Consider the following 72089-nt stretch of genomic DNA (forward strand, 5'->3'; position numbering starts at 1 on the left):
GGAAGGTGATAATCCGGACCCTCTAGCAAATTGCTCCCAGAGAGCAGCTCCCAGAGGCCCGCGCCCCCGTGAAAAGCCCTTTTATGGGAGCACATATGAGCTGGGTGTTGTTTAGAAATGATTATCCTACCAAAAGCATAGCTGCAATCCCCATGTAACAATGCCCTCGGTTTTCTTCATTCCAGTGCTTTTTCCAATGGGCTGTTGCCTTTTCAGAGTTGAAACAAAGGGGGCTGTCCAGTGATAAGCCAGGGCCCAGCAGCTGGTGCAGGCGGGCCTGCCTGCAGGATGAGGGCTGTGATCAAAAGTGTGATTCATAGCCCGGACGAGGCTGCCAACTCCAGCTGCAGGCATACAGTCAGCACTGGCTGAGAAGGCGCTCCCTGCTCTGTGCCCTTGTGTGCCTTACGTGCTGGGAGCACAGCTCCAACCCCTGCTTCCCTCCCCCGACTCTTGTCTCCACATGGAACTGTTCCACTGGACAAAACACCCAGCGAGCTCCTTCATTCTATCCATATTCAATCAGGTACTTGAAACAGCGCATGACTCACGTTGGACTCAGCCAAGACCAACAGCATCAGGCCTCTTTTGTTTAAGAGTTAACTCTAAGTTGCATAAACCATTTCAGTGAGTGGAGTCCTTGTTGCTTACATTGCAGCTCTCTCAAGTCAGGGAAAGAAATGACCACACTGGAGCCACAGAGAAGTCAAGCCACAGAGTAGCACAATCTCTTCCTTAAACACTCTTTCTGGAAGATCATCCTGGAAGTATTTTCCTCTGAGACTTGCCCATAGTTACCAGGTTGGGTTTGCTGTAAGGGATCAATGCAGAGTTGATCAAAGAAGCATGGGGTTTCAGAGGCAAGGCCTAGCAGTGACACTCCAGAGAGGAGGAAGGACCTGAGGACGAATTTCTTCATGTAACTCAGGGGTCTGCTGCCAATGCTGACTGCGGTTTGGGGCAAACCTCAGGATTTCCATCTGGGAGGAAAAACAGTCTGTATCTCCCAGTGGAAATAAAATGGGTTGTGCTGAGAAGCAAGGGGCAATACCAGTAACGAAGCATTAAATGTTTGGTGAATTAATGCTCTCCAAACAATGCAAATGATGCTTTTAACACCTGGGTAGAGGGTGATGAAACTGTCTATTTTCTGAATCACGTGAGAGATCAAGTCGCCTCCTCGCTTTAAGAAAGGTTCTGTTGACACGCTGGTAAGAGAGAAAAGCAAAGTGCTCTTGCATCTTTGGTATACTAACTTTTGTGTGAGAAAGAAGAAATCTTCTTGTATCTGCTCATTTGTGCAAATTAAATACAGGAAGCATAAAGAAGAAATTAGTGAGTTTGGTTGTGACAGAGGATGGGTGAGAGCAGAGTGGAAAGGACAGAGGAATGGGGGCAGGGTGTGGGGGACTGTTACTTCTCTGTGTATATCTTTTTGAATAGTTTTGGCTTTTTGTGCCATGTTATGTTTTACACACTCAAAATAAATAAAACCAATAAGACTGAGAAGTAAGGGAGAAAACATCTCTGCTACTCCTTCAAAAGGAAAATTGAAAATTGTCTCCTTGCTGCTGATGATAATGATGATGGGAATGGTCAGTAAGGAAAGGGCACAAATAAAGGGCACAATGTTTAATGTCTTTCTGACTTTTTTAAGGAATCTGCTATAAACTCTGAAATTGAAATCTACACAATCTAGAGTTCTATAGCTTCCTCATCTCTGGAAATCTTTGAGAATAGAATAGACATACAGGGCTGGCCCTGTGGCTTAGCGGTTAAGTGCGTGCGCTCTGCTGCTGGTGGCCCGGGTTCGGATCCCGGGCATGCACCGCTTCTCCGGCCATGCTGAGGCCGCGTCCCACATACAGCAACTGGAAGGTGTGCAGCTATGACATACAACTATCTACTGGGGCTTTGGGGGGAAAAAAATAAATAAATAAAATCTTAAAAAAAAAAAAAAAAGAATAGACATACAAGTATCTGTATGATCCCAGTAAAGGGCTGACAAGCCTGACACTAGAGACTGAATGTTTGTGTCCCCCCCAAATTCATATGTTGAAGCCTAACCCCCAACGTGATGGTATTAAGTGGTGGGGCCTTTGGGAGGTGGTGAAGTCATGAGGGTGGATGCCTCATGAATGGGATTAGTGTCCTTATAAATGAGACCCCAGAGAGCTCCCTTGCCCTTTCTGCCATGTGAAGACACAGTGAGAATTCGGCCATCTGTGAACCAGGAAGTGGGCTCTCACCAGAACTGAATCTGCTGGCACCCTGATCTTGGACTTCCCAGCTTTCAGAACTGTGAGAAATAAATTTCTGTTGTTTATAAGCCACCCAGTCCTTGGTATTTTGTTATAATAGCCCGACTGGACTAAGACACGTGAATTCCCTACTGGGGGTTGTGGGAAGCTATCAAAGTTGGATCCAGGCAAATGGTAGAGCAGGTAGTTTGTCTCTGAATCTTGTTTTCTCATTTCCTGCCCTCTCCTCCCTCCTTAGACCTCCCTGCTCAGTTCCCCCAACCTGTCTCCATGCCTGATGATCCCCAATAAGGCATTAAGTCAGAAGTCTGAAGAACAACCTTTAAGTCCTAACACCATACATTAGCATTTTGATCGCCTAAGCACATCCAGTGTTGAGGACAGTGTCTTTGTAGAAAATAGCTGTAATCATGTCTAGTAAAGGATCGGAAAGATTTGAATCCAACATTCAGAATATGTGATATATGTATATGTTCAAGTCCCCACTGGGATAGTCCAATACGAAGTTGGCTTTTTAGAATGTAGAAAAATCCAGTGTAAACTTGACTTTGCTTCTCCCACTCCAGAAAGTTGGAATGGATGTAATCAAGTCCTGGGAGGAAAGATGCAGATGAGAGACGACTGAGTATCCAGGATCCAGTAAGGATCCTAGTTCTGGCTCAATCCCAGTTCCCCCTAAATCAATGATAATGTTTTGGGGTTAATTAAGACGCCTTTCCTGGGGCCCTGGAACCCATCAGGCTACCTCACAACCTCCTTTTCAGGGCACAAGTCCTCCTAGGACATCTCTTGCCTGGAGTAGGTCTCCTTGGCTGTCCCTTTACCCCCGTTAATTAGCATTGGAAAAGAGAAGGAGAGTAATTGTCAAGACAATGACCCCTTGGAACTTGCCCCAAACATTTTATTCTTGTCTTTTATTTTTGGCAATGACATCAGCTGGTTTAAATTTTGGTTTCTAATGAATCAATTCCATTCACATCACCCTCTATTAAATATGCCAAGCAGATTTTACATTACAAATCTACTACTTCTAATGAGATTTAATAAGCTTATGCTTAGATCTTAAAAGATTTATAGATATTCAGCAGAGTGGGAAAGGGCTACCTCATTTATTGGCTATATATTTAAAGAACGAATTTCAGAGAAGTCATTAAAGTAACATATGTCTTCCATCTTCAAATTCTTCATAACTGTTTTGCGTACATGTATACATCATAAAAGAGCTTTCTCCAGCCCCCAGCTCTTGAAAACCAGGAAGTGTTACACAGAGTGGTAACTACAGCTCCCCAGAGCCCTGTCTTTTTAGCTCTGAGCCATGTGTTATGATAAATAAATAATCCTTGAAGTGCTTATCTTGCTTTTGGCAAGGATATAACAATTTACATGTACAGCTTCATCACGCCTCCAGGAAAGAATTTAGGAGAAGGAAAAAGATTCCATATCTTGGCATGAAAAAGGGAAAGGCTCGTTAACAACAAAAATTAAAAAGGTGGAAAGGATATGGGGGCGACTTGACTCAGAGCTGGAGAGAAAAAAACCCTGGAGATTTAAATACCAGTAGTTGGGTCTAAAGCCAAACAAAAGGAGAGGAACTCAGTGATACCAGGTATATTAAATAGCCAGACGTTAAGAGACTGTCATCATACAAAGGTCCCTGCTTATATCCGAAGCTTAGTGCTGTGGAAGAAGCTATTGTTTCTGGAGCTAATCTATTTAGTGCTAAGCTTTCTGTGAGACAAAGCCGTGCATCCCAGGTGTATTTTGAGGTAACAAAAAACCAGTTATAGTGAGCCCCTGAATTCAGTGTGACTGAAGCCGTTTGCCAAACCTAATAGTTGTAGCCCCCGTGACTTACTGTTGCCGGAAGAGGTCAATCCATGGAAATGAATGGGTGGCAATTACCCTATAGAATTTCCTTGATGGAACTAGGCTTGAATGCTGCATACGTGGATTTCACCCATGGTGGAAATAAGAAATTGCCTTATCTAGAAAAACGTCTTCTTGTTTTTTTAACCTGCTATTGGAAACATTATTCAATGTCTTTAAACAAGGAAATCCTTGACAAATTCCCTTTGGAACCAAGCAGTGGGAAAAGGTTTGTTCCTCCTGATGAACTGAACTGTTTCCTAAAATTACACAAAGAAGTCTGCAACCAGCTGCTTTCTACTTTTTCTAGGTTGGTGGATGGCTCAGAAGCAAGTTTTATGTTTGATTGCTCTCATTCTTCTCAATCAGAATTTATTGCTTTTGTTTCCTCTCTTTCCATCTTTACTTTTGAGATCATTTTGGTTCTTAAAACGTTTTCTACAATCTCAATTTTTTTTTTTTTTCTGAAGTGGGTGGCATATAAACAAGGTGCAATTAATTCAGAGATTTAAAATGTGCCTCTTGAGACATGTTTCCAAATGGCACTGCATTCCCCTGGCAGAATATTTGTTTCCTCCCTCTCCATTGTTTATTTATTTAAAGTGAGAAAGGACAAGAAAGCAAAAGACAGAAAATCGAGGGTGGAGGGTTTGCCTGGAAAATTCCCAGGAACAAACAACTAACAAAATGATCCCCTCTGAAACAGATAGTTCCTACGAAGAATTATGATTTCCATGTTCAAAGACTTTCTTGCTCTTGTACAAACATAGTTGGAAGCTGGTTTCAGCCAGTTCTTTCCTCAATGCTGGAGCAGCAATTGAAATGCCGTCTTCACAGCTGATGCATGGAAATGTGGGTGTGTTTACCTGTAGTCCGAGGCAGAAGGCAGAGCTTGCAAAATGAGTGGAAATCATACACAGAAGGGGACGTGGGAGATTTCCCCATCCTGGTTGCTAGCCACATCCCCAGATTTCTAGGCCATCCACTAAGATCTTCGCATTTGTTTTAAATTGTCCATAGTGGTTATTAAGCTTTTAGAAATTAATTAATTCACAAGTTGGAAGATGACCTTTTAGGGAGAAATATAAGTGTCTTGGGGCTGTTGCCCTTCAAATGAGTAATTAATGACTTTGTGTGTGTCCAATTTCGAGGAGGAAAGGTGTGCTGCTTCCTAATTCTCTCTGTGCACTTTTAAAGGCATGGTAACAGATACTGACTACAGGAAACAGGAGGCACCAGTAAGTTTGTTAAATGAATGTTTGTTTGTCTGTTTTTTGTTTTTTGGTGATGAAGAGTGGCTCTCAGCTAACATCTGTTGCCAATCTTCCTCTTCTTGCTTGAGGAAGATGGTCCCTGAGCTAACATCTGTGCCAATCTTCCTCTACTTTGCATGTGGGATGCCGCCACCGCATGGCTTGATGAGCAGTGTATAGGTCCACTCCCGGGATCTGAATCCGCAAACCCCGGGCCACCGAAGTGGAGCACGTGTACTTAACCACTATGCCACTGGGATGGCCTCAAATGAATGAGTTTTTAAAAATAGAAACCTGAAGGAGCTTAGAACAGCAGACAGACTACTGGTCTGGGGATGGGAACACATGAGTTTTATTCTTGCACTGCTGTTATCTAGTATAGTAGGAACAGTGGGCTGGTTTGCCACCAGGCACCCCATCATTCCTCCCCTCTCCCTGCCCTGGGAGGCTGATCCTGCTGACCGCGTCGCCCAAGCCCCCTTGCAATCTGGCCCCATTGGTCTTTGCCTGGAGATGACAGGCGGGAAATAAGAATAGTGAACAGGTAACTGTCCCCATTTCAGCCCTTGTCTTTGCCTCATCATCCTCTGTTTTTTCTCTGAACCCTGCCCATACTACTCTAAGTGGTCCCCTGCTAAGGTCTTTCCATCTGAACCATCTGGGGTGGATTCTGTTTCCAGCCAGGCCTCTGGCTGTGCAAATGGTAATGAGGTTTAGCAAACTAGGAATGGATGTGGAGCAGTGGGGTTGAATTCTGAAACTCTGGGATCACACCAGCTGTGTCTAGATTCTTTCTAAAAGACTGCTACGTGGGGAGAGAAGAGGGAAGATTAATCGGTACCAGCAAGCCTAGGCCCTTGTGGTCTGCTGCTCTGTCTCACAAGAAGTGTAGACCAAGGACACTTCAGGGGGCCTGGACACTGCTTCAGAGGTTTACATTCAATTTTACCCACCAAAGATACTGACACACTCCGGCACTTGGGGATAAAAGAGCTTTGCTCATGACTCAACCAAAACTTTTTAAAAATGGAGTTTTTTTGTTTTTTAATAACCATTTGACAAGAAGGTGAACAGATCCCATATTGGGGTAGTGAGACCAGAGTCCAGGCTTCACTCTGTTGGCAGACCTGTCTTCAGGACCTTGCACTGCACTAGAAATGCACATAATTGTAGGAGAAAACTGGGAGGACTTGCGGAGGAGAGGAGGCCTGAAACGGCAATGACATCGTCAGTCTTTCATATTTATATATTTTATATATATATTACATCCAAGTATGACAGTCATTTGTACCATTTCCCAGGGAGACGTGGATGTTTCCAAGGCAAGGCAGGGCATGGGGGTCAGGATGGGGGGCAGGCACGGAGGCGGGAGATCAAGGGCGGGGCTGGGGGCGGGGCTCACAGGAGCTGCAAGAGCCTCAGCGACTGTAAGAGGGCTCCGGGCTCCGCGGACGCCAGGTACTGGCAGCAAAGCCAGTCCTCCAGCTCCACCCCGCGCCTGCGGTCCACCGCCTTCTCGGCGAACTTCATCATCATCAGAGCCCGCTTCATGTCGATCCAGTTATGCAGCGTGCTGCAGAGCGCCTCCTCGGAGGTGCCCGGCTGCTCCACCAGCTCCCGCCGGGGTCCCCACAGCAAGCACTGCAGCACCCGCTTGGCCTCGCCGATGCGGATGCGCTTGATGGGGTCGGCCTCCAGGAGCAGGTGGGCGAGCTGCTGCAGGCCGGGCGAGTAGAGGGACAGGGTGGGCAGCGGGGGCAGGTCTTCCTGCCGGTAGTCCTGTTCCCGGAGCTGGGCCCGCACCTCGAAGGGGTTGGGCTGGTGCAGCAGCTCATAGATGAGGATGCCTGTTTGGAACTCGTCAAACTTGCGGTACTGGGAGGCGGACACGATCTCCGGGGCCAGCCGGGCCTGGCTCTTCTTCTGCTGCAGGTTGGTGGTGCTGCCTGGCTTCTGCTTTGCCTTCAGGAAGTTGCTGATGATGAGCCGGGGCAGCTGCTTCTCACTGGGCACTCCCTGACAGGCGGGGGCAGCTGGGGCACTGGCAGGCACACTGGCTGGGAGGGCAGCAGGGGTGTGAGGGGAGGGAGTAGCTGCAGGAGAAGGGGATGTGGAGGTGGGAGGGGCGCTGGAGGTGGCAGAGGAGGCAGGGGGAGCAGGTGTGGCAGGGGAGGGGCCAGGGGTGGCCTGGGGAGTGCAGTGCACCAGCAGCAGGTTCTCCAGGCACAGGTCTCGATGGATGACCCCATGCTCCTTCAGATGCTCCAGGCCATTGCAGAGCTGCAGAAGCAGGAAGCACACGCGCCGCTCGTAAACCTCGGGCTCAGACTGATGGCTGGTGGCTGAGTCCCGCACAAAGTCAGAGGCGGTCTGGTGGGGCACCTCTCGGGTGATGACCACCACGCAGTCCTGCTCCTGGGCAGGAGGGTGTGAGGGCGGGGCAGGCAGAGGGTCCTTGGGTGTGTCGGGAGGGGTGAGCATGCTGGAGGGCACCGAGGCGACAAAGTGGCCACAGTCCTGCTGGATGTTGAAGTGCACGGGCACAGAAGGGCTGCAGTAGGAGGCCGTTTTGGGCTCAGGGGTTTTGCAGATCTGTGGGGAAAAGGAGAAATGAGGTCAAGAGTGGGATCCATCATTCTGTTCAACAAATGGTATTGGGACTTTGGATATCCACATGCAAAAAGGTGAACTCAAACCCTTACCTCACACCATACACACAAATCAACTCCAATGAATCACACAGACATAGGTGTGAGAGCCAAAACACACAAATTTTAGAAGAAAACACAGGAGATAATCTTTGAGACCTTAGGTTGGGCAAAGATTTCTCAGTACCACACCAAAGGCATGGTCCATAAGAGAAAAAATGGATAATCATCAAAATTCAAAACTTTGGTGTTTCAAAAGATATCATTAAGAAAATGGAAAGACAAGTAATAGATTGGGAGAAAATATTTACAAAACAAATATCTGATAAATGATTTGTATCCAGGACTTAGAAAAAATTCTTACAACTCAGTAACAAGAAGATAAACTACCGGGCCAGCCCCGTGGCTTAGCGGTTAAGTGCATGTGCTCTGCTGCTGGCGGCCCAGGTTCGGATCCCGGGCGCGCACCGACGCACCGCTTCTCCAGCCATGCTGAGGCCACATCCCACATACAGCAACTAGAAGCATGTGCAGCTATGACATACAACTATCTACTGGGGCTTTGGGGGGAAAATAAATAAATAAATAAAATTATAAAAAAAAAAAAAAAGAAGATAAACTACCCAATCAAAAAGTGGGCAAAAGATATTATTAGGCATTTCACCAAAGAAATATGTAAATGGCCATAATAAGCACATGAAAAGATGCCCAACATCATATGAGAGTCATTAGGGGAATGCAAATCAAAACCACAATGAGACACCAGTTGACACTGACTAGAATTTGTCTCATAGACAATAATAAATGTCTATAGGAATGCGGAGAAATCCATACATTTGCTGGTGGAATGTAAAATGGTACAGTCACTTTGGAACACAGTTTGGCAGTTTCTATAGAAGTTAAACATAAAATTACCATACAACCCAGCAAGAGTGGGGTCCCTGCAGAACACTTCGCAGTGTGGCGCCCTGATATCAGTAGGAAGACGTCCCTCCGCCCAAGGTGCGGGCTGGACAAATTCTCAGGAAGCCAGACAAGAGTTTACACAGGCAGTCAGCCTTACTCCCCATCCCTCACACCCGAATCTGCAGCTACCTGACAGCAAATGTGTTTGACTTCTGGGGTGCTCCCTTCTTGGGAATCTCAGGGGCAGATGCAGGCCCTAAACCTCTAGGACTTGGCCAAGTTCTCTGAGCTGCCCAAGTTTCTAGATCTAGGTAAATACACATGCCTGCTAGCTGGCACAACCTGCAAGCTGATTTTAGTGGAGCTGCTATGTGGAAGGCGCACACTTTCCTCCGAGGGTGAGTCATCGAGCTGAAAGAAAACAGAAAGCTCTCCAGCGACAGCGATCCCCAAGTGCCAAAGGCACCCTCTGAACTGAAGGTAGGAATAAACAAGCAGATAATCTCAAGCTCCTCTGGGGAATCCCCACACCACCTCTTCAACATCTTGTAATAATGACAGTGCCAGCCACCCGAGGATCTCTAGCAACACTAATCCTCAGCTGGCTGCCACACAGCTGGAGAGTCTTGAGCCAGATATAATGGCCCTCTGTCAGGCCTCGATTTCCCTGTAATTATGCTGAAAGGGACTGAAGATGGACTGTGGTCTCCTCTCTCAAAAGGATCTTGTGCAATCTCAGCCATGCTTTATGGAAGGTAAGGATCAGCGTGTAATCCTGGGAAGAAAGGCATCCAGCATTTACCTAAAAAATACCATCCTGCAAACAATGCCCAAATAACCCTTAGGGAAGCCGGGTGCTACACTCGAATGATTACAGCAGTGTTTACGGAGCACCACAATGCTTACAGGTGATGTTTCTAGAAGTTCTGTTGCAAGCACCTTTTCACAGAGATTTATTTGCATTGCAGCTATACAAACCTTCTCAGCATGAAACCTAGGATAAAAGAGTTCAGCCCATGAGGAAACTTTTAAAAAGATAATTGAGGGGTGGGGGGAGGTAACACATTAATTTAGTAATCTATTTTAGAGGTAGAACAGAAATAAAAGGGAAGTAGATTTTATCCCAGACATTGTTTCCTATTACACTAATAAAAATGATTTTGGAATGCTTATCTAAAAGGCATTGTTGCAGCCTCTTTCTTATTCCAGCCCACCCAACTGTATTCAGCTTTTAAGTGGCAGTCTTCTGGGACATTAGTAAACTAAAGGAAATTTGGGGGGTCCTCAAAGAATAGTCTTGCATATAAATACCAACCACTGTGTATGGATGTGTCTGCTGTGCCATCTATGCATACGTGGGGAAAGTATTACTGGATGTCGGGTCGCCCCCTCCAGTGAGGGCTTCTCGACCACAACAGACACCTACCTGACTCTGACATGTGTGAGGCACTGCGCCTACTAAGCACTTTCCATGCAGTGTCTCATTAAATCTCAAACAACCCGGTGAGGTAGATGCTATTACAGAGGAGGAAACTGAGGCTTCAAGAGGTTAAGTTATTTGCCCAAGATTACACAACTGAGAAGTTGTTCTAGAGGTCAAAAGTATTTGCTTTGGAGTGACAAAGACCTTGGTTTAAATATGAACTCTGCAAACATTGGCAGGTTACCGTCGATTCTAGTCATTTGCAGTAGTTCCGTTCTACTAAGTAGCCACAAACACCGGATTAGCGAATACTGAACCTTTGCTCCCAGGGAAAACGCAATGCGAAGTTCTTGAAAGCCTCTGGTTGCAGCATTTTCACCAACTGGCCATATGTAACCCAGTTTTATGTGTGTTTCTGTTTAAAGAAGCCTTATTAGGGCGGGCCCCATGGCTTAGCGGTTAAGTGCGCGCACTCCGCTGCTGGCGGCCCGGGTTCAGATCCCGGGCGCGCACCGAGGCACCGCTTCTCCTGTCATGCTGAGGCCGCGTCCCACGTACAGCAACTAGAAGGATGTGCAGCTATGACATACAACTATCTACTTTGTAGATAGGGGGCTTTGGGGGGAAAAAATAAATAAAATCTTTAAAAAAAAAAAAAAAGAAGCCTTATTAGTAGATATTGTCAATTCATTATCACTGAACTCATGGCCAACCCACTGTAACTCGTGCCTGAATGAAGCTTATCGAATACCTCCCAAAGGCACATCGCAGCCTTCTTGAGCTTAGGAACCCGAGACAGGACTTCAGTGCTCAGCTTGGCCATTTTAAACAGAGAAATCACCAAAATAGCACAAAAATGTGAAGAATGAAGCACTAAATAAACCTCAAAAAGGAGACCTGTTTTCAGTATGAGAACTAAAACAAGAAGGTAGAGCATCGCCTTGTTCCACCTCAGCTGGGAGCTTGCATGCCTGGTGACTCCAATTCTCCCCACTCTGCATATTCAGGAATGACCACAAAAATGTCACAGTATTGATCTGGGGCTACAAATAAATGTTACCAGTGATTTCACAAATATGGAATCCATGAAAGAGGATGGACTGAATTTATCTCTAAGTCTGTTTTCTCCTCTGTGTGTCAGCGGCAGTGACAGCTCCTTCTGCACAGGGCCATCGTGAGCATTAAATGACACAACACAGGTGTGGCTTTCAGCATAGCGCCTAGTCCACGGTGGGCATCCACTGGGACAGGTTGCTATGGCGACCGCTCTTGCACGTCTGGCTGTAGCCATGCGGTGGTGCGAGCAATCCAGAGCTGGCTTGCAGCTTATTGTACAAACCAGAGGGCACAGCTGCCCGGGGCCTGGGAAGTGTTTCCAAGGATCCCTTTCTCCAGGGCGTCAAAGGCCTGGGCCCAGCAAACACTCTGCCCGAGCTCCAAGGGAGCTGCCGACAGTTGCACAGAGAAGCAGAGTAAATGGCAACTGGGCTGGATGCATTTCAAAATCAGTGAGCTGGTCCTCTGGCAAGACTTCCTCACTGCCTGCACGGGAGAGCCAGCGCACGTTAACGGGAGCGGGGAGCCCTGGGCGGGCACCCCTGAGATCATTCTAGAGCGCGGAGTGCCAGATTAGGAGGGCAGAGGAGCGAGAGGGGGGTGGGGAGACTTCTTCTCCATCCCCATCTCCCCTCACTCCTCTCCACTTCATTTTCAGAGGGTCTGCACTTGGGTTTTGGCTCAAGACCTTCACACAAATCTTTGGTTCAGCTCAAATTTCAAACGTTTTCCTGAGCCAAGTCTCACTTTAAACTTTGGAGCCATGGCCTCATTTGTGGTTGAAAATCTGGGCTAAGTCATGTCTGTTAAATAAAAAAGGCACAGCCGGCTTAACACGGGTCCCTAATTACGGATCTGGAGTTCTAGTTGACTGGGGAGTGAAACAGCTTCGAAAACTCACACACAGCCAATCATTTCTTTTTGGGCCACATATTCATGGAGTAGGGCGATAAGAGTGGCTTTACCTCCTAGCTGCTGCAGGGCGCCCAGCCCACAGACAGAGCGTCCAGCGTTAGCGGGAGCAGGTGTGAGGCTGCTTTTGTTAATGGGGACTTGCCACCAAGGCTCCTGCTTACCATGCACAGATGAAATGAGCTCAGCGACAGACAGGCGACGCGGGAAGAGAGACCCGCTCCCCCTCCTGCGGATTCCAGATGACTGTATTCCGTCTAGACTGCCGCGCTAATGAAGCGGAACAGCTGCACGTGCGAAATGATGTTCCATAACACCCACCCCGCCCTCCCCAATACCAAGCCAGGCACATTTGCAAATTGATATTGTTGTTCCCCAGACTCTGAATATTTGAAGCTCTTCTCCAGATTTCCTTTCACCCGTTACCAAGATAGTCCTTGAGCTGCCAAGTCTCCGGCCAAGTCAAATAGGAGACCCCTGGGACTCTCGTCCTTGGAGGACCAAGGCCTATCTTCCGGTTTCCTTATGGTTTAGATTTGTAATGAAATGAGGAGCAATGCTTGTTTTTAACATCCTCTGGGAAAGCTGAGTTTTCTGCATTGTTCGTCGGAGAATGTGGCTAATTCTACACTATTATAGGAGGTCCTAGAAGGCAAGCTGCACATCACAATCACTTATGGATATAAAAACCAAACCCCTGGCCCCGAGGTTCTGATCCAGCAGTAGGTCTTGTGCCAGGTGGCCCCTTAGTTCCTGCATTTAGGGTCACATCACTTTCTACCCCATGGGCAAGAGGGATTAAGCCTCTTCCACCAGGTTCTTTCCTCCTCAAAGTGGTCAGCTGCCTCTTGACCCTGAGTGAACGCCCAGGGCCAGCCCCGGGAGACAGGTGAGAGTGCCGGAGGCACTTGAACACCAGGAGGTGGAAGTGGAGGGGTGATTCACAGTCACTCTCTCTGGTTCACTGGGGCTGGCAGATGCGAAGAACTTCCTAAAGGCACCTCCATCCCCTTGGCTTTCAAGGAGCTCAAATTTCCATCCCTTTCATTGGATGGCTACAGACCCCTGGCTCTGGGCCAACAGTGATAACCAGGGTAATCCTGGTCAGCTTACGGGAGGGTCCACTCACTTTTTCCTCTACTGGATACAGCACCATCGTAATAGGAAGGGAAATGCTGGGATTGTTTCTTTTTTCTTTTAACTATGGTTGGGGGAGTGGCAGGGAAGGAGAGCTTACCAAGAGAGCAGCTGCTGAGTTTAGATAATATATATATATAAATACAGATGCAATGAAGTTCAAGAAATCCACAGACTCTCATTCTAGATGGCTGCATTCTTCCATCTAGTGCCTGCCATCTCGGCCATATCCCCCTTGTCTTTTGGGGCCTTGATTTCTGACAATTAACTGGATCCTACTAGTAGCCACCCCCCACACCTAATTTTTTCACAAGAAGGCAGCAAGTAATTATATATATAGCCCCTTAAACATACAATTCAGGGGTTCCCAATCTATATTTCATGGTAGTGTCACCAATTTCTTAAAAGAAAAATCTCAAAGTAAAGTTTACTGCAATTTTCCTTGGCTAATAATCATAATATCTTGAAAAATCTTACTGGTAGGGGCCAGCCCAGTGGTATAGAGGTTAAAATTGTGTGCTCTGCTTCGGTGCCTGGGGTTCACAGGTTCGGATCCCGGGTACGCACCACCCCCACCGCTTGTCAAGCCATGCTGTGGCGATGTCCCATATAAAGTAGAGGAAGATGGGCACGGATGTTAGCCCAGGGCCAGTCTTCCTCAGCAAAAGAGGAGGATTGGCAACAGATGTTAGCTCAGAGCTAATCTTCCTCAAAAAAAAAAAAAAATCTTACTGGTAAACAGGAAGCTACCCCACCAAGGTTATTTCATGTTAGGTTACTATGTGCATTTTTCTAACTGGAAATCAAAGGAATATCTTGGGACACATGATGGCAGAAGAGAGCTCAGGAGTCCCCTCCTCACTCCCCCACAGAAGCCTGCATTTATAGAAGGGCCACAGACCCACCAGGCATTCAAGGAACTCCAAATGAAGATGAGAAAGGGGGCCATATGGAAGGATCAGAGTCCGTGGCAGAGATCAGAGTGACCAGATGGGCGCAGACGGCTTGCCTGGCTTGCTCAGAGCTGCACCCTGAGAGAGCAATGGGGTGTGGTCACAACAGCACTGATCCAGTGGCAAAGAGTAAAGAGCTGTGTTACCTTGGGCTAGTCACTTAACTTCTCCGAACTTCATTTTTCTTAACTGACAGGGTGGTAGCATAGGCTTTGGAGACAAGACAAAGCACGGTTCAACTCCGTCTCAGCTACCAGCTAGCTGTGAGCAGATTACTTAAGCATTTTGAGCCTCAGATTCCCCATCTGTAAAACCTACCTACCTTCTGAAGATTTGAGGTGATGTAGTTAACACTCCCAGCCAAGCGTCTACTTGTATAGCGAATGCTCAAGCAATGCTATTACTCTTATTGTGCAAGATGATGCCTGGGTCTAACTCTCCTTCCAACTCTAACACTTGAAGAACAAGATCTTAATTGCCCATTGCGCTTAGGAGGTGATAAGCTCCACAGGAACCATATGTTCACCTCTATATATTCAGATTTTTACAAAATACCTGGCACACAGTGGGCACTCAGTAAAAATCTGCTGAATAGATGAATGAACTCTGTTGCGTTAAAAGACAACTGTGTCCTTAATCCCATTAGATCACACAGGTTCATTCCTGACAGCACAGAATGACCCTACAATCACACTACAGATCTCACAGCACCAGGACCTGGGCCAGGCAGAGAGTGAAATCGTTGAGCATTAAGTGTTAAAAGGAACCTCAGGAATCAACCCTACCCCTAAAGCCTGCAGAGGTGACATGATTGCTCAAGCCACAATCCTGCCACAGCCGGAACCAGCTGAGTGCACTGCAGAATGGAAGGAGGGAGTGGTACCTACTTTCACAGCGTAGGTGCTGCCGGGGTCCTCGGAGCAGGTGGCACAGTAATAAATGGCATCCCCCGAGTCACAACAGGGCTTGTTACAGGTCAGCTTGAAGAGTGACCAGTTATTCTCGTTGAAGTGCAGCTCCTTTTTCTGGCCGCCCAAGAAGAGGTCCTCACACTTGGCCACGAGGCGGACCAGGGACTGGGCGTAGAGCCCCCCCAGCTTGGCGTAGGTGCCCTCTTTGCTGCTGACGCTGTTCAGGAGGCTGTGGAGCTGAAGCTGGGTGCTGCCGCCGGAGGCCTGGCTGGACACGCTCAGCTGGGAGGACGAGGCCGAGGGGACCCCTTTGCCCTGGAGGCTGGGGCTCCTGCAGCCGCTTTTGCTGCCTGCCAGCCCTGAGGCTGGGACCCAGTGGCCACTGCCTTTGAAAGTTTTCTCCAGAGGCTCAGAAGAGGAGAAGAGAAGAGGGTGGCGGCTCCCGGGGCTCGAGGAGTAGCTGAAGGGGGACTCTTCATGGACACAGACATTGGTTTCCGAGTGGCTGAGGTTCAGCTTGGGACTGGTTGCTCTTGGCTTGGAGGAGCCTTGGGTCCAGAAGAAGCCATCAGGTGAAGAGGCTGCCCGGCTCACTAACTTCTTCTGGGGGAGAGGTGGGGGCTGCAGGGGGCCACTGGGGGACACGTCCTCTGTGGAGCCAGAAGGGAATGGAACAGGAGCAAAGAGCTTCTTCCCACTGTTGGTGGGCGAGTGAGTCGGCTCAGAGGATGGGCCTGAAAACAAGAAACAGAAACAATCAGGCTAGAGGCCAATGCCTCTCAGTTCTGGGGACCTGTGGGCTTTGCTTTTGGTCAAAGCAATTTATTTTATTTTATTTATATCTGTTTCTTGAAGAGACAATATATGCACAATGAACAAAATGCAAAATGCAAAAAAGGTATATAGTGCCAATGACGTCTTCCTCCTACTTCATCCTTTAGCACCCAGTCCCTCTCAGTGGAGGAAACCACTGCTGGCAATTTCTCACGCATCCTTCTGGAGATATGCCAAACGACCCAAACACACACACATGTACACATTTACACAAGGGAGAGCAAATGGTGCCCACTGTTTGGAATATTGCTTTTCTCCTCTTGTTACTACATCTTGGAGATATTTCACATCAGATGTACAGATCTAACTCTTTTTAACAGCTATCCCATAATATATCATCATATGCAAGTATGATTTATTTATCACTATTATCATAATTTATTTATCATATAATTTGATAAATTTATGATAAATTATTTATCATAATTTATTTAACCAATCCTTTCTTGATGGACACTTGGGTTGTTTCTAATATTTTGCAAACAATGCTGCAACAGCAACAACAAACGCGAACGTGTGTGGTTTGACTGGATTTTTTTAAAGTCAGGTTTATAGAAGGTGCAATTTACCTACAGTAAAATTCCTCCTTTTTAGTGTGTAGTTCTATGAGTTTTGACAAACACTCAGGTGGCTTGGGGGGAAGGGTAGCCCCACAGATATTTTAGAAGGCAGAGGAACGCGATTTTATAAAAGAAGAAACAGATCTTAAGGAAAGCAAGTCTTTCCTAGACCCCCCAGTTCCCAGATTCGTGCCTGTGGATACCAAATCTGATTGGGAGAAGATTCCATCACAGCCACAGGTCTCTGGAGAGCATGGAGACATTCAGAAATGTCACAGACGGTGAGATAGCGGGTTAGTCTAGACAGGGCAAAAACTGCACTTTCCTCTTTGTACCAATGTATGAAATGGAGGTTTCATACTGAAACAAGAGTTCAGGTGAAAAATATGTAGGAAAAAGTGTGGACATTAAAAGCAAAAAAGGGTAAATTGAAATCATACTCATTTCTTTCATTCTAAGAACTGACTCGAAGATGCACCCACTATTTTAATAACAGCTTTAGGGGGGATTTAAAAAACATTAACTATATTCATAGGTTATAAAATGCATCCTATTATCTTGAAGGTTAAAATGTAAAAGAAACATGGGTCTTAGATTCAAGAAAATAGGTACTTATGATGTGCATCCCTCATTAGTTCACTGTGCCATGTCACCTTAAGGGCAGGGCATGTGGTGCCGCTCTGTCCCTCTCCCCGCCTTAGCAGAATGACTAGAATAAGATACAACAGGCACAGAGGCCCGAGGCAAGTGGTAAAAGGCTCCAAAGGGAGCAAATTGTCCGTTAGTTTTGTGTCACCTCCCTCAGAGGCACGTGAATTTTCTAGGGCTGCTCCTAATAACCTTCTGTACCCACACCGAGTCCCTCTCTGCTGTCTCCAACCAAAGTGGGGACAGAATGGGCCCCTGAGGAACAAGCACTGGCACCAAGCCCCTCAGACCAACATTGGGTCTCCTTGTCACTGACTAGGGGCCTCGAGAAACTCAAAGGGGGTTTGGAAGCAATTAACTGTTTTTCCAGGTTGTTTGTTTTCGTGTTGTGTGTTAAGGAGATATAACCAACAGCCATCCTGAAACTGACCAAGCCTCACCACAAGAACTATGCCCGTGACCTTTGCCTTATCGTTTTTTTGTGTGTGAGGATGATCAGCCCTGAGCTAACATCCATGCTAATCCTCCTCTTTTTGCTGAGGAAGACTGGCTCTGAGCTAACATCTATTGCCAATCCTCCTCCTTTTTTTATTCCCCAAAGCCCCAGTAGATAGTTGTATGTCATAGTTGCACATCCTTCTAGTTGCTGTATGTGGGACGCCGCCTCAGCATGGCCGGAGAAGCGGTGCGACGGTGCGCGCCCGGGATCCAAACTCGGGCCACCAGTAGCGGAGTGTATGCACTTAACCGCTAAGCCACGGGGCCAGCCCAGCCTTTGCCTTATCTTTAATGCAAAGATCTCTCCAGGAGGAGCTTAGGCCTCATTATGTGGAAGCATGTTCTCCAACTGAGCCTGTGCAAGTGCATACCCGCCTCTCCCTTTTGAATATTCATTCCTCAACCAAACAAAAGTTCCTGCTTCCCTTTGTGCAGGGACGCCATGACTTGGAAATGATTCCTCATGGCCTCCTATTTGCTGTAAACACACTTTACTTCGTGAACAACTTCCGCTGGTGTAGAGTCTTATTTAACTCAGCAGGAGGCGAGCCCACTTGGTTTGGTATCATTCTTACGTGGGATGCTCCATGGGGAGGAGGGTCACTCTCAGGAGCAAGGTGGATGACCACATCCCCAGGGCTCACCTTGCCCTGGGCCGGGCGGGTGCTGCCACCCATGCCCCAGTCTCACTGATGCCCAGACACACAGTGTGTGAAGCAGGGCGCCCCTGCTCTGTAAAAGCCCAAATGCAAAGCTCACAGGAGGTCTAAGTTGGGGCATACAGCTTGTTGAACATAGGAGCCAACAGGTTCATGCAAAGAGAAGCCCTGTGCATTGGAGCAAGGCTGACCCACACCATTTCCTGGCTCCACCATCTCTCACCAGACCCAGGAGGAAGCATAATGTTTCTCATGCTCCCACGTCTCCAGCAGGCAATCACTTTTGCTTTCCAGTGGTTTATCAAGATTGTAGCAAGTTTTCCTTCCCACCTCACCCTGCATGGCTAATGACAGGTGGGGCACCTGCCAGCAAGGCTGAATGAGTGATTTATATCCCTTCCAGGAGGCCCAGGTTAATCATCAATGAAGCCGCAGTGGTGCAACTGGGACCAGCCAGCTTCACACGCCATGTATTCTCCCCTCAACCATCAGAAAGGGGGCAGGGATGAGACAGCCAGCTGGTGGAGGCGAGGTCCTGAGCTGATTTCAGCAGGATCTGAAACCCTGGGGTCCACGGGTCCCCCATCCCACGCTCCCCAGGAGGCAGCTTTTCTCCTCCCTAGAGCTTGGTCAGCAGTGGGGACAGATGAAAGCTAGGGTAGCTGATTCACTTCCTTTCCCTCCTCCCTCTAGCAGCAGAGGCTAAGAGAGGAGGCAGAGATGGTTTATCAGCTCCTAGGCTAAAAGAGGGAGGAGTAAGACTCCTTATGTATGGGGCTCTCCAAGGACACTAAGCCTCAGCCACCAAGCACCCAGGTGATGAGCAAGAGGGTGGGCAGGTGGAAACACGTCCATCTCCTAGCCTTTCTGCATTCTGGACAGCAGAAGCCCACCACCATCGAGGTGGCTGATTCTCAGTTTATTATCCGCACGCAGAGATGCGGGTGGGGGAGGAAGTGGAGTGTGATCAGAATCCCTGGTCAGTGCTTTAGTCAGCGTCTCCAGCGGCAGGGACAGCCTGCCTGTGGTCAGCACTCTTGGTCCCCAGGCCAGCCGGCCGGGGTGAGGAGGGGGGCATGTTTCTGACAGTTCAGTTTTTTGGCTCATCTCCTCTTGAAACCCTGTGCTTATTTCCCCACCCTTCTTGGTCTGTCTTCCTTGCCTTCCTTGTTTGGCTCTCCTTGACGCCTCCACCACGTCCCTCTCTGCCTCTCCTCCGATCTGAGGGCGGACAGCAGGATGACCCTTAACTAGCTATCGACCTTACCCAGCTGAGTTTCCTCATTTAAAAAGTGACCAGATTGCATCACCGAAAGGGCCCCTTCCAGCACTAACCGTCTATAATTTCATCCACTCTCTCCATTTTCAACCTCTCCTAACATGCATTTTGTCTCAAAGCTGCTCCTGAAATAAAACACCTCTAGGCAGATGGTTATCTTGCTTCAACCGGTCCTCTCTCTATCTCTAGTTCCCACAGCTGCCGTGCATGAACTTTCCAATCTGTAAGGATAGCAGGAATCTTAAAAAAAAATCTGTACACTTCTTATTCTGGAGATTACCAAACAGAATCAACAAGTTCTGCTTTAGCACAAAAAATAACCCGAGTGATCAGGTCGTCGGAAGGCAGTGATTTTCTCCTGTACCCTGTGTGTGTTCTGCTTTCCTGTACTTTGTGTTAGTCAGAGGCTTTGATCAGATTGATATTCCATAACCACTTGGGTAAATCTAGCGGGGAGTACTGGGTATTAGAAGGGGGCGTGGCTTCAAGGATTAACACATGGGCTAGTTAATTTTTCTTTATTTCTCAGATGCTATGTGTTTATTACCCAGCAATCACTGCATACAGCAAGTACTCATCAGAGGATGGCGCCGCATGAGAATGTTCCCCAACCACGCACTCCTCAGCAGAAGTAAAGGAGGGTAGTTACACAAACCTTGACCAGTGAAGCGAGGCTCACCCGAAATATGGACTGTACCCATATAACTGGGCACTACATATGCACATTGTCCTTTTTTTTCGAGAAAAAAAAACTTGCCTAGTCCTGTAACAGGCACAACGCCTTCCACCCTGAGGCATCCTTCTGAACTTATGGTTCCTTACAGCTGTTCTCCAGATGTGGAACTACAGCTGGTGAGAAGATCACAATTCACTCTGATACCCCCAAGCCACCTCAGGACCATATAACATCTCAGCTGTTAATATTGTTAGGGCTACTCTGAAACAGATGCCGACATGTGGGCCTTCTCGAGGAAACTCATTTCTCTACCACGGGATAAACAGTAGCTGTCTTCTATGGGATCAGGGGCCCGGCCATAGACCCACTCTGACTCTGTCATTTTCTTGGCTCTTGCTTGAGGGAACTTCCTCATAAACACGGCCGTGGGCAACAGAGCAGCTCGATTCTTACTATTTGCGGCAGATGCCACACTCTGCATTTAGAAGAGACAGAAACAAGAGGGAACAAATATTGCCTTGACACCTAAAATAGTTTCAAAATTTACAGGCAAACCACTGGTTCAGAAAAACGTGCCTAAAAAATCCTGAATAACTTTGGCCAACCGCTCATATTCTCACGCACATGGCATGTGAGCTCCAATGGCACATGAGATGCATTCAAAAATATCCTGGTTTTATGCTCGTGTTAGATCACCCTGTTTCCAAATTCTGGCTAACAATTAAGGGTTTAAAAGGGGTGAGAATGGAAAATACTCTTCTGGGAAGTTGGCCTACATCATTGGTAGGTTTTTAAATGGTTTTGCCTACTATCTGGGCCAGAGAGCTCCAAATCCCAGTTCCTAAGTTTTCCTTTCGATTTCCAATGCTGCATATAAAGCCAGGAGCCGATTACAGAATAGATACACCTCTGCTTCTCTTTAGTGCATGTGCTTCAGGGAAGAGAAGGTGTTTATAGAGGGAAACTACACATCACAGATGGTGCACTGGGTGGGATCTTATAAAGACCAGAGGGAAGGTATACTAGTTTGGTGCCATTATATTTAGAAAGCAGAGAAAAGAAATCAGTATTTCAATGGTCGGGGAAAATAGCTTAACCCCTACACAGAAATGCAGGCCAAAAGTTCAAATGTAGTGCTCTGAGGTTTTCCTTATTATAGAGTCCTCTCTTCTTGCTGGGTTTTAATAGGTACTTTCATTGTTCTCTACGGCCAAAATGAGAGCTGAGCTTACGGAGGAAGTGGTCAGTCCAGTTTTGAGCTGTATGAATGAGCGCCTTCTGGCTCCCTCCGTGCCTTCTGACAGCAGCTGGGTCAGAGCAAGTGTGGAGGCAAAGGGCAGAGTCCCAACTAAAGGTCCGCAAGCTCCAAATGTCAGCTTTGGTGTCTGACTATACTCTAACTTCCAGTAAGGTAAAGCGGATTGAATTTCTTGTTTGTTTGAAAATCTTGGAATAGTCTATGGATGGTTTTTAAAAATGAGGATAATAGATTGTATCGCTGGAAATGGCCATATAGATTTATCCATTCATTCAGTCAATATTTCTTGAGCACCTGTGAAATGCAAGGCATAGGGACAAAGCAAATGGAGAAAACCTCGCCCATGCCCCGTGGCCCTGTTTAGCTCTCTCACGTTAAAGGTGAGAAACTAAAGCCAGACGTGTAGGCACCTTGCCAATATCACACAGGAAGTGGCAGTCTTGCAGGTTTCTGCCAGACCCCCTCCCTCTAGAAGATGTGAATGGTGGGGGAGGATGGATGTTCTAGCCTCAAATGTAACTTTTTCCTCCAAAGGAAAATTGTGCAACCTTTTGTTTGGTCTCACAATCAGAATAGGCTCAACTCTAAATGTTTTAAAAAAAAAAAGCAGCAAAGCATTCCTTCCAAAGGAGCCCTTGCTTTTTCAAGAAGGTAAACGTGGTCTGAAAATGGAAGCATACTATTAGCATTTTACAACTGGATGGGAAACAGGGCCTTTGTGAGGAGTCTCTCCGGACCACTTCGTCATCCCAAGAGACAATAATCAAGATGGGAATGTGATTTCCATGCAAAAGAGGAAAAGCACTGTCTCAGTTTGGCAAATAGGCTCATGGAAAGTATTTCATGCCTACCACCCTAGTGTGGTTCTGGAATCATGATCTTTCAATCTCCTGTTATAACACAATCATTAAGAGTTTTCTTCCAGGTTCACAGTAAAATTAAAAGTCAGTTCAAGGCACTTTCACATGCTGTTGATGGAAGTATAAATTGGCATTTTTAGAGGATAATTTGGTAACATCTATTCAAAATGCATATACATTTTGACACATCAATTCCACATCTAAGAATTTATCCCACGGATATGTTCACCACATTATTTCAGTGTATGTCACAGGATCTCACTGTAGACTTGTAGTGAAAATAACCTGAACATGTATTGATAAGAGAAGGGTTTAACTAATTCATACAATGAAAAAATATGCAGCATTTAAAAAAAATGAGGTAGATCTACAGGTTCTGATTTGAAAGACTTCAAGATATAAATTAAATATAAAAATGTATAGAATTAAAGTTTATGACATTTAAAATATGGATAAAAATTTCTGGGATGATACAGACAAAAATGTTCAAAGTGGGGGTGGGACCTGGGATAGGGGTGTCTGAAGACTGATTTCTCATTTCATTCCTTTCTCCGTTGTATGAATTTTTATTATAGACATGTATCAACTTTATTGAAGTAATAATATATGTTTTAAAATTCAGTTTAAAGGGAATAGTTTAAACTAAGATGAAGCTTCCACTTTAGCGATGTTGTCAGGGCTCAGGGCACAGATAATCTTAAAAATGAACATTTTTTCCTTTGCTTCCTCATCCTTCAGTAACAGCTCTCCCAGAACAGAACCCATGACTCAGTCTGTCTCCATGAGGGGATGGGGGTCGAGGAGGGACATACTGTGTTAGCACAAAATACCAATGTAATATATTAGACGGAGCTCATCAATTTAGGATCAAGTGCTCTAATAGTCAGGAAACACACTGTTTTTAGCCAGAGAGTTTTAGATGACTTTCTCAGGACCACCTTTTTAAAAATACTATTTCTTCTTACAGAGTCTCAAGTAACGGCCTGAGTCAGGGAGCCAATGCTGGGTGAAGGTCAGGCTGTCACTCATTCTGACTGACGTCTGATCTTTGTGGACTTACTGTTTCCCCCCTTGACAGGTCCTCCCACTCCTCCCCGATCACTTCCTGGCTCGATTTTTCCCCAGAGCACTTACTGCCATCTGATACACAAGCCTCTGGACTCCCTGATCTTCCTCACGGTCTGCCTCTCCCCGCTAGAAGCTGAGTGCCATAAAAGAAGGGACTGGGCATTTTTTTGTCATTGATCTATCGTCAACATCTAAAATTGTACCCAGCACATAGTTTGCATTCAACAAATATCTGTCAAATCAATGATTGAATTAATGTATATATTTTAAGAATTTGCTTGGCATTATTATTGAGAAAAACAAGATGGCTACTGTCAAGATATGTAATTAACTTTCTGAATCTCTGGTTTGCTAGTTATAAAAATAAGAATACCAACATTGCCCTGGTACATATCTTCATGTGAGTTAGACCTATATTCACTGTATAGTTAGACCTCTTATCTATTGTTTGTGCCAACAGTTTCCATTCAACAGAGCACTCTCTAATCTCTTATACTACGGGAACTTGGCAGCCACAGATGTTTGATAAACTGCTGAACTGAATTTTCTTATCCTAACTCAAAAGCGAAAATGACCGTAATGTGACATGAGGTTTGCATATTTAAAAGTAACCACCAAAAGCACAAGAGTCTTCTGATGACCATTCCTTTTTCTTTTTTCTTCTGATGACCATTTCTGATGATCATTTCCCCTCACATCCATCCAGCCATTCACCACAGATAACCTTCCCGTTGGCAGCATTCATAGATCTGTCCTACCACATGCAGTCTGTCCCTCCCAAACCAAGCATAAACTAAGCAACTGCTTCGATGGATTTTTCCTCTGAGTTCACTCACTGTTCAACTGAACGGCCCACATGGACAAATGGGATAACAGATGTGCTTTGAGGAACATGAAATGTGATACAAGCATAAAGAGGTGAAATTTAATATTGATACAAAAATATCTTGTAAACATAAAATTTAGACAAACATTTTAAAAATGCAACAAAGTTATAGACTTTAATTATGTTTGTTTTCTTATAAAATTTAAAATTCTTTTTGCCACAAAACTCGAATAGTAGAAAACTAACTTTAACCATTAACCCTGATGAGCTTCCAAGAAGTTTACACAAGCTACTATTATGATATACCCTGGAATAACTTTGTCCTCAACTCACTCTGGCCAGCCTATAGTGTGGATGCAAAAAGTCAGTGAATGCATCGTTTTCATTAGTGAATTCCTATTGACAGAATAAATGTTGAGTCTAATGGTATCTTTTGACTTAGTAGATAATATTAGAGAGGTAGACACTACATTCTGGTTTAAAGAAACTTTAGCTTGAACTAATTCTACCTCACCCGTTCTGATCCACTCTCTCAGCTTCAGTACTAGATGGCAAATAGTAACAAAAGGTATGGCAGGTGAATATCTTGGCTACAAGGTAAAAGTTAATAAGTATTCTGGGACTGAAAGATAACTGTTCAATAGCAGATCTAAGACAAGTTGCCTTGGTTGATGATGAGAAGCTGAATGAAGGGTTTCTCACATTCCATGACCAGTGGTTCTGGATATTCTCCAGATTAATGTTTAAAAGATGCTAAAAAGTAAAAAAATAAATAAAAGAAAGAAAGAGAGAGAATGCCTTTGGTCTCTTGCCAGTTTCAAAGCATGGTTCCAGGTACAGAGACATATGCAGGAACAGCAGATAGAAACGGTTTGTTCTAAGGAGCCAGAGTCCGGTAACAAAGTACATGCTTTCTTGTTGATCCAGGAATCTAAATTTTGGAGTGCATTTCCATTGAGTAACTAGCTCATGATAAAGGAATAACCATTCCTTTTAATTCATTTTAATTCAAAAATGTATTCATTTTAATTCAAAAGTGTCACCATTGTGCTCATAAACTCCAGTGGCTCCCTATTTCTGAACTCCACAAATTGGTTACGAGAGCTTTGTACAATCCATCCTCCAGCTTCCCACCAACCTCATGTCCCATTTTCCCTTCACCTGCCTCCACTGAAGTGAGTAAGGCTGGTCTTACCCTTTTCCCAATGTGCACTGCTAACCCTGTGTCTTTGCTCTGCTTTTATTGTTTCCTTAACCTGTAAAACCCTCTCCTTCTCCCTCTACCTCCTCAATTCTAATTACACTTGAGACAGGAGCTGAAGTCCCATTTTCTCACAAAGCCTTCTCTGAACCCTCCACCAGCCCTCATTGATTCCTTTCTCTTCTGGAAGTCTTTACAGGCATTCATGTTCTCGGCAGCCCGATTTCCTAGCTTAGCCTATCCACCCTCATGTCATACATTTTAATCTTATTTTCCTAGCTAGATCTTAAGAGCAAACATCATGATTTGCTGGTTCTGAGAAGCAAAGTGCTTTTAAGCTGGCAATTAAGTCCAGTTCTCATCAACACCAGCCCGGCCGGTGGCCAATAGAGGGCTCCACTGTAGACTGCTCCATCAGAATTAGTCACCATCCCCAAGAGAGCAGCTCAGGGCTGACCAGCTCAGGGACTAATGGTGCACGTGCCCAGCCCAGTCCTCTGTAGAATAATCTGCCTCCTGGAATTTTCGCACAGTTGGATGGGAAAAGGAAAAAGACAGAAGCCCAGGAAAATCTGCAGAAAAAGAAAATACTCTTTGCCACATCCCACCTGAATCAAGACTAAGATATTCCTGTTTTTAAGTCAGAGCTATCAGAAGGTTCCCATCAGAATACACCACAGACTGACTTATAATTATGCTTTTGTCTTAGCGGTACTCATCTTTTAGATAGAAAAATGTTGGTGACAGTAAATTTACAATGGAACCTTCTACTTCAAAATTGCCTACTGAGAAGAAATACTTCCATAGAGTGAGACAGGTAGTCATGTTGGCACATGTGGAAACCTAACATGCTAAAGCAAGTCTATGAGAAATGCAGGAGAGGACACACACAGAGAGAATGTTGAAAAGGTGGGAGGTTAATACTACTCATCACATCTACAGAAAAACAAGACTTCCTTTTTAGGAACATACCCAGTTAGGACATAGCCACATATTATGCCTTAGAGCTTTATCCAGAAAGTGGGATGGATGGTGGTCTAATGCTTTAATTCAACAAACATTTAAGTAAACACCTGCTTTGTGTCCAAGTAAGTGTGTGCACGTGGGTATGCATGCATTTGCATGACAGGGAGAGAGAGACAGAGACTGAGAGATGGGAGGATGGTTGTGTGTGAAAACTTGTGGTTGGCATGTACCCTATCCCCAGAGAACTAATCCTGAGGACAGAAATGCAGAGCAGACCTGTACATAGATGGCTCATCACCGAGGGAATCAGGAGTCTTTCAATATGCTTTCAACTTCTGTCTCCTCCCAGCTTGCTGCCATGTGGATGCATTGTGTACAATTGGAGACGGCAACATGAGATGAGGCACCTTGTCATGTATTCAGTAGGGAATTAACATCAACTGTTCCCTGGTAGAATCTACTTCATGGGGGAAGCAGGACCAAGACAGTAGGTCTACCTCAGCCTTTCCAAATCCTGGCAATTAACCCAGGCCTGGCCTTGCAGACTTGGGACAATCTAAGTCTCCCCGTCAAGGTCAAGTCTGTTACCTCCGTCACTGCAGGTCCTGGAGTCCGAGGCCAGGCTGTCCGTGGATCCCGTGGTGAAACTGACGTGGACGCCCCTGAAGGATGGGCTGAGGCTCTCTGCAGAGCCCTGGCTCACTTTTTCCAAATCAGAGCTGCTCTTGTTCATTTTTAAAAGGTGCCTGGGAAAATGTAGGAACAAACAATAAAAGTAATTAATTTGGTTTCTGTTCAAACACCAGGCCAACGGGTCACGAACCTACTATGCTCTTGAAGTCTAAACAATGCCAGCAAGTTTTGAAAAAATGATTTTGGGAAGAGAGAACAGGGGCTCTTCTGAAACATGCACGTGCATGGTAGGAGATTTCTATAGTATGGTTAGGAAAGGTGAGTCTATTAAATTTAGACAAATGCCAAAACATGATTTGGGAGGAATTGCCTTCATATTTTGACCCCATCTGCCAAAACATTTATGTCATCTATTATATTCTGGGTAAGATCTCTACAAAGAAAAATTGAACATTATCATACAAGCCACTGTATATATAAAGAGATTGGGTAGCTTTTGCAGGATCACAGGACAAGTGAATTGCAAATTAGGACTAAAAATGTGGGATTTCTTTTTTAGTCTCTTGACATAGCTTCAAAGGGTCTAGGTTGTTGCTTGGAATTAAGGAAAACTTTATTTCAATTTTCGCCAGACTTCTAGTGCAATGTTCAGCCAGAACCACGTTAACATAACCCTTATTCAAGGACTATGGAATAAATCTGCCCTTAGGCTTTCTATGAAATCTTTTGTGGCATCTCTAAGACAGCATTACCAACATATCAGGAACAGGATTACCAAATTCAAGAAAAAAGAACTCGCCCTGGAGAAAACGGTTGCATTATTAGGTAGAGTGTTTAGTTTATTGATTTCTCCTTCCCCCTCTCCAAGGACTCCATGAATATTCACTCCAACCTGACATTTTCACCACGCAGTGGGGCAGACCACAATCAATCCAGGTCTTTCCCTGTTGGTGGTAACCCAGATTTGTCTGAACTGCTATTTCCTGATGAGATTTCTGTTCCCACTACAGCAGATCTATATCTCAATATCTGCTGTAGGAAATCTACAATATAGTATTGATTTGGCATCAGAATTGCCTTATTTAATGCATATGACCTCATAGTCAAGAATGCATCGATTGTTCTTTGTGTGCAACGTTGCCAGGCCCTGTACTGGTCTTCATGGTCAGTGGAATCCCTTGTTCAGTAACAGAAAAGTTTAGAGAAAGTTTGTTTGCTACCATGGAAAGTGCTCTCTGGAAACATGTCTCTCTCTCCACCACCAACCCCTGGAAACACATTAAAAAATGTTTTAAAGCTGTTCAATGTCAGTGTGACAGTGACGGCAATGTTACAACTAATAGTAGTCTTTATATTTCATGTCATTGTAGGGATCTTGGAAATATCAAATCCTTAGAAGTGCTATGGCAGTAGAGTATCTTTATGTTACCGTCTGGCAAAATACAATCATAGAAAGTTTCATAAGATATTTTTATCTTCATCAGATCCATCCATAATGGCTTTAACTAAAAAATACATAAATGTGTGCATGTGCGAGTATACACACACATACTCATGCAAACAATTATTTAAAGTAACAGCAAAGCACTGAAAGAAAGAAAAATTCTCAGGTGCCAGATACAAAGAGAGAACTCAGTACCAGAGCAGTATGAGGGATGTGTCAACGCAAAGTGCTTATTTGCTATAAGTTTTGGTAGATGCTCTTTATCAGGTTAAGGAAGTGTGTTTCTATTCCAAGTTTTCTAGACATTTTATGTTTTTTGTGTGTGTGATGAAGATTGGCCCTGAGCTAACATCTGTTGCCAATCCTCTTCTTTTTTCTTGAGGAAGATTGTCATTGAGTTAACATCTGTGCCAATCTTCCTCTATTTCATATGTGGGTGCCTGTCACAGCATGGCTTAATGAGTGGTGCATAGGTCTGTGCCCAGGATCCAAACCTACAAATCCTGGGCCACAGAGTGGAGCGTGAGAACCCAATCACTACACCACCAGGCCAGCCCCAACATTTTATCTTTTAAAATCATATATAGTTATTAGATTTTATCAAATGCTTTTTCCACATCTATAAAAAAATCACATAGTTTTCCTTCTTTATTCTGTGATGTGATGAATTACATTAATAACTTTCCTTAAATTAACTCATGCTTGCACACTTTGCATAAACTTACCTTACTATACATTGCTGGATTCAGTTATTCTAATATTTAATTTAGGATTTTTACATTTACATTCAAATGTGACGTTAGCCCATAATTTTTCTTTCTTGTACTGGTCTTGTCTGGTTTTGGTATAAAGGTTAAATTAGAATCATAAAATGAATTGGGAAATTTTTTCTCTTTTTCAATTATCTTATGTAGTTTATATAAGATAGGGATTATGTGTTCCTTGGAAGATTGCTAAAACTTGCCTGCAAAACCATCTAGGCCTGGTTGCAGTATACATGAGATCAGAAAAGATTTGTTTCTGATAAATCTAGGGCCAAAGTTTTGAGGACAGAGATCCAATAAACAGATCTCTGTATATAGGAACTTGCTATGTGACGAAGACAGTGTTGCACCAGTGATGGAAGGATGGACGTGTCAGTTCATGATACTCACACACTAGCTATTTACACTAGGACTAGGACAAAAAAAAAGATACAGCTGTATCTCACACCATGTACAAACATGAATTTTCAACAGAAAAAAAAAAAGCCAAGATTTTAAATTTGTTAGAAGAAAATATCAGAGAAAATCTTTATGATCTTGGGGTAGGGAAGGATCTCTTAAATGAGATTAAAAAAAAAAAAAAATGGAGGGGCCGGCCTAGTAGCATTGTGGTTAAGTTTGTGCACTCCACTTTGGCGGCCTGGGATTCGTAGGTTGGATCCCAGGCAGAGACCTACACACTGCTCATCAAGCCACACTGTGGCAGTGTCCCACATACAAAATAGAGGAAGATTGTCAACAGATGGTAGCTCAGGGCCAATCTTTCTCACACACACAAAAAGAACATAAAGGAAAAGATAGATAAATTAGATTACTTTAAAATTTAAAACTTCTGTCTGATAAAAAACACTATAAAGAAAGTGAAAAATCCAAACCTTGGAGTGGGCAATTCACACATTTGCAATCTACATAACTGTTCAAGTAGTGGTACCCAGAATATCAAAAGAATGCAACAGACAGACAAATGACCCCATTAAAAAAAGGCCAATGAATGTGAGCAGGCAATTCACAAAAGAAAAAAAATTAAAAATCACTCAACACAAGAAACGATGATCAAACTTACTAGAAATCAGATTATTAAAAAAACAAGATTTCGGGGCTGGCCCTGTGGCGTAGCGGTTAAGTGCGCATGCTCTGCTGCTGGCGGCCCGGGTTTGGATCCTGGGTGCGCACTGATGTATCGCTTGTCAGGCTATGCTGTGGTGGCATCCCACATAAAGTGGAGGAAGATAGGCACGGATGTTAGCTCAGGCCAGTCTTCCTCAGCAAAAAGGGGAGGATTGGCATGGAGGTTAGCTCAGGGCTGATCTTCCTCACAAAAAAAAAAAAACAACAAGATTTCATTTCACACCTATCAGATCAGTCTGGCAATGTCAGATACTGTTAAAGATGAGGGAAAATGGAAACTTTCTTGCACTGTTTGTGGGATTGAAGATTTGTACACACACACACTTTGGATGACACTTTGATGAATCTTGTAACATTGATTGTGCACATTCCGGTAATGAAGTTACTCCATTTTTAGGTATATATCCTTGAACAATGATATTCAAATGACCGGCAGTGAATGAATGGCTAAGTCAATTTAGTGAGTCATGGTAGTTTACTGACCAGCAGTTTAGTTTACGTTAACAAAACAGAACAGATCAGAAAATACGAAAATAAATAGTAAGGTTTGTGAAACTTTTGTTTCAGGTGTGTGTGTGCATGTGGGATCACAATATTAAATATATTTCTTTTGGGGGTCCTGGTTAAAAAAAGGTTAAACATCATTGCTCTAGAAGAGGGGTCAACAAACTTTTCCTTAAAGGGCCAGATGGTAAATAGTTTAGGCTTATGGGTCATTTAGTCTCTGTTGCAACTACTCAACTCTGCTGTCTCATCAGGAAAGCAGCCATAGACTGTGTGTAAATGAATGGGCATGTTTTCCAATAAAACTGTATTTACAGACACAGATGGCTGGCCTGTATGCTGTAGATTACTGACTCCTGATCTAGAACAGCCTTGTCCAACAGAAATATACTACAAGTCATATATATAATTTTAAATTTTTTAGTAGCCAAATTATAGGTAAAATTAATTTTAATAATATATGTTATTTAACAAAATATGTCAAAATACTGTCATTTCAACATGCAATGAATATAAAAATTATCAATGAAATATTTTACATTCTTTTTTTTCACTCTAAGTCTTCAAAATCTGGTGTGTATTTTACATTGCACATTGCAATTTAGACTAGCCACATTTTAAGCTAGTGGCTACCATAGTGTACAGTGCAGATCTAGAGAAACTCTCATATGTGGACAAGGCTGTATAGTGTCACTAACAGCAAAAACAAAATTGTAAACAGTCCAATGTCCATCAAAAAAGGAATGGATACATTGTGGTATAGTCCTACAATGGAATACTATAGAATACTCAAAAATAAATGAACTTGATTTTAATGTACCAATACAAAAATGATTCTTAAAATAGTGAATATTAAAAGTAGCTTGCAAAAGGCTCAAGTACAGTGTGATACCATTTACACACTTTTTAAAACACATACAATGCTATATATTTTTTGTCTATCACATATTTGTAGTAAAATGGAAATAATACTCATCAACTTCAAGATGGTAATTACTTTGGGTAGCAGTGGGAAATTGAAATGGAAATTGGATAGGGAGGGGTCTTCCACTGTACCTGTAATATTTTATTTAAAAAAATCTAAAACAAACGGCAAAATGTTAATACTCGAAAAATCTTAGTGGGACACAGGAAAGTCAGTTAAATTATTCTTTGAACTTCACTGTATGCTTGAAATATTTGATAAATTGAAACTGAACATTTCTAGAAGGAAAGAAGGTCACTAGAGCCTGAAGGAGCCCAGGCAGGGCCACTCCTCTTGACTTAATTGCTGAGCCTCCGACAGGCAAAGAGCACAAGGGATGACCCAGCGGGATTTCCACCAGGCCCCACGTGAGAGTTGGTTCCACCACAGAATAGCCTCGTGGATGGAAAAAGTTACTTCTCAGACCCAAGAACTCTTCTGAGACTTTGGGAATTAATTCTTCTGCATCTAGTTACTATGCAAGAGAAGTTATAGATTTAAAGACTCACCAAATGAATGCAGACAAAATCAGACTACTCCTGTGATTGCAGGATAAGGTTTCCACCGCGTGTGTGCATGTGTGTGTGTGTGTGTAGGGAACTGGGGAGTCTCCAAAAGCAGACCTTGGTAAATCTTAGTATCCTAGCCACAAGTAGAGTTCTCATGGCTTCTGAGGATATTACAGCTGTTTCTCTACTAAAAAAGCTCACGTAGCCCATGTTCCCTCCAGGTAACTAAAACTCAACAGGCATTTGGAATGCTCAGGTGTATGGGGAGGGAAAGGGGTGACCTTCTGTCTTAATAGCAAAATCTTGGGAGTGATGACTCTTTCATACTAACTGCATCAAAAACCTTCCACCTTGGAAACCCATGTAATATGCACTCTTAGAGAACTGTCACTTTAATTAGGGAATGAGCAAAACTTCATCAGATTTAAAAATGAAACGGGAAGCTTGCTGTGAGAGCACAGACTGACAATCCAGTTGTTTTCGTATCTTCGGTCTGTGTGCACAATAGATTTCTTAAAAATCCTTAGAAAAGGCTTAATATTCCAAAAGTGACTTTTCTGAGCCCTAATGGATTGTTCCGTCAGACATAAGGCCACAGGACAGTCTGAGCACACTCAACAATGCATGGGGAGACTATACTTATTTTTTTGAAGGCACTTTTCCCTCATTAACGATAGTTTGATTTGTCTTTCATAAAACCGGTACAAACCATCTATAAGATGAAATCTGATGTCATGTAATTTAAGGAAGTGGCTGGAATGGGCTAAACCACATGCTCTAGTCTTTCCTCTTTGGGTGGTGAATAACATTCTTATCAGCTGCAGCTCGAGCACGGCCCGCACAGATGTCCCTGCTCACGCACTGTGATAAACGGCTTGTGCTTGCTCAGACTTCCTTTCCTGCCTCCCCTTGTTGATTAGACACAGTCACAGGAGACGAGGGTGAAATACACGGCCAGTGGCACAGTGTCCTCAGAGACGCTGAGCCCTGCAGCTGCTGCCCAGTGTTTTCAGAATGGCTTTTCCCCTCATTGTCCTAAGAGAAAGAAACCTTGCCAGAAGTTTTCTCCATACTGTATTGGTAGAAAGCTGGAAACAAATATCCAGCCGGAAGAGCCATCTGCCAGACTTCCTCATTTGTAGGAACAAGCCTCATCTAAAAATACTCCCCAGGCTTTCAGAATGTCCGAAATTCCTTAACGGACACCGGGCCCCAGTGTGTGGCAGACTGTATCTCTGACTTCACATGGCTGCTGGAATCCTCATACGACAGCACAAGGGAAAGTGTCACTGAGGGAAATTGTCATTCTCACTGCCCTGACTTTTGTTTTTAGTTCACATAGATTCTTTGGCTGAGAGCTTTTTCCCTCTGGAACAGAGGACACGAACACTCAACGCTAGCGTGCAGTTTTCGACTGGCTCTCTCGACCCTAGTACACATTCACGCCACAAAGTCTTTGGATTGGTCAAATTCACTGCTAGGTTTAGTGAGGGCCTGAAGAAGACCTTTGAGGTAGCTCTGAAGGCATGCACACATTAGATAATTCTAGATACATTTTTTCGGTTACAAAGAGAAGTGAAAACAGGTTGGTTTTAGATGCAAATAAAGCAAGTCATGCCTAAATGAAAGAAGAGCCTCTTACCATCCTAGACTCCGGCCGGTGGTGCCGTCCTCATCAGCGTGGCCTCCCAGAACCCTGTGATGGGCTGGGTCACTGACTGGGGGGTCCCGTGGAGCAGCCCTGAGGATGAAGGGCCAGCTACAGCAGCCAGGAGTGTCTTGTCAGCCTGCTGTGATTTCACCAGCTCAGAGCTCCCCGTTTCCCTTCAGTTCCTCTCTGACTTTTCTATAAAATGCACTTCCTGCAAAAGCACAGGAAAATAGGGACGGCTCTGCCTCTGTGACCTGCAGCTTTCAATCTCCAATTGTCTTGTTGGGCTCCATCATTAGAAGCAATTCAAATACAGTCTCAAGTACATTGTTTCACTCCATTTATTCTCCACTATTTGGCCACATCCTAAAGTCAAAATCATTAAGCGATTCAACCTGAAACGCCAAGGTTGCTTTGTGAATAAGAGCCCCGTTTTTAACTTATCGTATGCCCATATTACCTTCAGTGTATCCCCCATCCTGTCTATTTTGAATAGCATTCCCAAGTTTTCATCAAATATTGACTGCCTACTCTGTGCTGAGCACTGTGTTAGGTGTTGGGGATACGACAGTGAGTAAAAATGACACCATCCCTGCTTCAACAAACCTACAATCCAGTTGATAAATATTATCAAGCTCCTATAAAAAAGTATCCAGAGGGTTCTGTATACTTCACACACATCTTCAGAAAAGGTTTGCAGCCCTGAGGTAGAGCATCCTGACGCAAAATCTTTCTAAAATACTGCTCTCATAATGATGGCCGACCCTAAAGAGTCTTACACAGAGCTCCTGTAAGGATTCTTGACCTCAGCCACCACATTGGATCAGCTCAGGTCCTTTGTGGTGACACACACCCCAGATTTTCTTTGACACTCTCAATTTCAACTATTTTCCCCCACTGTCCATACATTAGAACACACGCCTAGATTTCTTGTTTGGAAAAAAATTATCACCATTTTGGTTAATATACTACTACTTCCCCTCATAAGTCCTTTGCTCCAATTGGGTTAGTCTCTCATTGTCCCCAAAGCACCCTGCATTTCTGTCCCCACCCTGGCGCAGAGGAAACAATTCTCTCTTCCCTTCAAACCTTTCCATCCTCAGCATCAGTATCACTTACCTACAAATTCCTCCCAAGCCATTTTCAGTCTTCTCTGCCTGATCTGTCCCCTCTGGAACTCACATTGAACTGAGTCTGATTCATATCACTGAGCATTTGGTCATAATCCTGGTTAGATTATTCTAATTGTTTCATGTGAAATAGGCTTGTTACCACCCCCAAATTATAAACTGTTTGAGGAGCTGTGTCATAGTCAAGACACGCTGGAACACAGAGTAATTATTAAATACTTCTTGATTAAGTTTATCTGCCTGAGTTTCAATAACTCGGTGGCATCTGGGAGGATAAATGTTTCCTTTAAGAAAAGAATTACACTTGCCCAGAAAAACTTGCAAAAGGCAGGAACACTGAGCAAACAACCCTCAGGAAAGCTGCATTCAGTAGCTGAATCTTTCTCATATCTACAAAATACAACAGTCCCCAAATATCCTGAATTTGCACACATCTCATAGTTTTTAAATTTTTCTTTTTTCCAGGAGATGGGAGGAGCAAGGCAGATGACTAACCTGGAAAGGTTTTTATTGTTTTTTTCTTTGGTGTTCTTTGATGAAGATGCTAAGGGGTTATTTTGCAAGTGTCTATGTGCCACCTGAAAGAAGCAGTATCTTAGTTCTGCTCTGGGGGCCTGTTTCCCCACTGATCTATTTGCATGTATAAAGATAGGAAATCAGTTTCATTTTTGGTCAGATGACCTCTACGGTCCCCATGGTACAGGCCTGTTAATTTGCGTTTGCAGTTAATGCACTAGTGACCACTGGGGCTCTGCAAGCTGAAAAACCCTTTGGTTCCACCTGAAGATGAATGCACTTTGCATTCAGTGGAAACCATTTAAAAATAGGAATAAAGCCATACTTATTTTTAAAGATAGACACACACACATGTTGAAGTTACTAGTTAGTTTTAGACAAGGATAAAAATGCTTAAATTGGTCATATGGAAATTTGCAGGCATTTGCCCTGACTATATACAGATATACTTTGGCATTGAGAGATGCAAATATTTTTAAAAGATGACCTTTCAGGTTTCAGAAATTCAAAGTCCTCTATTTGTGGCCCCAGTCTGCATGGTTGTGTTCTTTCCTGAAGAAGCTCTGGGCTGCCTGGTGCAGGAGTGAGGAAGGCAGATGTGTGGGGTTACCTAGCATGGAGAGATTTCAGCTAAGGCTGAGGACAGGGAGACAAGCTGTTGAGAGCAGGTAAGCGAGTGCTAAAGAACTCATGACCCCATCACCCAGTCCACTACACTTTCATCTACAACACAATCACCTAAGAACAATGAGTCTCCAACTCCTGGCCTGGAAAGTCAAGGAAGAAGCTCTTACATCTGTTCACACAAGGGGCAGATGGGAAGAGAAGATGAAAAGGAGATGAACAACAAATGGAAGTCAGGACTCAGCAAGTGCAATTCACAGAAGGGCACCTCCCACCAGCTGGCCTGTAGTATGGGAAGACCTTCAGGAGCCTTCAGAAAGAACAGTGATGCAAGCATTTGAATAACTTCCCAGATGGACTTTAGAGTCACCTAGGAAGGCCGGTGATGTGGTGGTTAGGGGCGTCAACTCGCTGCCTGGGTTTAAGTCCTGGCTCCACTGCTTAGGGGCTGAGTGCCTTGGAAAAGGCACTTAATCTCTCTGTGCTTGAGCTTCCCATCTATAAAATGAGGATAACAATAATACTTACTCTCATGGGGCTGTTAGGAAGATTCAATGAGTTAACATTTAATAAGCGCTAAAAACAGCATCGGGTACATTGAAAGTGCTAGTTGTATAGAAAGATGGATGGATGGGTGGATGGATGGATGGATGGGTGGGTGGATGGATGGATGCATGGATGGATGGATAGGGAGAGAGAGACAGAGACAGAGAGAGGACTTTAGCAGCCCCCAGTAAACCCAGTAATTCTTTTTGCTACCTGGATAGAAGTAGAAGACAGCAGATGAGCTAGACATTTCACTCTCTCTGGATACCTCTACTTTTATTATGGTTCTTTAAAGAGACTCAAAGAAGAAAATTCACTAGAGTGATGCTTTGAGTACATGCTTTATTCTAAAATAACTAGGAAGAGTTGATTTGTCCATCAACCAGACCACGGTTTTAATCTATGTCTCAAGAGCTGGGTATTTTATAGTGTAGTCCCTGGTTCACAAGCTGACATACTCCTCAGCTGGCCAGGTTGTTTAGCTCCATTATACAAAAATTTAGAAACAGAAGAACCTCTTTTATTATATAAGCCTGTGTTCCCTCCACAAAAAAAAAGAACCTCCCATGATTCCTTCCCCCTTCACACCACCTCCCCAGCCTCCGGCACAAAGAGGACTCTGGAGATTGACTAAACCAAAACAGTAGCAAGTTGTTACTCACCAACTTAGGAAGTGCTGCTGTTCTAGTCCTGACCTATTCCTGCTGGAATCCATCCACCAAGATGATCTGTGCCTGACCAGAATCTTTTTGTTTCTAAACTACTGGTTTTGGCAACCCTGCTTTCAGAATTCTCTCTCTCTCCTTCGCTTGATTCAGCGAATATTTCAAATCCACTTTGTTGACACAGCTTCTGAGCCCAACTATTTGGCTTAAGAAATCTGTATGTATTTATATTAGACTTCATTCCTACCCTCCTGGCTCAGGAGATTCAGGCTATTTGTAACAAAGCTACCAGGATGATTTACTTCTCCACTCCCCGCTCTGGTCTAGCCTGTTGCTCAGTAAGGATGAGGTTCGCCTCCCACTCCCAGGCCAGTGTTTCAGCACTCTCTTATGTGCTCCTCAACAGCTCCATCTCCCTGTCCTCAGACTTAGCCAAAACCTCCCCACCCTAGGTAAGGGTTTTGGTCACCCAATTTCAATGTCCGGGTGGGGGAAGCTCCTAACACCACGGATTCTTGGACACAAGCTGGGTGTCCTACAATTCAACTCAATTCTGACGCTATCTACCTGGAGATAACATCAGATCCCAAAGGTTAAGAGCTCAGTCCCACAGTCCCCTGCCCTCTGTTGCAGATGCCAATTGCAAGTCCAGGTTGTCACCTGTGCTTCTGACTGACCAGCTACAGATTGGAGGTTCCAAAGACCCCCTCCTTTGGTTCGATTAATCTTCTAGAGCAGCTCACAGAACTCAGAGGAACATTTTACTTAAAAGGATATAACTCAGGAACAGCCAGATGGAACAGATGCGTAGGGCAAGGTATGTGGGAAGGAGCGTGCAGCCTCCATGCTCTCTCTGCCCACATCTCCACATGTTCGCCAACCTGGAAGCTCTCCAAACTCCATCCTTTTGGGTTTTAACGGAGCCTTCATTACATAGTCATGATTGATTAAATAATTTTAATCATTGGCCACTGGAGATTGAGTCAACCTCCAGTCCCTCTCTCCTCTCCAGGACGTCATGGGACTGAAAGTTCCAACCCTCTAATCACATGGTTGGTTTCCCTGGCAACCAGCTCCATCCTTAGGAGGGATCCAAAAGTCACCTCATTAACATAATAAAAGACACATTTATGGCTCTCAGCACTTAGGAAATTCCCAGGGTTTTAGGAGCTCTGTGCCAGAAATGGACGCAGACCAAATATATATTTTTTATAAATTACAATATCACACTAGGTAAATCCAAACGTCTTCTGTCTTCACTCTTGCACTGAGAAGCCCAGTGCTTCTCTAGGAAAGTACACCACCATGCAGACTGGAACCACAATTAATTCATGCTTCCTGACTTCATCTAGCTCTTGGGGCTCCCTGGCAATCATTGCACGTGACCTCTCATTCTCCAAAGCAGCTATTCCAAACTTCATCACTTTTCTTGATATTCTTATCACCATCCTTACCTCTCTCAAGTAAGTCCTCTCTTTATCTACCATCGTTCACAGTCTCTCTTCGTGTTCGTATTTACTTCAAGTGTAGAGAGGTGAGAGAATCATATGCCTCAATTAATGATACACTTTCCCATTGATCTGCATTATTTTAGTCTTTCTCTTCATCCCATCTCTACTCTAATTCTCTACTTTCCCAATCTCCCACTTCCAGGTACCCACACTGTATTTCCTTGGAGATATATATATCTTTGGATTTATCTTTAAAGAAGATATACTGTTACTTTGTGCTTTTAAAATTTATATTAATTACAGTGTGTTACAGATCTTGTTCTGTTTCTTAGCTATTTCACTCAATAACCACTTTAAGGTCCATTTGTTTCTACATATACATCTAGTCCATAGCTTCTGACTGCTATTAAGTATTTCATTTCATACTCACTACATTTGACGTTTCTATTTCCCTGGAGATGAATATCTGGGTTTGCTCCAACTACCTGCTACTATGAACAATGTTGTAATGATCTTCATTGTATACATTCCCTTATTGACTTGTGTGTGTGTTTCTCTGAGGCATATACTTAGGAATGAAGATTGTGGGGGCATAGTGTATTCTTATACTTAATTTTATTGGCTAATTCATATTAGCTCCACTTACACCAAGTCCTCAGTATTCAGTGATTAAATGACTGTCAAGATCAAGAAAGTCTCAGACTCTGAACTATAAGAAGAATCTTTTTCATTATCTTTCTCTGCTTTTACAGGAAGCACGGACAAGGATTGAAAGTAGGATAAGAAGTAAGATCAAGGGGCTGGATTTAGGATTCAGTGTACAGAAAATGTCCCTGTTTCAAGTTTTGGAGAGGACATGAATGTAGAGAAGACATTTTGAGAGATTTGAAGGGAGGTCACCAAGTAAGTATAACAGATCAGAGAATATTCCTGCCCCGGTTTTCTTTTACTTTCCCCTAGGGAGACATACTTTATTTAATAATATTTAATTTCCATTTTCAAACTATCCCTCTGAAAGATTCTGACATACCTCCTGCCCCTACTCCTTCACCCTCCAAACAGGGGCATGGATAATCAGAGCTACACACCAAAGAGGGTGAGACTAAGTGAACATACATTGTTTAACACGATTTAAGGACTGAAAGAGTAAATTTAAGTTCTATAAAGAGAAACAATACTTTAAATAATGGATAATTGACTTAATGGTAACTGTTATTTACTAAAATACAGAGCTCCAAAAATTTATGAAATATTCATAATCACTCTTTACAACTTATGAAATATTTATAATCACTCATTAAGAGGAAACAAAACATTCTGGCATGACAGTCTGAAATTTGAGGTTGTAATGAAAGAGGATGGCCATCTTCTGCCAAACACGTAGCTTAGGGCCGCCTGGGCTGGAAAGATCACAGATACCCTCCCAGGTATGGGAACACTTAGATTCTTAAATTAAGATGAGGAACAGTTCTTGACCATCAATGATTTTGCATTATAGATGGTAAACTTTAGATTTTAAAGCTGGACTGACAAATAGCTGGCACGAGTGTCTGCAGTCCCTCCTTGCATAACTTGCTTTCCTGAAGGGTGGGCACATAGCCTCACTGTTTTCCATGTGGACCTCCAGACTGCTACTCTAATTGATTGGAAGTGGTGTGGAGGATGCAATCTAAATGCCCTCATCATTCAAGAATATGAGATCACAAATTCTTCCTTTTGATCTGCACATACTAATAAGAATTATTTTAAGTGATATCCCCACTATGACTGATTTTAAAATTCTAAAGACTCTTCTGCCCTTTATTCCTGATCTTCAAGGTCATATTACTTATTAATATTTCGATTTATCTCAACTATTCTTGTATTTATCTAGTGTAGTTTTGTATTTTCATTCATTTTGACTGCCGTATAGAGCTCCTGAGGAGCAGGAGCCATTCTGAAGGGTTTTCTACAACTCAGGAACATACAGTGGTAACACCACCAGTTATTTGCCTAGGTTTTAGACTTTGGGAACATTTTTATAGCACATGCATTAGTGGGCATGAAATGACTAAAAACCAACTACCAGGAAGTCAGGGGGATCATTTGATAGTGGTAGATACTAAAATTAACTGGAGAGTAGAATATTTGAGTAAAAAGGGAAGGATTTTTCTAAAGTAGCCTTTAATCTGGAAGTTCCTCTTCTCCCCCAATGAGGAACAGTTGTTTATATGACTTCTTGTTAGAGAAGCCCAGAGAATAAGTCCTCCAGTGCACCAGACAAAGGCTAACAGAAGCAGGAACGTTTACAGAGTTATATGGGAACAGCATGAACACCCTTAACACTCAACATTTTTAGGGATCTGCCCAAAATTCAGCAGAAAGAAATAATAAGTGATTCCAGCACAGAGGATGAAGACTCTGATCTTAAACTGAAAGTTATCAGCTGCAGAAAGGGACGCTGAGTGTTCTTCGTAGTTGGTCTATCAACCCTGCTAGAAGGAAATACAAGTCCTTTCATGAGCACATTCATGATCCCAAAACAACAACAACAAATTACTTGCACCAAGTATAGAGAAAATTTCTCACCAACTGATGAGTTCCACACCCCAAAAGTAGGCTGGCCATTCTAGGAACAAAGTCCCTCTGATCACTTGATGGACAGAGGGGGCTTGATCATAGGGCCCAGGCTTGTGTTTGCAACCGGCCCCAGAGAGCATGGAAAATCTATTCTCAGAGAAGTGAAACCACACCCTAGAATTCCTTGCAACTCACTGATGGGGAAAAAAAGTCCTTAGTTGATTACTACCTGAAAGAAACATTCTTGCGGCAAGGGAGGGCTGGCTCCACACACCTGCTCAGCTTTAAAAAAAAAAAAAAAAAAGCAGAGTAAGATCCCAGTTGCAGAAGTGAAATGTACAATCTTTGGAGAGTAATTAATCTGTGAGAGGATGCGTTATGCCCACATGGTGTTTGCCCACCTTGAAGCATTAATAATTATTAACCTCAGCTTCTTTAACTCAAGGCGACAATGTGCCTCTGAGCAAGGCTAGCCACAGAATTACAATGGGGTGTCCAGTGAAATCTCAGGCCGAGATCTGTAATTCACTCCAGCCTTTTTTCTTTTCCTAATTCAACAATCCTTTATTGAATACCTACTATGTACCAGGCACTGTGCTGAGGTATCCTATGGGAAAGTCAAAGAAAAATGGTCCCTGTACTCCCAGGAGTTTACAATTTCTTGAGGAGATACAAACATGGACCCAATTTAATGTACTGCAAGACACACTGTGTTAACCACTGAAACAGAGGCATGAACAGATCACTGGGGCAACCCAGAGACCTGGGTTTCAGAAAGATACTTTGATACAAGTATTCAAAGCTACTTGTTCCTTTCTTCAACATTTCTTTTATTTATTTACTTTTTTGGTGAGGAAAATTGGCCCTGAGCTAACACTTGTTGCCAAATTCCCTCTTTTTGCTGAGGAAGAGTGCCCCTGAGCTAACATCTGTGCCCATCTTCCTCTATTTTATATGTGGGTCTCTGCCATAGCATGACTTGATGAGTGGTATAGGTCCGCACCCCAGATCTGAACCCGCAAACCCGGGCTGCCAAAGTGGAGCGTGCCAAACTTAACCACTACGCCACGGGGCTGGCCTCAACATTTCTTGATGTGCAAAGCACGGTTAGGTGGTTTTGGAAAAACTGAAATAAACAAGGTATGGTCTCTGCCTACAACGTTTATTTGACAAATATTTCTTGAGCATCTGTTACGTGCCAGGCACCAAACAGGATATTATGGGATTACAGATGGCTAAGCATGCTCTTTACCTTCAAGGTGCATCTGGCCTCTTTACTTTATTTTATAAATGGTTTATATGCCTGTACTAAGCTTGATCTTGGATCAGGTCAAAAGACAGTTAAAGGAAAGGCTGTTCTTCCACTATCCCTGGGCACCCTGAGCTTACCTTTGCATTACTGAACAGAGCACCCAATGCGGTGAGATTCCAGATGCTATGATAATAGTCTCATCAAAGGGAATCAAAGCACGGGTGATTTGGTTGTCATACTGCACATCTGCTGGTTTCATTTATACCAACCAAACCCTCAGGGGCCTTGAGAAGCAGAACCCCAGTCACTGGCTTCTTAGCACCTTGCACAGAGCCTAATAAAATAAGCAATTAGTAGATATCTGATGAATTAAATAAAGACTCTCCAATCCCTAGCCTTAGCCATGGATGTACATTTTCAAAAATGGAGAGAATGTCCTATGTATTTTATATATACTATTGTTCAACTCAGGGATTTTTTTTCAATTACAAAATAGGAAGCTAGGAATCAGTTTTAATTCTCCCTGCATCATTAGATGTCCAGTGTTTTCAGGTTCTAGCCACAAACTCATGGGAGGAGGCCAGCTATTAATTTGCCCTGGCAGGGAGCAGAATATAAACTTGTATTGTTGATACATGTGCTTTGTTCTGTTTGCCAAACTCTATATGTAAATGTGTGGGGCAATTTCTTCCCCTGAAGTATGCCCAGTATTCGTTCTCCCCTCCACTTACTTGACCTTCAGCTTACTTATTTCAGTTTTGTCAAAAAGGCTAAATATAGTCAGAGAAGATTCTTGAAGCAAATATAGTGCTTTCTAATACAAACTGTGATTTTCAAAACGCCACACGGAAAAGCCCATTACACACCACGACTATGGGATTTTCCAGTAAATTGCTGCCATCCCACCATAATCCACTACAGCAGAAAGTGCCTCAATAAAGCATCTGGAGCTTTCATCAGATTGGATATGGAGCCTGGAGACAAATGCCCGTCTTGTTCATTCTGCTCCCCTCCGCGGGGCTCATGCCGAGAGACCACGTTACAGAGAGACCACACAATGTAGTTGTCTCGATTCCTCTGGTTAGCAAAGTGGCCACTTTTGTGGACAGAAAAGTGCTCCTTCTATGACACTGTTACCACCTGTCTCCTGAGAAGCAAGGTGGGAGGGAGGGGGCAAAGGGAATTGAGAATGAGCAAAGCCCAGTGACAGACTCAGTCTCTGCTCCCCAGGATCCCCGCAGAGGAGGGGAGGAACTTATTTAAGTAGGGGGTTAAAATTACAATTAGCATGAGTGATAACTTTAAAACCTCTCTCACTTTCTTGGAGAAACTTTTCTTTCTTTCGATTAGTCTCACCTGGGGCCAGACCGTTTGGCGACTAAAACCATATAAACCTGTCTTATGTCTTCTTCGCCTGCCGTCCTCTAATTCCACCTCTGAGTTCAGGCCTATCAGCCTAATTTGGGGTTTCTTTGCAAAATGCTTATCTGCGCTAATCTGATGATTCTCCCTCAACTGACCTTGTCACTCAAAAGCCATAAGTCATTTAAAACCAGCTTTGCATCTGTGAGGAAATAAAAGGCAGAAATAAATTTGATTCTTTTGCATCTTAATTATTTCCCCAGGCACTGCTGCTCTCCTTAAACCACCTTAAGTCTTGAACGTGACATTAAACTAAGAAGTCCACACTTCCTTCCTGCAGTTTTTAGGTTTTTTTGTGTGTGTGAGGAAGATCGGCCCTGAGCTAACATCTGCCAATCCTCTTCTTTTTGCTGAGAAGACTGGCCCTGGGCTAACATCCATGCCCATCCTCCTCCACTTTATATAGGATGCCACCACAGCACGGTTTGACAAGCGGTGCATCGGTGCGCGCCTGGGATCCGAACCGGTGAACTCCGAGCCGCCGCAGCGGAGCACGCGCACTTAACCGCTTGCGCCACCAGGCCGGCCCTAGTTTTTAGTTTCTTAAGCAGCAGTGCTTGTCTATCTTCACCTTCAAACTCTGCCCTAAATTGGGGCAGGGGTGACCCAGAGACTCTGTGGGGTCCATCAGTCTAAATAGGTGTGAGCTTGTGTGAGCAGGAGGTTGCCTTGGCAACAGGCAGTAAGGAAGGACCCAGACTCTGCCTTACCTGCCCAGTAGGAGGGGTGGGCACCCGCTTAAACACCTCTAAAGGGCTTTCAGCACATGAAATGAGCATCTAGAGCCTTTGTCCTACATGGCATTACAGCAAGAGGTTTCTCAGGAACCCCGATGGGAGTTTACAGCGGACAATCTCTTAGACAGATAAGCTACTGCCAAACATTCAAAATAAGACCACATGGAAAGCCAACTCACTCTCAACATCTACAGTCAGTTTCATAAAACAGGACCATAGGCAAACCAGAAAATCATTCTCTGTTCTTCCATAATGGCCCTAGAAAGCAGATGGATCTAAGTGTAAGCAAAAAGTCACACTGTAATGCATGAAATGACCCCTTTCTCCAGAGTTTTGCATGTACACACTACACATCATGAGATCCGTTACCTTCGTTTGCAGGTGAGGCTGATCCTTAGAAACAGGACCCATTTAACAGATGGCCCATGTGAAGACATTAGGTTAATCTTGTATGTCGCTCAAAGACCTTCCAACATTTTTCCATCTTAGAAACTGACATCAGCCTGCTATAGTTACCAGTATGGCACTAGAATTGGTATTGGATCAACCGTGGGCTACATTCTCATTAATGCTCTGATTTGCCATCACCTGAGCTGCGAAGTTTGAAGACTGTGGGTCCCTGACACCCTCTTCAGAGGAATTCAGTAATTACTGAGTTCCAGAATTAAAAGTTAGCTTATGGTCCCAAGCCTTTTATGCTCTTTTATCTCTTCACCCAGGAAATGAGATGATTCAAGACATAACGCCTGTAATGCTTGAAAAATCTTCCCCAAATGAAAATATATACTAGTTTGATTTATTTTAAATAGTACCAGATGCTCTTTTCTTTTTTCTGTGTTCCCTTAAGCTAGTTAATTTTATTTCCTAGATTTTTCTCCCAAAAGTCTTGAAAATAAGAACTTTTTTTTTTAAGAGCTGGAACCCAGAACCTCTGAGATTCCCACCTGGTTTGAGCTGTATATGACCCAATGATTTTATCATAACAAACTGGGCAATAAACTATGATTTCCACCCAGATGCTAATAAAACCCTACCTGAGTCATGTTGCTATGGCGACTGGGGTTTCTCCAAGCTCTGTGATTCTTAAGCAAGAAAGTTTTGGTTCCTTCTCCAGGGCTCAGGTGGTGTTCCTGGGATTGGGCCAGGCCTGTTCCTACAGGGTGTGGGTGTCACGGCCACAATCAACAGCTCGGGGTGGCTTTTGCCTACATAATAACTAACCTCTGCATTGGATTCTGTTCCTTTCATGTGAGGCTTTCAACAACATGGTGTTATAAAAATATTGCTATCACCATTTCATTTGAGAGAAGAGTAACCTGGAGGCTCAGTCATGGCAAGTGGCTTGCTCAAGATCACTCAGCCTGCAGGTGAGACGGATGCAACATGAACTTGATTTTCTGATGCCAGAGGCTGTGCTTCTCACTAACCTACCCAGGTCTGAGGCAGACAGAGCCATGCCCACATTACTCTCATGCCCTATGCCCACGGATGTGCCCTATATGTTTAGCAGAGGCTTTGGAGCCAGACTGCTGGGTATGGCTGTGTAACCTTGGCAGATGACTTCAGCTCTATCTCTGTTTTGTCATCTGTAAATTGGTGGTGGTAATTCCTACCTCCAAGGGCTGTTCTGAGGAGCAAACGAATTAATGTGTCTAACTCTCTCGGATCCGTGCCCTGCCCATAGTAAGCGCCATATAAATGGGAACTTTTCTTAGCTGCTGAACGCTTCATTCATTCAGGGTGTTAAAACTGTAGCCAAAGAGAGTCTGCAGGCACCTGAGGATCTGGAGGGTGTCTACTCTGCACGGTAGGCGGCCAGTGCAATACCAGAACAAAGTCGTGGTCATGGAAAAAGCCTATGTTAGAACGCATCACAGCCTGAGAGGCCTTGATGTTCAAAGTAAGCTGTCACAGCTGTTTCTCTCTGCGGTCAATTCCCTGCTTCTGACATCAACCTGGAGGCATAAGAGCCAAAACAGAACCACCGCAAATGACACGACGAGAGAAAGTCTGTTCAGGAAGGCTGTCATTTTTTGAAAAACAGCAGGTTTCTCCTTTCCCTGATAGCAATCGGTTTTTTTCTCTAATAGAGAGAAATTTTTTTTCCAGAATTTAAATTCCTTGCACAACTCAATACCTTAAAAAGGGCATTTATTTTTTCTTGAGCCTTTGAAAGGCACTTTAAACTAGCAGGAGCTACCAATGAAGCAGTGGCAAAAGCTGTGTGTTTTTCGTTTCAGCAGCTGAAACGAAACTACTTTTTTTTTCTTTAAAAATATACATCTCAGGGTTACGAACCACGTGCAGAGCCTCCTACTATTCTGCTTTTGGCCCCAAGGCCTAATTGCCATCGTGGTAACAGTTTCTGGAGCACACATGTGGCATGGTCCATTTTTCTCCCCATCTCTTCGCCCCTCCAAATTCTGTAGCAGAGCCTCCTTAGGCCTTCTGTTGCATGTTTAAATGGAGAATTTCAGGGATTCCTTGAAAAAGGCTGCTGAAGATACTTCAGAGAGATGAAGAGAAAAAGAGCACCAAATTATAAAATTATGAGCACCAGGAAAGAGCAACAGCTTGGCAGTGCTTCTTGGAAAGATTCCTTGCAAATAACCAATCCCAAGCAAGGCATCCCTTGGAGGTTTGTTTGCTGACTACAAACATGAACAACTCTCAGAAATTTACATACAGGCTCAAGAGAGCCTTTGGGCAGAGGGTGGTGCCCGGAGGTCAGGACTCTGAGCCTGCCTCTGAAGCCATTTGGTAAAGGAGGCAAAGACAAAGGTTTCTGGAAGAGCCCTCTGTCCTGCTAGATGAGCCCCGAGTCACACACAGACAATAGTACTCACCTCGACTTTGGAGGCGGCGGAGGAGGCGAGAATGCCTCCATCCCACTTCTGTCCTTGGGGAACTCAAAGGCAAAAGAGGCCGATTTGCTCATCCCAGTCCCGGCTTTGCTGTTCTGCTCAGAGGAGCTGTCTGTGGGGTGCAGACGGTGCCAGGTGGAGGAGTTGGAGGGGTCCGTGGTGCCATTTTCCATCTCTCTTCCCCTTTGATTCAAGTCCTGTTCCAGCTCCTCTTCTTCCTCTATCCGGCACTGTCGACTCCAGGCCCCAGTCTGGTACCGGGATCGCCTCTGGTCCAAGGCTGAGGTGGTGGCGGCAGGCGGGGGGCACCTGATGGAGTCACTAGTGGGGATACCATTGGCCCGGCAGGAAGAAGCGGGGTCAGCGGGGCCCCTGGAGGAAGGCTGGGGCCCAACGCCGCCACCAGAGCTACCCTCGCTGAGGTCAGACAGTGGGGAGGGAGATGGTGACACCGGGGACCCTCCGGGGCTACTCTTGGACAGCTTGGGGGGAATGGCAGGCCTCCCCTTGGGTGTGTTCTCACTTGCAGCGTGACGGTGGCTTTCCCTGGAGCTCAGCCTCTGGCCAGCTGAAGTCTCCTCTTCGCCTGCCTCAGAGTCCTGGCTCACAGGCCCGCGTGGCCACTGCACCCCCACTGCGGAGTCAGGGCTGCTCAGGTAGATCGTCCGGTGGTCCTCTTCTGGGTGCGCTGCCATGACTGTGATGGTGGCCGCCACCTGGGGGGCCATATCTGCCACGTGGGGGGCCACATCTGGGCCTTCCCGGTCCCGGCCCCAGCCAGATGCTGTTTTCTGAGCCCAGGTGTTAGCTGTCTGTACCTGGCCCTGCCCCTGAGCAGCTGCCACCTGTTCTGCCTTGGCCTGTGGCCTAGAAGGCCTTGGAACCTTCTTCCTCTTGGTGCTCTCAGCATAGATGGGTTCAGGCTGTACAGCTTCCCTGGGGTGGGCTGGGGGCTGGGGCTCCCCAGTTGGCCCAAGGCACCTGTTAGAGGTCACCACATGGCAGCCAGAGTCCTGCTGCTTCCCAGGCACAGCTTCCTTCATGAGGGAGCAGTAATCGCTCTCGAGATGGGGGGCGAAGGGGCTGCTGGTGCCGCTGCTGGCACTCCCACAGGAGAGGCCATCCGGAGAACTGGTGGCCTCTGAGGGAATGGACGGTTTCTTGGGGCCCAGGCGGGGCGGGTTCTCTGTCGGGCCCTGGCCACAGCACTCCTTCGGGAAGCTCAAAACTCGCTTCTCCTCTTCAGCCAGCCCCACACAGGATCTCTGCTCCCAACACGATGGCGAGCAGTCCCCTCCACCATGTCTGTGCCGGGAACCCTCAGCCTGTGAGGCATCCTTGGCAATAGGGCTCCCAGGGCAACAGTCCAGGATGGAGCAGTATTCTCCCCCTTCACTGTCCCCTGAGGGTGAGCATCTCTGATCGCTGTCATCCTCCGAGGGCAGGGACTCCCGCAGGGGCTGTGGAGAGGGGTAGGGCCCAGGGCCTTTGTGACAGCCAGATGTCATCCCCGCAAAGGCAGCCAGTTTCTGGCGGAAGCTCTCCTGAGTGGAGGTCAGCTCTTGGTAGGGAAACGTGGGTTTATCTTCTTGCCCAAGCTTCTCATCAGGGAAACTGACCGGGTGGAAGGCAGTGCTCCGATCCCCCCGGGCCTCTCGGCCATGCAGGCCGACCATGGCATACGCAGGAGGGCATCGAGAGTGGCCATCTGTGGAGGCAGGGGTCCCAGCAGGTTTCTGGAGGCCACGGAAGTTGCCCAGGTAAACTATCGGCACATCTTCCTGCTTCGGGAGGGGGAGCTTGCCAGGGGTTCGTCTCCAGATGACCTACACAGCCCCAAGGTTAAAAGACTTATGTTAGAACTTGTCAGAGAAAAAAGGAAGAGAGAAAAAGTGAGAGGGAAGGGCCGTGGCATTGCAGACTGTCTTCTGTGCTGCTCTGAGGACGCTCTGCAGCACGCCTACCGTCTGATCTCCCCACTGCCTTCTCTTCACTGCCAGGGCACCCGAGCCATTGGTCTGGCCAGATGCTGAGCTGCACTTCCCACCCATGGTCTGTAATTCTTTTGGCTTAAGTCTGTGAGGCAGGGGAAAAAAAGCGCTAAAAAAAGAACATTTTGCCTTCTCCCTCGAAACTGCCGGATGAGATAAGTTCTCTAATGGGTTTTGAAAATAGAGTTTTGGGTTTTGTTTAACTTTTGCTTTGAGTTCGTTAGTCTTTTGATAACTATGTCACAATGCATTCCTGAAGGAGCCAAAGCTACAAGGCTTTTTAAAACTCCTTGGGTGGGTGGCGTGGGGGCAGGGGGCAGGAGGTGAGCGGTGGTTTCTGAGCTGGGTCCCGGCTTCCTTATTTATTATACATTTCTTCTCTCTGGGCCATGCCAAAGAGCTGTTCCTGCTCCCAGTTACAGGCAGTGACCTCCGGCTGAGCCTGCATAAGTGGCTGGACTAGTTGAGCTATGAGACAGACAGTGGACTGGTCATTCCCATCACTGAAGTCACTGTCCCCTCCTCCTTCCTTTCTAAAAGCTCCCCCATCCCCACTTACAGAAGCAGCCTCAAAGTAGGGCCTGCAACTGGCTCCTTTCCAAGATGATTCAGAACTTAAAGAGTCCCTGGCTCACGTCTGTGAAGGGTGAAGGTAGGGAGAATGGCCTGGTGAATGGATGGAGCCAGCTGAGGGGAAATGGAGCTGCCCTGAGGGGAATGGAGCTCAGCGCAACCACAGGAAATGTCTCTCTTCAATTAAGCTCCCCCTGATTTAAAACCAACCTCTGATTTCACATAAACTCACACACCCCTCCTGAGCCACTCACCACGATGGTTTAGGAAAACTAGAACAGGCAAAGAGGTCAAACAGGTGGCAAGCAGTTCTCCGAATATGTCCTAGACGGAGAGCTTCCTAGACATGTCTAGAGGCAGCAGGCTCTACGTGCCCTCTACATAATTTTATCTTTGTGAGGGTTACCTGTGGGATGAGCAGAATGGTCTAATCTCTAGGGATGTACTGTTTTTAGTGACCCTAGCTCAAAGCTGGTAAAACCCAAGCTTCGAAACTGAAAATATGAACACTGGCTGGGAATTGGATGATATCAAGGAATTACTGCTAATATTTTTAAGTGTGATAATGGCATTGTGGTTGTATTTTTATAAAGGCTTTATTTTTTAAAGATGTACTGAAATGATGCGATATCTGGGGTTTGCTTTAAAATCACAAGGAAGGGAGGATGGGGTGGGGGCAGAGCTGAAACAAGATTGGTCATGGGTTGATGACTGCTGACGCTCATGCTGAAGGGTGGATGCACGGGATTCGTTATGCAATTATTGCTACTTATGTATATATTTAAAATTATCGATTGAAGAATTGTAAACACTTTTTTAAAAAAAGCTTCATGTTATGTGTCCTTATATTTATCCAAATAAATAATTAATACAGTCTCCAAATAAACTTTGAGGGACTGGATTACTGGTTCTTAGCCTAAAGGGGCAGATAGAAAGGAGGGCGGCAGGGAGGATGGAGCAGTCTTGGGGCAGGCTGACGGGACGCCATCCTGCAGGAGTCTCGCTCTAACAGTGCTCCCTGGCTACCTGCAGTCACCAAGTGTTACGACAAGAACAGCCCCTGTAAAAATACCAGCGGTATTAGTCAGCCTCACCTGTGAGACGTCAGTGTTCATGTTGGCCTCTGTCCACACATCAGAGGCCTCGGAGCTCATCATGGTGGGCTTCACAGCGATGGTGGGCTTGGAGTAGGGCGAGCTGTTCACACCTTCATCTTCCAGGCGGCAGTTCTCAGGCCTGGGGGGCAGGCGCGGTGGAGGGGGCAGGCTGCCTGCTCTTGGCTGGGGGTGGCCAGGCGCCAGCTGGTGGTCGCTCCGCAGGCAGAAGCAGTTCTTGCAGGACCCGGGCTTCCAGATGTGCTCCACAAAGTCACTGCACGCAGACATTTTCGGGCTCTCGGGGTTCAGTCGGACGGGCTGGTGTACCTTGAGCGGACGGTGTGCTGGTTCATCTTGCGCCTGGCTCTCTGGCGTGGTCTTGTGGGAGGCAACTGGGGGTCACAGAGCAGCTTCCTGGAAAGCAGAATACTCACCTGGTCAGAGGTCTCCCCACCAGGGGACGGGTGCATTATCAATTCCAGTCTGGTTATTTGACTGGGGAGTAGAACGGGGAGGAAGGAGGACAGGAGGAGCAAAAAGGTAAAGATTAGTGTTCCATTTATTCCAAGGCCCTCATCCATTTGTCATAAGGCTCCTAAAGTCATTCCGGTGATGTGACCGTATCAGAGGCTGTAAAAACTAAACACAACTCTGTTACGTGAATAGAGAGCATAAAAGACATTTCAGTCTCCTAAAATCCTGAGCGCTTGGAGATTTGGGGACAGTAATGGGAAGAAACCACACAGGTTTGAGATGAGAAGCCTGAATCTCATTCATGCATTCATTCCCTGCTGCTAGGGGTCTAGAGCCTGGGACTCTGCCCCAGAGAAACGAGAACTTCAAAGCAGTACAGCAAATAAAGATGGTGGCTTCAGAGGATAAGAACTGTGTGAGCAGGGAGGCAGGCCAGGGCCCTGCCATCAGCTCTGTAATCCATACCTGTGACCAGGTGGAGATGGACTGGATGAGAAAGGGGAGTGGTGAGTGCTGGCCTGCCCCCCTGGGGAACCTCATTAGGAGGTCTGGCATCTTGGGAATTTGCCCCCCTCCTTATAAGAATAATTCCTTATAAGGAATAAGAAAATTCCTTATTCAATCCAGTGCTTAGTGGGGTCAATAAGGCTGGAGCTGGGGGCTGAGGGGGAAAAGAAAGAGAAATGCAAGATCACTACAGTCCTGTGGTCCAGGGGTGGCTGGATAGAATCTAACAGAGGGAAGAGACTATCACACAGTTATTTTTCCCTATGGTAACCCTGGAGGTAAGGCAGTCTGCTTGCTGAAAGAGTTAGTTGCCTCTGAGTAAAACTGAAGGCAGAGAGTTTGCACCATAGAACTTAGTAAATTCACCGTTGAGGAGGAGCTCAAATGGTTGAGGATATTAACCAATTAACATGAAAAACACCGTCAGGTAGCTGTTATCCCCATGATATAGATGAGAAAAGAAGGCAACGACATAAACTAAGACCTGTCCATAGACACAGAGAGTTTGGTGGTCCTAGAAAGAGAAGCCCATTTCGTTGGCAGCCCCCCAGCTCACGCGTCACGCGTCATTCAGCACACTGAGTCACTCGCCATTATCTGTTTGCTGCTCATTGCTCTCCTTTCCTCATTTAACTGAACAGACTTCCTCATGAGAATGTTCAAGAGAAAATCGTCCTTAAGAACCTAAGGTGAACAGATTCTCATTAAATAAGGAGGGTTTTGCCCTGGGGTTTGCTCTCCACTTTCTTCCCGTGAGAACTTGCTTTGAGGTTGATGCTCTCTAAACTGTCAACAGGACTAACTAGATGGAATGAACCAGGAGCCCCAGAGATCATTCCAGAATCTTTGTGGGAAGTGCTCTCTTTCTGGCCTCCCACACTCAGACAGGGGTGCTTTTTCAACACGTGCTGAAGCTCACTTTGCCTCCTTTCCCTCCAAAGTGCACCATGAAGCTAAATGAACACTCTGAAATGAAAGACAAGTATCTGTCTTCAGCCATCATTGTTAGGATCTTATGCATCCCTCTCAAGATGATTGCAGGTTAGGTTCTTCTCCCCTAAACACACCCATGTATCAGGTTCACTCTTTGCCAAGTTCCCCAGAAGAGGTCACTAAGCTTCAACAAGCAGAGGAGGATGGCAAGGACTTTTCTTTCTCCTACAATCTCAGGCCACAGACAGCTTTAGGCTCTGCTGCTAAATTTTGGAAGGAGGAAAAAGGGGAGGAAGAATTTTGGTGCTCAGTAGGGCAAGTCTCCATACCCCTGCCTGGTAGTGGGGAGTAGGTCCTTTCCTGGGGAGATGATGAAGGCTGCCTCGCTCTTCACCACCACTGAAAAAGACAGGCCCCTCTCTCCTGCAGGCAGAGGCTCCCACGCCCCTCAGTGGATGGAGGAAGAGAGCTTGGAAACCAGTTCTGTGTCAGCTCCTCACGTTCCTGAAGCTTCTCATAAAGCTGTGCTATCTGAGGAGGTGGGCGTCCAACCACTTCCTCGGGGCTACCACAGATTCACAAAGCAGCAGTTTTGGGTGGCCGCATCTCATTTCCTCCTCAACAGGCAACTGACAGCACAAGCTTGTCACGGTTGTTTGGTGCCAGAGGTCCCCCCCTCCTTAGCAGCCCATGGCCCACTACAGCCCTGGGACTCGTGGTAGGCTCTGGATTACTAACGTGCGAGAAGCTTCCTTTAGAACCTCTCAGCAGTTTATGAGGACTCTCTTCGTTCCCATCCTCAGCTCTGAAATTCTCTCACCATGGGCACAACTTTCGCAGCACAACTGCTCAGAGACGCACAGGTTTTTAAGAGGAAGTCTTTGAATGAGAGAACAGAATGCAGCCCTAGGCTTCTCACCATCATTGACTCACTGCATCCTGTTAAAACTGGTTTCTCAGTCGCGGCAAACAATTTACCACCAGGTCAAGCGAGAAAAGATTCTTTTCCAGTTCGATCTGTCTCGAGCGGTTCTGTGCCTGGAATTATCTCCTATTTGTTTTAAGTAAAAGATGAAACACTTAAGTGACGCTCACAAAGCAGGAGCCCAGAGCGCCTACCAGTGCCAGCTCTCTCCGTAGCCTGGGAATGGCAACTTCCCAGCCCACATTCCTTACCTCTGAGGGGAGGCGGCTCCCAGAATTATGCAAATTCCCCCATTTCAGTGGGAGGCAGCAGTGTAAGATTAGAACAAGATCTCAGCATTCTTTCTGATCCAAATCCTGATAAAATATCTTTGCAAACTTCTGCACTAGATTTGTGGCTTCAATTTGCAAGACTGAAGCTGTCAGATACACTCCCACCCCATCTCAAAAAGAATCTGAAGAATTGTGGCCAGATCCATAAAATTAAGGCTCAAAATATTGCCCCTCATCCTTGCATCAGAAGTTGCTGTGCCTTACCCTGAAGTGACAGAATTCCAGAAAACATTCATCTAAACAATTTATATATACTACAATTAAATTAATGCAACAGTGGAAAAAGAAAATATGTATGGAAAGTGTTTGTCTAGATTTCGACATGCCAGTGACGGGTGACAGGAGTGGAGAAAAGTGACAGCGTTAACACCCCTCCCCCCCACACACACACAGGGAAAGTCATGATATTCACCCAACCTTTTAGTTTCTTTTTTCTTCTCCAGTGCTATGTAATCTAATCTCAGCAGTAGGAATGTGGTTTTTGTGGGTTAGACCCATTCAGTCTAAACCAGTAAGGAGCATACCCAGTTCCACAGGACCCCAGGATAGCAAAATAATTGCAGAATTCCCCAGGACTTCTGCAAAATAATTGCAGAATTCCCCAGGACTTCCTATCAAATTTCTCTCTCAAAAAGGGAAGGAGTTGTTAACGACAGTTCAGTCGAGTGATCAATAAGGCCTTCGGAACCTGACTCTGGACTGAACGAATTGCAAAACTCCTCGCCCCTAGACCTTTGGGCTCTGCCATCGGCTCTGCAAAGCCATGTGCTTGCTGGCTGAGCATTACCTGCGAGAAATATACAGTCAGCCAGCCCTGCCTTCTTTCCCATTCATGGGACCGGAAAGTGGAGAGATTCTATTTTCTGTGTGTGTGTGTGTCCGGTGGGGAGTGGGCAGCACAAGCAAAGATTAAGAACTTGCCCTCAGCACCCCTTTCAGAGGTCTCAGCCAGGGCTCAAGAAGAAGGCATCATCTCGTCCTCTCTGGAGACCCCGAGGCTGGCATCTAACCCGGTGCCGCATCAGAGGCAGCTACTAATCTGAGTCCCCAAACATCAACCTGCGATCCCGGTCCGCGAAGCCCTGTCGGTCTCTCCCTCTCTGCTCCGTTGACAATACTGCTGCCGTGGAAAGGAAGTCTCCACAGTAGCAATCTCCAAAGCGCTCCAGTCTCTTGCCCCACACAGAGCAGCAAACCGGCAGAACAGTCGGTTTCCCCTCCCGGAACTCGAAGGAAAGTTTCCCGGTTTTAAAGAGTGCGATTCTCGAATGATTCGCAAACCCCTCCGGTTTCCCTGTCCTCCGGGTTAGGCACCTCCACCTCCGGCACAAACCCGGGCGCACGCGGTCCGGACGCTCCACCCTCCCCAGGCGGCCGCCTGTCACCCCGGGGGACGCCGACAGGGGGTCGCCCGCTCGGCGATCGTAGCGCTCCTCCGAAGCTCCCCTCTGCGGCCACGTTTGCCAGACAAAAAGAGGCCACATTTGGAGAAAGCGTCGCGGGCTCACCTCGGGGCCGCGCTCCCCTGGCTTCGCCGTCGGTCTCCGAGCCGCCAGCCGCCCCGCCGGGCGCTCCGGAGCATTGTTTGGAGCGTGTGTGCGCGCGGTGCGGACCGGGCCGCGGGCGTGTGTCGTCTGCCTGGGCCCGGCGGCCGGGTGGCAGCTGCGAGCGCGGCTCCGCCCCCTCCGCCTCCGGTTACGCCGCCCGCCCCAGCTCCCGCCGCACCTCCGCAGTCCCCGCCAACGCCCCGCGCCCCCCTAGTCGAGCGCGCCCGGCCGCTCTGCTCGCGCGCCCCCAGCTCCCTCCCGGGCGGGCCCCGGCTCTCCAGCCCCCGATTCCTCCAAACTCTGTGTCCGGTCCCCCCGCCCTCCCGCTCCCGATCAAGAGGCTCCGCCCCTAACCCGGGACTTGGCGCCGTCTGACCCCTGAGCGGAGCCCCATTTGTACCCCTCCCCAAGGATGACTCTGCGCGCTTCTGCAGGGGCGAGTTTCGGTGTTTGCAATCTTCCTCTTACCGTAATATATGCATAGGTATTATAGGTGTCCCGCATTGCTTCATCCAGCCGGCTCTGCAAGACCCTGGGTGGGAAGGGGCGGGGAGGGTAAAGCCCGAGAGCTGGAGTGGCGGAACGAGAAAGCCAGGCGTCGGGAGTGGAATGATGAGGTCGGGATCCCAGACGGGTTCCGAAAGCGGCGTGGGTACCGTGATTGTCAATTACCGTTGCCGGTGGGAGGAGGGTGGCGCGGGACAGAGATGGGCTGGGAATCCTGACAGCGGGTTCCAAGTCCCGCTCAGTCCCTTGACTGATTGGAGGCCTCAGGCAAACTGCTTAACCTCTTTGAACTTTGGTTTTCTGGATGTGGAATGCAAGGGTTGGACTGGAGGGAGCTGGTCGTCCACCACGCTGGGACACCCAGGACTTCCGCAGGCCAATCTTACACCTGTGTTTACACCATTGCCAGTCAGTGACTCATTCACTGAAATAGAACGGAGTTCGAGATAGTCTTTGGGCTAAAAATCTTTTAACAGAGAGTATGACAGCTTACCACTCAGTCAGTCTCCTCCCTTCCTCTTGCAACCTAGGACAGGCTAGCACCTTGACCTGGGTGTGTCCTCTGGGATCCAGTGCCAAGGTCACTGCCTTGCGCCTACCGGGGGGAATGTGGCAAAATAGAACAGGGAAAAGACCCCAGAAAAACACCTGTGGCCTTCTCTCTGCCCCTCCCCCTCCAGAGACAGGCAGTGTGTTGTAACTCAATTAGGATCCTCTGCCAGTCAGCCCACCAGGATGAGCCTGTGAGCCCCCACCCAGCTGAGAGCAGGAAGGCTGGTTCCCCTTGAGACACCCACCTTGTGATCTGGCGGTGACATAGCAGGACTGAGGATGAGGAGATAGGAGGAGGGGAGAGAGGGAGAAGACATGGTTTCCAGGTTTGGCTTCTGTGTGCGAAGGGGACAAAGGTAGAAGGTAAATAGAGAATAATTCCTCGTGTTCCAATGTCACTGATTTCTCGTAGGTATGAATAGAATTGGGGGGAAGGTGTAAAGGGATGGAAGTGGATCCAACATTTGGTTAAGTATCTACCCTGTGCTAAGCAACCCCATGAGAGGGACCTCATCCCCATTTTATAGAGAAGAAAACTGAGGCGCAGAGGGCCACATGATTTGCCAGTGCCCATCAGCTGAAAAGTGGTAGCACTGGGATTGGAACCAACAGCTCTCTGGCTCCACTGATGGGCAATTCCACTCTGCCTTGCTGTCCTCCCCAAGTACTGGCAGTCCAGTCCTATTTTTCTTTCTTCCCAAAGTGAGGGGAGACCATTTGAACAAGCGTGGAAGGAAAACCCTGGTTAGGCTCCATTAGCATCCAACAAAACTGAAGGGTCCAGCTCACTCACTTAATAAGACCCAGGAGGGGAAAGTGTTGATCAGCAGGTAGGGACAAAGTGACCCACACAGGAGAAATACAAAAATGACCTCAGGAGGTGCGTGCAGTTCAGTTACAATGGGAGAGGGCAAACCTGGTGTTTGAGAAGTTCCTGGTCCCACCTCACAGAATTGAGCACATTGTTTTTGAGCACGCTTTCCCACTCTGTTTTCTTCTCTTTACCTAATTTATCCTTAATACATGAACAGGTTAAAGAACGTAGTTATAAGAGGCAAAGGCTTCAGTGTGACAAGATTGGTGGTTCTGTGCAGCAGGACAGCAATGGAAGGGTTAATTCAGTCTTCTGCAAAATCAACTGTTCTCAAGTGTATTGCTGTGCTCACACAAAATAAATGCATTATAGCGTAGCTGTTGACATATAGTGTGCATCTTTTTATGCTGGTGACATGGCCTTAAAGACGGCTTCATCTTGCCTAATGAAAAGAATCAAAAAACACTTCAAAAGACTCACTTAGATCCACACAAAATACCCATTCTCTTAGGCAATGCTCCACCAGTGACTGTTAAGTATGTTGTCTTCTCGGTAAAGCTACGGTAAGCTCATGCATTTTAATACACAATTCTTGCTTGAACTTCCATACTGCACCCTGCAATGCAGTGCAATTTGTGTATACACAGCACTTTGCTTCTAGCTGCTTATCAGTTCATTTTCATGACACTTAACTGCAGGACTTGGGTTCCCTGATAGAGATCAGACCTTGAAGAAGAGGGTTTCCCTTCAGGGTTTTAGTCTATGAGGAAATTCTGTACAAGAAAGCAGTTAAATTTTGGGAAATTAGGACAAAGGCGGGGCCAGGTAGTGCTTTGGGGTTGGTAGGGTTAAGTAGTTTGGAATTAGAAAGGCAAAAAGCAGAACGAGGAATGCACACTGATAAATTATACTGAGAAATGCTAGCTGGGGTATTTGAGGTGTTAGACAGCATGAAGATTGGACCAAAGTAACCCCATGCGTGATATCTCTCCCCAGCTAGAGAATGGACCCCAAATAATAGAGAAGATTGTCTCGCGTTAAAGAGAGAAAGGTGTTCCATTTTAGTCAAGGAACATTTATTGCTGCTTGTGACGCAGTGGATGAGGTACGATAGAGGAGAAAAAAGAAAAATGAGTAAGAAGATAATACAGGAGCAGTGGGAGTTCAAAGGAGGAAAAGAGAGAAACACAAAAAATAGTTTCATGGGGGCTGGCCTGGTGGCGTAGTGGTTAAGTTTGCGCACTCCACTTCGGCAGCCCGGGGTTGGCAGGCCCAGATCCAGGGCGCGGACCTACACACCACTTACCAAGGCATGCTGTGGCAGGTGTCCCACAGATACAGTGGAGGAAGATGGGGATGGATGTTAGCCCAGGGCCAATCTTCCTCAGCAAAAAAGAGGAGGATTGGCAACAGATGTTAGCTCAGGGCTAATCTTCGTCACCAAAGGGAAAAAAAAAAAAAGGTTTCATGGAGGAATGGGCCTCTGGAGGATGAGAAAGATTTTGATTTGTGGACAATGGGGACTTTCCAGATTGAGAAAATGGTATCCATAAAGGAATGGACGTGGGAGAGACGGAAGACTTTTTCAGAGATTTCCTATCCAGTCAGGCTGGAGCGTGGTTGTTGGAGACAAGCCTGGAAGTGGAATGTGGCACTGGGCAGGAAAGCTCGGTTTCTAAGATAGCCAACAGGAGAGTATTGACATTTCCCAGCAGCCGAATGACATTATCCAAGTTGGCTTTTCATTAGCTCTATCTGGATCTTATATCCCAGCTGGATTAGGAAGTGGGAGAAGAGATTGGAGACAAGGGGACTGGCTTAGAGTTTCTATCCCTGGTTCAGATGGGAGGAAAGGGGCCTTGATATGGGAGATAGCAGGCGGACTGGAAAGGAGCGATGGTTTTGAAAGATATGAAGAGGGAGATATGCAGACTGGCTCCTTACTGATTCACTATGGGCCATAAGATATAAACTAATCATAGCTCACATTATGGAGCACCTACTCTGTGGCAGCCCCTGTGTACTAGATGGTTTACATGTCTTCTCTCACTTAAACCTCACAGAAACTCCGAGGTAGGTGCTATTAGTGAGAGAGAGGAAGGAATCAAAGATGACCAACAGAACTTTAACCTCAAGAGACTGGTAGAAAGATAGTGTCATTAGTACAAATAGTGAAGTCAGAGGATTCAGTTTGGGGACTTGAGTCTGAACTGTGCGGTAGCCATCTGGTGAATGAAGGTAGCCTGCCAGAGTGGCATTTGGAGCCATAGGAAAAGTGAAAGAGGTTGGAGGAGTATGGTGAAGGAGGACAAAGATGACATGAAGAGGTGAAGGACTGGGGACACAGTCATCTGGGAAAGGCCGTGAGGAAAAGGAGCATGAACCCCCTCTTCTAGACCTTATTAAATCCAGAGGGGTGTGAAGAGAAGTCTGTTGGAGAGGACAGCCAGGGAGGAGGCGTTATCAAGGGAATTCCACGTTGCAGTTAATTGCATGGGGTGGGGAGTGTTTGAGAAAAGATTCAACTCTTAGTTACTTTGTTTATAACTGCAGGAGGTTCCAGAAGACGCCATGGAAGAAATAAATCAGATGGGAGGACAAATGGGATGAGAAAGGTGGACTTGATAAGGACGCAGGTAGGGAAAAGGAGCATTTCACAAGGGGAGGAGGGAGACAGCAGATAAGACGAGACGGAACATCTACAAGCAATGGGCATGTGCTGGGGCTGCCTTGGTAGCATCTGGGGTCCCAAAATCACCAGGAAAGGGATTGGGAGGGGAAGGGGAGAAGGACAAAACCCTTCTGGGTTCCTTGTGTCCTGCTAGAGGATGATATTCTCAGCAAGCCAGTCAAAGGTTGGTTTAGCAAGCATACACAGCCCCACTCCCCTCTTTCTTTCCTCCGAGTGATAATCAACTCTTTGAGTTGCCAGCCCAAAGTTCTCTCTCCCTTCCCTGAGGAGTGGAAATTCAAGTAATCTTATCGGTTAATCCCTGTCCTGTGATTATGGCATCACATCCTTGTGTCCCAACTTTTTCTTAAACCTTTTCCAATATCCTTTCTTCCCTGACTTTAGTCCTAGGCAGTGCTACAGAGGATAAAACATTCTAAATAATTTAGAGGATCGTATTTCAAGCACTGAATAGAATTTTTTTTTTTTTGCCCAAACTGAAAGCTATTATTTAAATAACTGCAGGATGTCAGAATCTCAAACCGCATGAGACTGAGAGCCGAGGGTTCAAGATTGTTTTGATCTTTCTTAGTGCTCAAGTGCCGTAGAGCTCAGATGTCAGGTATTGAAGAAGGAAAACACTTTTTTTCCTTTTATAATATAATTACAGTTAGATGTGCTTTCAGTGACAGAAACCTTATTGCAAACCTCATTTTTTTCAAAATGTTACTGTTACAGGTTGAATTGTGTCCCCTCACTCCCCCCAAAAGATATATTGATGTCCTAACCCCCAATGCCTCAGAATGTGACTTTATTTGGAAGTAGGGTCCTTACAGAGGTAACCAAGTTAAAATAAGATCGTTAGGGTGGTCCCTAACCAAAATGACTGGTGTCCTTATGAAAAGAGGAAATTTGGACCCAGAGACAGACACACACAGAGGGAAAAACACAACGGGAGGAGAGGCCACGTGACTGAAGTGATGGATCTGCTAGCCAAGGAATGCCAAGAATTGCCAGTATATACCAGAAGCTAGACGAGACAAGGAAGGATTCTTCCCTAGAGCCGTCAGAGAGAGCCTGGACCTGCCAACACTTGATTTCAGACTTCCAGCTTCCAGAACTGTGAGACAATAAATTTCTTTTGTTTTAAGCCACCCAGTTTTTGGTACTTTGTTACAGCAGCCCTAGGAAACTGATATACTTTCTGAAAAGAAAATGTTCCAATGATGGTATACACTACTGCGTCTAGACAGGAGATAAAGATTTTTCCAAAATCAACTCAAACAAATATGACATACAAGAGACATATTAATTAATGTCCACGATGGATGTAATGCCGGACAGTTCACTGTAATAAGAAAGTCAATGTGCCTTCATTCTCTGTATGCGAGCTTCAACCTGCTCTAGGAAGGAAATGGTCATTCTTTCATCCATAGCTCCCTATTTTTCCAGTTTTAGGATCTATGGTTAGGAGAAAGTGCCCATTCCCTAACTGAGCTTGTTTTTGCATGGTTGAGAAACTCTACCTCCACACCCAAGCACTGTGAACTAAGACATATCTTGAAGCTCATCAAGGGATTGTTCTGGGTCCACATCCGCTTCCAGAGATGCCATTAATGAACGTTAGAGACAATCAAGGTCTAACCCTTCACTGACAAATGGGGACACTGAGGCTCTAAATGACCAATGTGACTTGCCCAAGGTCTCTTAGGACGTTTCATAACACTGTTCTTCTGAGCTTTCAAGGTTGTTTGGTTTTAACGTGAACTCAGCTGTGAGTTAAGGATGTCAAAATGAGAACTATTTGAGGAATTAATTCATGACTCCCACTACTTGGCTTTCTTACTAAGCTGGGATCAGAGTTGGAAAGAAGCAGAATATTTTACATCAGGAAGGGTCACAAGGAAAAAACAAACCCATTTGAAAGATCTGTTTATTTACCCTAAAGAAAATCTCCTAATGGTACAGCCACTTTAGAAAACAGTTTGACAGTTTTTTAAAAAGTCAACCATAAATTTGTCATATGGCCCAGCAATTCCATTCCTAGATACGTCCACACAAAAACATGCACACAAATGTTTATACAGCATTATTCATTTTAGCTAAAGAGTGGAAACAACCCAAGTGTCCATCGACTGGTGACAGAATAAATGATATATGATATATCCATACAATGGAATACTATTCGGTAATAAAAAAAGAATGCAATACTGATACATGTGGCAACATGGATGAACCTCAAAAATGTTATGCTAAGTGAAAGAAGCCAGACACAAAAGACTATGTGATGTATGATTCCATCTATATTAAATATCCAGAAAACGCAACTCTATAAAGATAGAAAGTAGATTAGCAGTTGCCTAGGGCTGGGGCTGGGAAAAGGATAGCAAGTGAAGATCAACTGTAAATGGACATGAGGGATCTTATCAAGATGATGAAAATGTTCTAAAACTGGATTGTGATGATGATTGAACAACTTGACAAATTTACCAAAATTATTTAATTGTATACTTAAAGTGGTTAAACTTTATGGTATGTAAATTGTACCTCAATAAATTTGTTTATAAAAACAGAAAGAATGGAATATTATTCAGCCTTAAAAAGGAAGGAAATTCTGACACATGCTACAATCGTGATGGACCTTGAAGACATTGTGCTAAGTGAAATAAACCAGACACAAAAGGACAAATGCTGTATGATTCAACTTATATGAGGTACTTAGAGTATTCAAATTCACAGAGACAGAAAGTAAAATGGTGGTTGCCAGGGGCTGGGAGAGGGGCGAGTGGGGAGTTAGTGTTTAATGGGTACAGTTTCAGTTTGGGAAGATGAAAAAGTTCTGGAGATGGATGGTGATGATGGTTGCACAACAATGTGAATATGATCAATGTCACGGCACAGTACACTTAAAAATAGTTAAAAGTGTAAATTTTATGTTATATATATTTTATACAATTAAAACAGAGAGAGAGAAACCACCTGTGTTTCTGTAAGTGAACTGCCTGCTTCTGAAAGTTGAAATAGTTTTGAGAAATTTCATGTTGTCCTTAGGTCAATGAGTCTTAGTCATTCAAAAGCCATTGGTTTTTCAACTCCTGTAGGAAATAGATCTATTCATAATTCTATAAAATCACAGAAACTCTAAGCCTATGCCTACCTGATAAACCATGGATGAGAAAACATCACATGCTTTATTGTCGTTCAATAGTCCCCAAGTCATCCCCAAAGCAGCTTCGGTTTAGGTTTTATTCAGTCAGTAGGCTTCCGAATGTCCTGACCTCTGACCTCTGCATTGTTTTTGTTGACTTTAACCAGAAGCTTCTGTGTAACGTTACCTCTGAGACCTAGTTGTCATTTGGCAAATCCCAGCCATGTGAATGTCATTACATGGACCATATCTTAGGGGTTTTTACTTACAAAGCTAAGCAAATCTAAATCAAATCAAGTTTTCCTGAGGATTGTTCAATGGTGGGGGCGGAAAGAAAGGTTTCTATTTATCTAAAAAGAATATGTCATTTGCCATCTGTTGTAAAGTTTTATAAGTCTGTTAAAAAACAAAAGTGTTTCCTTTCTTATTCACCCTTGAAGTGAGGTGGTCTTTTCTCTTTCCCTTCTTTTTTTCTACGGTTCTCACAGAAAACAAACCATAAAAAGACCTTAAGACAATCTTTTGGACATTTAGAGCATTTGACTAATAACCAACATTGGCTCTTTCCGGGAGTAAAATCTCATTTTGATATAGCATGAGTAACTCTGGTGAAATGTCTTCTTTCTCCCTATGGGACACCACGTGGTGAAACCAGAAAAAGACTTGAACCTGCTTCCTTCTTCTTTTCAGATTTCTGAGAGCATGAACTCAGTGGAGAGACAGATAGTGCCTGATTTCTGCTCCGGGTGGGGTGAGGTGAGATGACATGCAGGAGCAAATAAACCTTCCTATCTAGGATCTGCAGACATGTCCAGCCTCCCTTCAATTTCATGTCCACAGTATGTAATTGACAGAGATTAGCTATGCCAACCCCAGAGCCTTCTACAAACACTGATTCTTATTAGCAAATTACTTCTCCCCAAGTCATAATGTCATAGAATTAACAGTCTCATTTTTCATCTCAGTCGAGTGACCTGGAAGGAGTTGCAGAGTCAGACCAGTCAATAATCAAGTATAAAAGATTGGAGGAAAAAAAGGCGATTTATTTGTCTTCCAGATCCCCTATTTAAACTCCCCAGTGGCATCACATACTGTGTCACCATTGCCACATTTTGTGGAGTCAGAATGACCCGCTCATGGATTTACATTCCTAACTGGTTCTGACATATAGTAATGGTGGCTGAGGGGCTCCCAGAGGGACACTTGGTAGAATGTCCAGTGGCCACAGAATGTAGCAGAGTCAAGGAGCTTTGCAGTGACCAATGAATGGGGGCGCCGGGTTTGGGGGGGGGGACTGATGTATAGAAGGGGGAGGGGAGCAAAAGCTTGAACTGATTTTCTGGAAAGCCCCAGGCCTTGTTAAGGAGTCTTTAGGATAATAGCTCTTTTGACTGGCTGTGCAGTTTTTTCCCTTTTAGAAGTAGCCGTGGTGGTTGGCTGGGAGAGGTGGGGAGAGAGCAGGGTAGGAAGGGGGTCAAAAGACACGTGATGGGGCTCATTAACAAGTAGGCTTTGTAAGCAGTGGCGAGGGGACACCTGCAGCTCTTCCAGACATGCCTGCCCAGTAGGGGTTGTTAGAATGAGAAAACAGCTTCCAAAAAGATGTAACACAAGAGCATAAAAGGAAAAGAAAAATGTGTATTTGTGAGATGAAGGAATCCTAGAGTTTTATCTCTGAGTCTCCTTTAAATAAACCTTTTATTATCTAATGTTCTCACCCATAGGTCAGAGCTCACAAAATGACGAGAGAGGACTCATCACCAGGGCACAGAGCTGGTGTTTTGCTTAAAAAGGAATTTGCTTTCAAACAGACATGTATTCACTAATCTCTTTTCTTTAAAAAAAAAAATAAAACAAACAAAATCTCTTCCAACTCAGCTGACTGAGTCCAAGTGGGGCTGACAGAAGCATTCACGTGCGTGATCCCGCAGAGCTAGTGTCCAGAATGAAAATAAATGTGACTTTTCATATCCGGGCATAGTGTCGCTTTGTTTGTGATTCAATTATAGAACAAGCATTACAATGCTATTGTATGACAGAGGAGATAATAAAGAGATGCACATCCTTTGGGCTGTAAGACCGTTAAACCCGTGCTTGACTGATTGGCATCAGCATCTTAAGAGAGCCAGAAGGGGACAGTTCTTGGTTTCCAAGGAGCTATACTTGGTGGAGGGATCAGGAGAGCAAAGAAAAAAATCCCTATATCTTCCATGGTCAACCGGCTTAGCCCAGATTTATTCCAAATGGTTATGTCTCATTTTTATTGATATTTCCCACAGCTAATAGAGCCTTGGCAAATATCAATTATGTGATCATATATGTGAGAGAGATATATATATCATATATATCCCTATTGAGATACCAAGTGGCCAGATAAGGTCAGCTACTTAAATTTGGTTTTAGCAGGACTTGGAAGAAATCAAGTGGGGTGTCATCGTTGTCACCTTTGGAAAACCTTCCCTGACTCTGAAAGCTGAGTTGCCTGTTCCTTCTTGGTGCTTCCACTGGCTTCAATTTCCTTGTCTATAAAACACAGTTAGTGATACCTTCCTCAAAAAATTGCTTTGACAATTAAGTAAGCTATATAAAATGTCTAGTTCAGAACCTGGTGCCTTAGTCAGTTCAAGTTGCTATAACAAAGTACCATGGACCATTGGCTTATAAACAACAAACCTTTATTTCTCACAGTTCTGGAGGCTGGGAAGTCCAAAATCAAGGCACCTGCAAATTCAGTGTCTGGTGAGAGTCTGCTTCGTGGTTCATAGAAGGCTGTCTTTTTGCTGTGTCCTCACGTGGTGGAAGGGACGAGGGAGCTCTCTGGGGTCTTTTGTGTGTGTGTGTGTGTGTGTGTGTGTGTGTGTGTGTGTGTGTGTGTGTGTGAGGAAGATCAGCCCTGAGCTAACATCCATTGCCAATCCTCCTCTTTTTGCTGAGGAAGATTGGCCCTGGGCTAACATCCGTGCCCATCTTCCTCTGCTTTATGTGGGACGCCGCCACAGCATGGCTTAACAAGGGGTGCATCAGTGCGCGCTCAGGATCCGAACCTGCCAACCCCAGGCCGCCGAAGTGGAGCGTGCGCACTTAACTGCTTGCGCCACTGGGCCAGCCCTCTGAGATCTTTTTTAAAAAGGCATGAATCCCATTCGTGAGGGCTCCACTTTCATGACCTAATCACCTTCCAAAGACCCCACCTCCTAACACCATCACCTTGGGGGTTAGGTTTCAATATATGAATTTTGGGGGAACTCAAACAATCAGTCTACAGCACCTGCATATACTATGCTCTCAATAAATGATGAGCGTTTTTAGAGCATTCTTCAGAAAGTTCAACCCATTCATTCACTTATTCAGCACATTTTTATTGAGGACACACACGGTGCCAGGCCCTAAGCAAGGCCCTGCCAAACAGACATGCTTCCTGACTTTCTGAATCCGACAGTATAGTGGGGGGCAATGACACAGCCAAATAGGACTGCGCATTTTTTATGGCAAACTGTGACAGGTGCTCTAAAGGGACAATGCTCTTTAAGGTCATAGAAGAGGAGAACTCCATAGTTTAGGGTGTCAATGAGGTCTTCCCTATGAATGGACATTGTTGCTAAGATTGCAAGGAAAAGGGCTGACCGTTGGGAGGGTGGGACATGAGACAGAAGCAGGGTGTGGGAAAGGGCATCTGTCCAGTTGTGATTTAATTTCACACTCTTGGAGGATCAAGATATTTATTGGTGCGAACTTGGAAGAACTAAATTCCAGTACTTTTTCTGGCACATGAGTTGTTATCCTCTGGCATCATAGCGGATGCAGACAATGCAAGGAAGGAGGTTAGGGGGTCTGCAGGGAAGACACCCCAGAGAAGGTTATGGAGGCAATAGGAAGGCGACAATAGGATCCTGGGACAAATACAAGGAGCACTGGGCTGAGAGTCATGAGAGCTGAATCCTGTCTCTGGCTAGCAGTCCTGGTTTACAGATGAGAAAACTGGGTTCAAAAAGATTATATATTTACCCAGAATATACACCTAGTAGGTGGTGGAACTTAGACTAAAATACAGGCGTTTTTTTCCAGATCCCTTGACTATACCACAAATAGAAGATTTGAGAAAATAGCTGCTAGGATTCCTTCCAGATCTAAAGTTCAATGTTATGAAAGATCCCTATGGTGCTTCCTCACCAGCAAAAAGGAAAAGGAAAGAAAAAGAAAGAAAAGAAGGAAAGTTAAGGTCAGCAAGGAAGAAAGAGAGAGAGAGAGAAAGAAGAAAAGGAAAGAAAAGAAAACAATCTTCTATTTATGACTTTTCAGCTTTGGAGTATGTCCAATTTAATCATTTATAGAACCATTAAAATCCACATCAGAGTGATCACCAATTTGGTGTTCTGTCTCCATCCCACTGTAAGGGCAATCACTAGGAGAGACATGGGATTTCTCCACCCTATTATCATAATGGTTACTTCAGCCAATGCTTGATTATCTATCTGTGCCAAATGCAGGGCAAGCCGTGGAGACATGAACCCCTCCGAGAGATCAAAAGCATTCTGAGTCATTAACTCCAGTATCCTTGCAGCTCCAAAAGCAGCCAAGCTGGAGATTTCTGCTGAGTTTTGTTCCCTTAACCACTTCCATGCTATTGTTTTGAGCCTATAGGTAAGAAATCAGAGATGGCACACAGCAAAGAAACAATTCACTTTGCACCCAGGGCAGACAGCAAGTTAAATCATCAGGCTGAAATTCGCATCCTGAGTCTAGGCAATGTCTTGTCGTTTTAGGATATGCACCAAACCTTCTTTTGGCTGCTCCAGGTATAAGGCAAATAAGCCTTTCCTGAAGGGCTTTTTAGGGTTTCCTTTTTCCCTAAGCCACAGTGACCAAAGACACTGTTCTTCATGCCAGTGCCTGCTTTACTGCCCTCCTTTGCCACACACACAATTTTTCTGTTTACACTTTTGTAAAAAATTTACATGTGTTGCCAGCTAAACATAATATCAAAGGCCCCAAGGTGATTATTTCCATATCTCTATTAGAAGAAAGAAATCGTGATAAAAATTGTGCTTTGCAGTTCTAACAGAATTTATTTATTTTTTTTCTGATGAGGAACATTAACCCTGAGCCACCCTCCGTTGCCAATCCTCCTCCTTTTCCTGAGGAAGATTGGCCCTCATCTAACATCCATGCCCATCTTCCTCTACTTTATATGTGGGACACCTGCCATAGCGTGGCTTGATAAGTGGTACATAGGTCTACACCTGGGATACGAACTCGCGAACCCCTGGCCACCAAAGCAGAGCACGCAAACCCAACCACTATGCCAACTGACTGGCCCCAGAACTTAAATATTCTTAAAATATTTGTGTTGGTAAGAAATACATATTCCCTCCTCACCAAAAAACCCTCATTTTATAAAACAAATATTTAAAAAACATAGAATCTGAGGGCCGGCCTAGTGGCATAGTGGTTAAGTTTGCATGCTCTGCTTCAGTAGCCTGGGGTTGGTGGGTTTGGATCCCAGACACAGACCTACACACTGCTCATCAAGCCATGCTGTGGTGGCATCCCATATACAAAATAGAGGAAGATTGGCACGGATGTTAGCTCAGGGACAATCTTCCTTAAGCAAAAAGAGGAGGATTGGCAACAGATATTAGCTCAGTGCTGATCTTCCTCACCAAAAAAAAAAAAAAAGTAGAATCTGCTTTTTTGTGTGGAATAGAAACTCAGAAGTGACATTGAAACTTGTTATTAGTAATACATAGCAACAGCTCCTGGGGTCTCTGTGGTGTAGAAAGAGAAAACCAGTAGCTAAAATTAAGATGCTCTGATGTGATACTACGTACAAAAATAAATCATCTGTAAAAACAGCATATTAATAGTACACTTCTTTTTAACGAAAGTTACAGTAAAACAGAAGGATCTTCTCAACACTTATCTTGAATTCCATTATTTAAGACTCTTCAGGTGTCAGAGGAATATCTAGAAATGCATGAACTAGAAAGTGCAGTGGATTTACAAGACAATTGAGAGAGAAAATAAGGCCAGACACAATGTATTTCAAAGAAAACTGGACACTTTTTAAAAAGAAAATCCCTTATTTTGAAGACCAAGCCATCAGAGAACATTTTTGTTCAGAAATGTCATCTACATGTAATGGAATCCCCAGTCTAAGATATAACTCAAGATTGGCTATAGTGGGACTTGCCGTTGGAGAGTAGCCTCATTTAATTTAGAAAAGAAAAGATATTATTTCCCTTTGTGGATGCTAACACCAGTTCAGGATACAGATACATCCCTAATTTCTCTTAATAACCCATCAAGTGTGTATAAACTATAAGTTTATATGCACACTTTTGAATATATATATTTAGTCTGTATCTTTTAAGATGAACAAGTTCCATAAGGTTTCCAACTACTTTGCAAAGTAATACTTTATTTTACTTGCTCCAAATGCTGTCATTTTCTGCCTCCAAAGGATAATTCTACTTCCCCTTTGGGCTCCAGGGAAGCAGTTCATATTCTCTCACACAGCTGCAGGTTTTCCTTAAATCTCTCGATCTTCTCCTAAGCTTCAGTACACGAGTTAATCCTAGACACGCCTGCTTAAATCTGTCATCATTAACAGAATGTATTTATCCTACCAATGAGTTTTTTCTTCTATATTTTCTATTTTAGTTAGTTCTACCTATAAAGCTCTTTTCTCAACCTCCCCTCCAATCTAAATTCTATTCATCCTTCAAAGTCCGTCTTCAGGTCATTTCCCCTACTCCCCCCACCATGTCCTTTCCTCTTAGTCCAATCCACTCTGCACTCCTACATTGTTTATATTGGTTCCCTTTCATGTTACTTCCATGTCTCCTTTCATTGTTGTTAACCATTATATAGATTTCTTTCTTGCTCTTGCCTGGACAGTAAAAGCCCAAAGGTCAGAAACCCTGATTTACACATATTTTGTATCCCTCTTATCCTGTAGGGGTGAGCTTTGCATATAAGAGGAGCCATACGCTGTGTTTTAGAGCCTTTGATGGTTTCCCAGTTGATTTTTGTCAAGAAAACACTTAGTCTGAGTCTGTCCTCTTGCCAAATTTATTCCCCTCCTGGATCCCTTTTGTTGCTGTCTATGCACACAAGGACACTTGAGATAACTGTAGAAGCTGGTTATTTCAATATGATGAAGCAGGAAAGAAATTCAGTGGATTATCAAGCTGGTAGATGAAGACCATGCATTATACAGAGCATTTGCAGATTTCCTGGAGGCTTTTGACTGAGAATTCCATGATAGCTTTGTTTGAAAGAAGCAGAAATAAATTGTGTTGAATCTGAGCCATTTCTGGATCCTGAAGCAGTTATTACTCATTCTAAATTAAGCCACTGGCCCTCTGGATTTGTATACTGTATCAGTCTCACAGACTTGTCCTGCCACAGCCAGACGGCATGACTGACCTTCAGGGTGCTAATAGGGTCTGGGTTCTCTGCCCTGGTCAAACCCACCACACACGCCCAATTCTCACTACTTTTCTAAGCCAGGGACCTCATCTTTCCCTTGTGCAACTTCTTTCACTACAAGCTCAGTGTTAGGCCAACAACAAGGTAATGGATAACCAAAAAAAATCAATACAATCTTGGCCTCATTGCAATGTTGGGTGACAGGATCCTGGGCAGAGATGAAGGCTTAGCAGAGCCAGGAGTCTGGAGACTGTTGAAAGAAAGAGGCTAGAAGTTGTATCACCCAGAAAAAATGATTTGATGCAGAGAGGGAGCAGCAGCATCGTATTTTCATCTACACGTGTTGGGAGGTAATGTGGAAGTGGGATATTATTAATATGAAAGCTAGGACTAATGAGGTTAAATTATAGAGAGGCTCAATATGTGTAAAAATTGAAAGAGTTGCATTATAAAGTGGTGATCATGCTCCCAGTACTGGTAAGATGTAAGGACTAGAGTTCAGATAATTAATCAAGATGCTATGGAAGAGATTCCTGCATTGCATGGAACTAAACAGTAGGTGCTC

At 44.9% G+C, this 72089-nt stretch overlaps 1 protein-coding gene across 1 annotated transcript; it reads right to left on the reverse strand.

Moving 5' to 3' along the window:
- Positions 1-4984: 4984 nt before the first annotated feature.
- On the reverse strand, positions 4985-52079 carry PRAG1 (PEAK1 related, kinase-activating pseudokinase 1; the record flags this gene model as incomplete). Its single annotated transcript, XM_058524863.1, has 5 exons — positions 4985-7972; positions 15303-16060; positions 27248-27405; positions 48005-49848; positions 51681-52079. Coding segments are annotated over 5 exons (4353 nt in total), but the record flags the coding sequence as incomplete, so codon positions are not given.
- Between the last annotated feature and the right edge of the window lie 20010 nt (positions 52080-72089).

The sequence above is a fragment of the Diceros bicornis genome, chromosome 29 (assembly GCF_020826845.1).
Source record: "Diceros bicornis minor isolate mBicDic1 chromosome 29, mDicBic1.mat.cur, whole genome shotgun sequence".
Lineage (NCBI taxonomy): Eukaryota > Metazoa > Chordata > Mammalia > Perissodactyla > Rhinocerotidae > Diceros > Diceros bicornis.